General features: G+C 49.0%; 2 protein-coding genes and 1 pseudogene across 4 annotated transcripts; 1 reads left to right on the top strand and 2 right to left on the bottom strand.

Moving 5' to 3' along the window:
• Positions 1-20,668: 20,668 nt before the first annotated feature.
• Positions 20,669-21,884, bottom strand: LOC125518040 (BTB/POZ and MATH domain-containing protein 2-like; annotated as a pseudogene).
• Positions 21,885-35,922: 14,038 nt separating this feature from the next.
• Positions 35,923-39,515, top strand: LOC125525545 (receptor-like protein EIX1). Its single transcript, XM_048690555.2, has one exon. It carries the CDS (start codon positions 35,965-35,967, stop codon positions 38,956-38,958), a length of 2,994 nt encoding a protein of 997 aa, XP_048546512.2. The 5' UTR covers positions 35,923-35,964; the 3' UTR covers positions 38,959-39,515.
• Positions 39,516-46,491: 6,976 nt separating this feature from the next.
• On the bottom strand, positions 46,492-48,860 carry LOC125522756 (receptor-like protein kinase 7). 3 transcript variants are annotated; one of them, XM_087536660.1, is made up of 3 exons: positions 48,450-48,860; positions 47,251-47,947; positions 46,492-47,139 (listed from the first exon to the last, which is right to left on the bottom strand). In XM_087536660.1, the coding sequence occupies exons 2-3, from the start codon at positions 47,879-47,881 to the stop codon at positions 46,772-46,774; spliced, it is 999 nt and encodes a 332-aa protein (XP_087392786.1). In that variant the 5' UTR covers positions 47,882-47,947; positions 48,450-48,860; the 3' UTR covers positions 46,492-46,771. The 3 variants fall into 3 exon arrangements, with proteins under 3 accessions (XP_087392786.1, XP_087392784.1, XP_087392785.1); XM_087536658.1 differs by having other exon boundaries at positions 48,469-48,860; XM_087536659.1 differs by having other exon boundaries at positions 48,474-48,860.
• Positions 48,861-72,089: the final 23,229 nt, after the last annotated feature.

The raw sequence follows: 72,089 nt of genomic DNA, 5'->3' as shown, positions 1-72,089 counted from the left end.
AGTCGCCCGAGATGAATCCATAGCAGCATCCGGTTGGGAATTTGATATATAACTCGATTTGATAGCAATAGGCGATCTAGCCAACACTTCCTGGTTGGTTTGGTCCAAATGCCACGACGCAGGGTTTTCAATGTGCACATGAATGGCCTGTCGGAAGAGGCTAAAGTGACAAACAAAATCCGGCCACACTCTATCCTTGAGACCATAGATTAAATGACCAACCCGATTGGAATCAACTGAGAAACGATATTTTCTGCCCTCCAAATGACAAACATGGAATCTCGAAGGTGAACCCCCAATACAACATTGTAAGGCAATAGACACTGATTCTTTGTTGAGAGGAAAAGAGGCCGAAGAGAAACTGACCACCAAGAAGAACTCCTTGGACACACCAGAATTGGAGAAGTGAACAGTAGAACCAAAACGACGACGCACCTGAGCCTCGACCGCAAGGCCGGGGGAGAAATCCCAATGTAGAAGCCCATCCATGGAGGCTTAGATCAGTAGACACCATGGGAAATTGGTAGGGTTTGGTTGGTGGTGTTGGTGGAGAGGGTGGTGGGGAGGAGAGACGCCATGATTGAGTATGTGTGTGCATGCACCGCGGCATCCAATGATGTGTCATGGTTAACTGGCGGCATTCTTTCTTGACCACGTGATCGCTGAAGACGGAGAATACTATGTGGACCATGCGTCCGTAATTTAGGAGATTATATTTGTAAGAGATAATTATTGTATATATGTAGTCGGTAGTGTCGGATAGATATACGAGAACTTGTTGTTCGACCAATCTCTCGGAGAAGGAGAGGTGGTCGATATCACTTCTCTCTGTATGCATATATGTTCATGACGATCTTCTGTTTCCTTCGTTTGCTTACTAGCTAGTTAGCATGTCTAGTCCTCTCTATACGTATGTATAGTACGTAGCGTCGACCAAGCACGGACATAAGAGAGGACACTTCTCTCTATTAATTAGCTAGCTAACACAATATATGAAATACCTAAATTAACCCCCCAAAACCCCCAAACCCCCCCCCCTTCAAAAAAAAACAAAAACCCCGGCCAGAGAAATGCTGACGCGTGGATGCCTATTAGTCCCGGTTGGTGCCACCAACCGGGACCAAAGGCCCTCCTGCCTGGGCTCAGCGCACAGGCCACGTGGAGGCCCATCTGTCCCGGTTCTGGTTAGAACCGGGACTAAAGGGTCAGGGCATTAGTAACGACCCTTTAGTCCCGGTTCAGGAACTGGGACAAAAGGCCCTTACGAACCGGGACAATAGGCCCGTTTTCTACTAGTGATTGCACAAGGAGCGACACTCTACATGTTACAGGATTCAGTGTTTCAATTGACCATAGGCAAGAAACTGGGGGTAGTCGGAAAAAGGAAGGTGCGAGTATCAAGACCAGGACATGAGATTAAGAGATTTTCCTTATTGTTCGCAAGAAGTTGGATGGACGTGTATGCATACGTCATCAAATGCGATCCGGTAGAAGTATAGAAGGTGCACATTGATAACTTGATCAAAAATGTGCATGAGAGATAGGCCACTTAATTCGCATAAAATTGCACGTCACTTTCCTATCCTTGCAGTATTGAAAGTGTGTATTTTTTGGTTAAACTAGCTATCTTTTATAGTCCTACATTAAATATGAAAAAAGGTTGAGACAAGGACAGTTCATGGCTGGATATTGATCCAAATTAAGGCTTAGAAAGATGAAATATATAGATGTAGGAAAATGATTGATGGCCTTTTCTGCTTCTATATAGGTGATACCAAGTAATTGATCAAATTCATGTTAGAAGGCAACTTCTATCATATTACAATTTAAATATTATGAAATTGTACAGGTATTGTGATCAATATTTGCCGGTAAAATCAAGTCTATATCTTTATTACCCTGTTGCAACGCATGGGCATATGTGCTATATATCAGATAATAATTCAACCATAATTTTACAAGAAGACATTCATGATAAAACTCTTGGGTCCGATCCAGGACGCACTTCTTCAATAGCTCTTTTTTCAAGATGGTCGTACAATCAAACACACAAGACGCCCGACAAACCTAAGGAGTGGAAACAACTCCAGCAACCTGCATCCAGTATACACATGAGACACCAAGACAATCGAAGGCACCAACAAAAACATCCAACATACTGAAGTCACGACAGCAACACCATCAACCTTTGGTAACATTCATGTGTGTCGGTGGGAAACGACACCTATGGGATCACGAGAATCCCTTTCTGCGGTTGCGGGGCGCGGGGGTCGTGAGAAGAGCGGATCGAGCAGGCAGTACACGATTCCTTTACCCAGGTTCGGGCCGCGAAGATGCGTAAAACCCTACTCCTGCTTTGGTGGATTATATGTTTGTGTTCTTGAGCTAGCTATGGGGCGTGAGGAGCTCCAAAAAGCCGAATCCCCTTCCTGGTCGCCTGGGGCCTCCTTTTATAGGGAAAGGGGCTGCCACAGTGGCACACAGGAGGTGGAAAGGGTACAGTGATGCGAGGTTATCCCTCGCATTACATGACAAGGCGCATTTAATGCGCATTGCTTAGGTGTCCTTGCTTTATCGGGGGCGGGGGAGAGCCCTGTCTCGTCCATCGCCGCTCTCTCCCGCGTCGACACGCGCCCTGGCCAGCGGTGCCTGCGATGCCATGTAGGCGGGCAGGCAGCTGAGGTGGCGCAGCGGTGGGTCTCCACGAGGATCCGCATGCCGCCATGCAGGTGCCTGCCCAGCTGGTTGGGTCGGCAGCTGCATGCGAACGATGGTGGAGGTGTGACTGGCGCGGGTCCGATGGTGGCCCCGCGGGTGTCCTTGGCAAGGGCCTTGCCGCGGCCCTGGCAAGGGTCTTGTCGGGGTCCCGACAAGGGTCTTGCCGTGGCGCCTGCTGTCATCCCCGGCAAGGCTCTTGCCGGGGGCCTTGTGGTTTTCCTTGGCTGGGATCCCGCCAAGGACCATCATCTTCTAAGGTGTGCATCTGATCTTGAATGTCTTCACAAAGATCTGCATACCACCACGGGGATGCCTCCCGAATCCTTGCCCCATGGGGGCAGTCGACTCAAGGGTGACCCGCTCCGTAGGTGTGGGGCGAGCTGCCACGGCAAGGGTCTTGCCGGGTTGGCAAAAATCGCCTCCCGGCAAGGATCTTGCCGGGAGGGGCCCGCTTCGCCCCCTTTGCTCTTTGTGGTCTTTGTCTTGGCGTCGTTCTGCTCCTCTTTGGCTTCGACCTTACCTTGGTTCTACCTCCCTTGCCGGGCTTGGTGCGGCGGCGCCCGTGGGTCAAATTGCCCGTGCACAGTCATAGGGGTACAAAAAGTGTACCCCTCTTTTTGTACACCGACAGGAGCCCCCGGGCCTGGGCCACACATAAGCACTACGCGTTGTTGGGCCAGGCCCAAGAACGGTGCGCGGGCAGGCAGGGCAGTTTTTACCGCGGTAAGTCTCTTCACACGCTGCGCTCCCCACGCGTCCCGCGCGTGGCGCGGCGTGGGGAGGCGTGTGTGACATGAGCGGCGTGCGTGGGGCTGAGCTCCACATTCATGCGTCACGTCATAGTAAAGAAGGCGTTCGCGCCTTCCCCATAAACGGAGGAAGGCGTGGAGGCGCGGTCCATTTACTGGACGGGGCCGAGGCGTGGTCTTCGAGGCGTCCACTCCCCACGATCACGGGGTGGGGAGAGTTCGCCTCATCCGTTGCCTCGGTTCTGCACGCCTGCCACGCGGCTTCCATGCGCTTGGGGTGGCGAATGGTGGAGGCAGGAAACCGGGCCGTCGTGGGCCGAGGCAGCGGGTCGGTCCCAATTCCCTGCGCCTTCTGCGTCTTGATTGGCTGAGCGGGGCGGCCGAGCCCCCACCCCGTTCCTTTATAAGGAGCGGGAGGGGGAGGATGGCGCCCCGCATTCTTTCATCTCCTCCTTCCTTCAGCTTCTGCTCCCCTCCCTCTCATTCGCCATGGAGAAAGGGAACCCTGGTCCTTCGACGGTGGCGGCGAGGGTCGCCGCTCGACAACGCGTCCCTCCTTCTCCCGCACCTGCGGCGGTGGAGCTAGCCGCAAGGGGAAGGGGGAGGGGGCGAGGTCGTGGGCGAGGCTGAGGGCGAGGCCGAGGTGCTCGGGGAAGAGGTGGACGGGGCGGCGCGCCGGCCTCGCCTCCGCCAGCGGTTCATGTTGGGGACGACCCTTGCGAGTTCTTCGTCAGGCTGCGTCGGCCGCCTCGTCGTCGCCTTCGTCTCCCGACTCCATTCGCGCGGGACATGGAGCTGGATCTGCCGGAGTCTTTGCGGCTGCACATGAGGGGCTGCGGGATCGGCGGTACGTGGGTCCGCGTCGACTTCCCCGCTCCTCACACAATGTATCTTCGTCGGGGATGGAAGACCTTTGCTCGTATCCACCGCCTGGCGGAGGGGTTTACCCTCCATTTTAAGTTGATGGAGGGCGGCCTTCTCTCCGTCAAGGTCTTCGGCGATTTTGGAACTCGCCTGAAGTGCTGCGTGGATAGCTCCTCCGACGATGAAGTCTCCTCCTCGAGCGAGAGTGACGAGGAGGACAGCGACAGCGACGACGAGGGCGATGGGCGGCAGGACGATGGGTCCGACTAGGCGTCGGTCCCGTTGTCCTGGGGCGATGCTGGCAGCAGCAGCATCTGCACCGAGCCCCTCGAACTCCTCGTGGCCGTCTCCTTGTGCGGCTGGTGTAGGAGGTGCGGGGAAGGCAAAGAAGGCGGATGGCAGGCCGTCGGCTCGGAGTACGCGGGCATCGATGCCTTCGTCACGTATTGCCGGCCTCGCTGCCTCATCTTCCAGCTCTTCTACCGTCATCATCATCACCAGCCTCCCGTGGAGGTGGCCGCCGGGACGTTCTCCTGGTGTCTTCTGCCGCCCTTACCTCACCTAGGCGCCCTTTTTGCCCTCTTCGCCTCCTTGACCTGCCTCCTGAGGAGAGGGACAAGAAGGGATTACGGGCATCTTATCTCTTTTTATTTTGTAAGCCTTCGGGCCTTAGCTGAATTTAAAACTTGTAATCCCATCATTCATGTTTTTCATTCTCCATGAACTGTACCTGAGTGGAATGTTTTTTAATGAAAAGGGGATGCTTGCCGGGTCACTTGTCTTGTGGGTGGAACCCATGTCAAGGGGCAAACCCTTGATATCTTTAAGATAGACACTTCCTTGCCCGGCAGCAGGCCCTGCCGTCTTCCCACGTCGCTCGACCTTTCTCACGCTTTCGGCGGAGGCAGGGATGAGGCGGGTTCAGGCTCCTCGTTTCGTTCCTTCGCTACCGCGACTATGACCAAACATGGCCCCGGGAACGAGCCCTAGGGCCTAGAGTTTAGGGGAGCACGGTAGCTTTAGGAAGAAACGAGGTTTCGCATACCTCAGTCCTAAGAGAATGCATGATAAGGGATGAAGAACTTATCTGAAACTGCAGCCCCCGGCAACTCTGGTTCGCCGTGGGTGAATCTTTGTACTAGCAGCCCCCGGCAACTCTGGTTCGCCGTGGGTGAATCTTTGTACTAGCAGCCCCCGGCAACACTGGCTTGCCGGGGTCAGATGCTGGTCCGTCCCTCTTCCCCCTTTTTTTTATCCTCAAGTGATCCGGCAAGGATATTTGAGCCCTGCGAACCAAGGGAGACAAAAGAACGGCAAAGAGACGCACACTCGACCTCTAAGCTAGGGGTTAGCCGCCGCTAAGCACTATCAACCCTAACCAAGGACGAGACTCGATCTAGCATGCATGCTATAACTTAGGGTGCCAGCGCTTCATTTATGCTCAAGGTCTGCGCCTGGCTTTGTACAAAGGGTTACATGCATCATCGGCAATGCTTGTACAAAAGGTGGCTTGCCGGGAGGCCCGACAAGCCGCGCCTTATGGGTAAAACTTGCTAAGATGCTCGATGTTCCAGGAGTTGCTCACCGGAACGGCATCTTCGGTCTCCAGGCGGACTGCGCCGGGCCTGGTGACTCGTATTACCCGATAAGGGCCTTCCCACTTCGGCATCAACTTGTTGGAATTCTTGGCCGATTGAACGCGCCGAAGAACAAGGTCGCCTTCCTCAAGGCTCCGGGCATGAACCTTGCGGCTATGGTAGCGGCGCAAGGCTTGCTGGTAGCGTGCTGCTCTCACAGCCGCCCGAAGACGATCTTCCTTGAGGAGCAGTGCGTCGTCTTGCCGCAGTTGCTCTTGCTCAAGCTCATCATAAGCGAGCACTCGAGGTGACCCGTATATGAGTTCAGTGGGGATAACTGCTTCTGCCCCGTATACCAGGGCAAAGGGTGTCTGGCCGGTGGCTCGATTTGGTGTCGTCCTGATTGACCAAAGAACCGTCGGCAACTCATCAATCCAGCGCCTTTCGCTCTTGTGCAGTCTGTCAAAGGTCTTGGTCCTTAAGCCTCGCAACACTTCAGCATTTGCCCTCTCAGATTGCCCGTTGCTCCGCGGGTGAGCGACGGAAGCGAAACAGACTTTGCTGCCGAGGTCCTGAGTATATTGCATGAAGGTGCGGCTTGTGAACTGCGTACCGTTGTCGGTGATGATCCGGTTGGGTACACCGTACCGGCACACTAGCCCCTTGAAGAACTTGACGGCTGACTGAGCTGTGACCTTCCTCACTGCCTCCACTTCTGGCCACTTTGTGAACTTGTCGATGGCTACGTACAAGTACTCAAAGCCCCCGACAGCGCGGGGGAAATGGCCCAGTATGTCTAGCCCCCAGACCGAGAAGGGCCGGGAGAGAGGAATGGTTTGAAGGGCTTGAGCTGGTTGATGAAGCTTTCTTGAATGGAACTGACACGCCTCACACCTGGTGACGAGTGTCGTTGCATCCTGGAGGGCGGTGGGCCAGAAGAAACCCTGCCGGAATGCCTTGCCAGCAAGGGCTCTCGACCCAATGTGGGATCCACATATGCCTCCATGTATCTCTGCCAACAGCTCCAGTCCTTCCTCACGAGGGATGCACTTCAATTTCACACCGTTCGATCTCTTCCTATACAGGACGTCATCGACGAACTGGTACATGGCAGAGCGACGGGCTACTTTTTCCGCTTCTTCCTGCTCCTCAGGAAGCTCCCCTGTCTGGAGGAATCGGACAGTATGCTGTGCCCACGCTGGAGCCTGAGGCTCGACGGCGAGGACTAAAGGCATTTCCTCCGCTATAGGGGCGGCCGTCTCGACGGCAAGAGCTTGGCGTCCTGCCGGAGCTAGCCGTCCCGTGGCGGGTTCAGTATCCTCGGCAACATCCTTGCTGGCGGCTCCGGGGAGCTCGGCGGGAAAGTACTTGCCGGGTCCTGATTTCCTTCTCTTGTTCTGCTCTGTTGATGGATCAACAGATGGCTGAGTTAGCTGAAGCACAAAGGTACCTGGTTCCACAGGTAGCTTGAGGGCAGCGCGCTTCGACAGGTAATCGGCGATATCGTTCTCTGTTCGGGGAACGTATTCAGCCTGGATACCGTCGAAACGCTCTTCCAGCTTTCTCACTTCATCAACGTAGGCCTTCATCAACGGGCTCTGGTAATCCTTATTGACTTGCTTGACGACAAGCTACAAGTCGCCCCTGACGATGAGCTTTTTGATTCCGAGGTCCGCCGCGATCCTAAGACCGGCAAGCAGTCCTTCGTATTCCGCCGTGTTGTTTGTTGACGTCTCCCTGGGGAAGCGCATCTGGATCACGTACTTGAGGTGCTCTCCGGTGGGGGCGACGAGCAGTACGCCAGCCCCGGCACCCTGGAGGGAGAAAGTCCCATCAAAGTACATAATCCAATCGCAACTTGCCTCCTTGCCGGGGAGAGCAGTCTCCTGGGCTTCTTTGTGACGAGGGGCGGTCCATTCTGCAATGAACTCCGCCAGGACTCGGCTCTGGATCGTCGAAGTACTTTCAAACTTGAGGCCAAAGCTGGACAGCTCCAGTGCCCATTCCACAATCCTCCCCGTCGCATCTGGGTTGTTCAATATCCGTTGCAGAGGGAGGCGAGTGACGACAGTGATCTCGTGTGCCTGGAAGTAGTGACGCGGCTTCCTCGAGGCCATGAGGAGGCCGAAGAGCAGTTTCTGCACACCGGAGTACCTCGACCTAGCCCCCTGCAAGAGGGAGCTAACGAAGTAGACCGGGCGCTGCATCACTTTCTTCTTTGGTGGCACCTCGACCAACTGTGTCACCTCCGTACTGGTGGCGTCGGGCTCTGTTGCTGCCATTACCTCATCGTCGACCTCCCTCTGCGCCACTAGCGCGGCGCTGACCACCTAGTTCGTTGCCGCTAAGTATAGCAGCAACGGCTCCTGGGGCCTGGGCGCAACTAGTATTGGTGCGGAGGAGAGGTACTTCTTCAAATCTTGCAACGCCACTTCGGCTTCTGGTGTCCACTCCACCGGGCCCGCCTTTTTCAGGATCTTGAAAAAGGGAAGGGCGCGCTCGGCGGACTTGGATATGAACCTGCCTAGGGCAGCGATGCAACCAGCAAGCCGGCGCACATCCTTGATCCGCTTGGGTGCCTCAATCTGCTCTATAGCTTTGATCTTGTCCGGGTTGGCCTCTATCCCCCGCTACGACACAAAGAACCCGAGAAGCTTGCCGGACGGGACGCCAAAGACGCACTTCTCAGGGTTCAGCTTGAGGTTGATCTTGCGCAGATTTGCAAATGTCTCCCACAAATCTGATATGAGGGTGGCCCTGTCCTTGGTTTTGACCACTATGTGATCCATATAAGCCTCCATATTTCTATGGAGCTGGGGCTCAAAACCAATCTGGACCGCCCTCGCAAATGTCGATCCAGCACTCTTCAACCCGAAAGGCATCCGTATGAAACAATACGTACCACATGGGGTGATGGATGCTGTTTTCTCTTCGTCTTCTTTTGTCATGAAGATCTGGTGGTAGCCGGAGTAGGCATCGAGGAATGACAACAGATCACACCCAGCCGTGGAGTCAACAATCTGGTCGATGCGCGGCAACGGGAAGGGGTCTTTAGGACAAGCCTTATTGATATCTGTGTAATCAATACACAGCCTCCACTTCCCATTTGCCTTGCGCACTACGACCGGATTGGCCAACCACGTCGGATGGAGCACTCCTCTTACCAAACCCGCTGCCTCCAGTTTCCGGATTTCTTCTGTGATAAACTCTTGTCGCTCCAAAGCTTGCTTTCTGATCTTCTGCTTGACGGGCCACGCATGAGGACAGACAGCAAGGTGGTGCTCAATCACCTTCCTGGGAACGTCGGGGATGTCGGAAGCTTGCCATGCAAACACATCGACATTTGCCCACAGGATGGTGACGAGCGCGTCTTCCTATTTGTCGTCAAGGGTGGAGCTTATGGTGAAAGCTCCTCCCGTGCCGTCCTCGTTGACGGCAACCTTCTTGGTTCCCGGCGGCGTGGCCCTGGACCTCTTGCTTCCGCCGGCGGAGCTCTCTGGCACGTCCTCAACGGCAGCGCTACACTCCGAAGAGGTGCGCTTGCAGGAGTGGGTGTCCGAGGTCTCACCGGCCTTCTTCTTCTTTTTCCCTCCCGGGGTCCCGGCAGCAGGAGCGAGTGCCCCAGCGGCGGCAGCTGCTGCGACTGCTTGCTGGTACACTTGATCAGCGCAAATCAGCGCATCCTTCTTGTCGGAGGTGATGGTGATGACCGTCACGGGCCCTGGCATCTTCAGGGTATTGTAGGCGTAGTGCGACGCCGCCATGAACTTGGCCAGCGCTGGGCGGCCAAGGATCCCGTTGTAGGGCAAGGGGATCTTGGCAACATCAAACACAATCATCTCCGTCCTGAAGTTCAGGTCGCTCCCGAAAGTTACGGGCAACGTGACCTTTCCCTTGGGTTGGCTTCTCCCCGGGCTGACCCCTTGAAACGTGCCCGTTTCTTCGAGGTCTCCATCAGGGATCTGCAGCTTCTCGACCACGGCAGGCGAGATCAAGTTCAGACCGGCTCCGCCATCTACTAACATTTTTGTCACCTTAAGGTTGCGTATTGTTGGTGAAACCAACAACGGCAAGCACCCGACCGCAGTAGTGCGATCAGGGTGATCCTCAGAGTCAAAAATGATAGGTGTGCTGGACCACTTCAGCGGCCTCTAGGCATCAAACGACGGCTCTGCTGCTGTAATTTCTCACGCCCACTGTTTAAGCCGGCGCCGAGAGGCATGCAGCGAAGCGCCGCCGTTAACGCACATGGCCTCTGTAGCTTTCTGAAACTCTTGGTCGTCGGACTCGTCGTCCTCTTCGTGATCGTCATCTTCTGGCTTTCTGTTGCGGCCCCGAGCGGGCCTCTCTTGTTGCTTATCCTTGCCGCGACGGCCCGCCTGGCCGTCGCATTTCTTGCGGGATCCTTCAGCACCGTATTGGCCCTTCTCCTTGTCCCGCCTCTCGTATTCAGCCCTCTGCTTCTCAGCGAGGAGCTCAACCTGCCGGCAGTCTTGGAGAGCATGGCCTTTGGTGCGATGGATCTTGCAGTATCGCTTGTCGGAGTTGCCTGGCTTCTCGGCAACCGCCAAGGCCTGGCAGGCGACACATCCGGCAATTTCCTTGCCGGGGTCACCTGCCTTTGTCTTCTTGGTGGAGCCGGTGTCGTCAGACCCCTCGACGGCAAGCACAACTTTCCCTTTGCGCTTCCTGTTGCGGCGCCGGCCTTTCTTCGCCGGGGCGGCGGTGTCCTCTTCAGAGGAATCGGTTTCCACGCCGGCATCTTCGCCGGGGTACTTCCTCCCCTCTTCAGTCCGGGCACATTTGTCGGCGAGAACATAGAGCTCTGCGACATCTTTCACCTTGTTCATCGCCAGCTCTTCGCGCATCTTGCGGTTCCGAACGTTCTGATGGAACGCGCTGATGATGGCGGCGGGGTGAACATCCAGAATATTGTACTGCACCCGGCTGAACCTCTGTATGTACTTGCGGAGACTCTCGCCTCCCTTCTGGGGAATGACGTGGAGATCACTCGCTTGGCCATGAGCTTGGTGACCGCCAATGAAGGCGCCCACGAATTCATGGCACAAATCCGACCAGGAGGAGATGGAGTCTACCGGCAAGTGCATCAACCATGACATGGCGTTGGGTTTAAGAGCCAACGGGAAGTAATTTGCAAGCACCTTATCGTCACGAGCTCCGGCAGCCTGCATCGCAATGGTGTAGATGCTGAGGAACTCGGATGGGTGGGTCTTGCCGCCGTACTTCTCGCCCACGTCAGGTTTGAAAGTGCGGTGAGTGGGCCACTGGAACTGCCGCAGCTCACGGGTAAAAGCCGGGCAGCCTACCTCGTAAGGCAGGCCCCCAGGGCTCTCCGGTGCTGGGTGGTCCACAGCAAGCCCCGCTCGCCTATCTGACTGGTGGCGCGCTCCGCGCCGGTGCTCGATGCTGGTCCGAGCGTCTTCATGTTCCTGATCCCGAAGGACCTGGCGTTGGTCCTGATGGGTCCGCGGGTCGGACGACGCTATGGAGATTTCGTCGCCCGCAACGTCGCGACGGGCAGGTGTCCGTGGCACCGGGCGATGAGGAGGCGAGTGCACCGTGGTCGCGGTGCCGCCAGCCTTCCTGCCACTGGTACGCGGGACTCCGTCGGAACGTCGACCCGGGGGCTTCGTCGGGGTCGGCTCATCTTTTTTGGCCACTGCAACAAGGCTTCAGATGGTGGCTCTCCATTCGTCGAGTTTCCCCGTAGTGGGAGGAAAGTCGAGGAGCAACTGCGCACGCGCCAGGGCTTCTGCTGGCGTCGGTGGCAGCGAAACCTGCACAGATCGCGACGCACTTTGACTTCTGACCATGTCAGAAGGAGCGCTACCACGACCGCGCGGTCGCACGCCATCCTCACCAGCGCCTCGGCGAGCGGGCAGGTCTTCTACATCCCGGGAGTGGCGCTTGGGGCTTTTCCCACGGTGACGCCCGGGGTCTTCGGGGTGATCACGCCGCTCGTCGCGCGCCGCTTGAGAGGAACGCGCCGTCGGCGCCGGAGTGGGAGTCCTGGAGGCCCTCGCGCTGCCAGCGGGCGGGGCAGCAGCGACCCCGGAAGGTCCCGCGCCACCTGCGGGGGGGGCGGCTCCGTCTTTGGATTTGGCGGCGTGCGGCCCGTTACCGGGCGCACGAACATCGCCGCCTCCCAAACTCCGGCTGCTGGGACGGTGTTGGTGTTCGCGAACAGCGCCCCGGGTCCTTTCGGCGACCGGTCCGCTGCTCGCCCGCGTCGGGACGGGATGCCCGGCGTCCGACGGGCCAACCGCCACCGTCGTCTTCTTCTTGGGCGCCATGACGATGAAGAAGCGTTGAACTAACTGCTAAAGCCGATTCTCACAACTGCGCAGCCCCTACCTGGCGCGCCAAAGATGTCGGTGGGAAACGACACCTATGGGATCACGAGAATCCCTTTCTGCGGTTGCGGGGCGCGGGGGTCATGAGAAGAGCGGATCGAGCAGGCAGGACACGATTCCTTTACCCAGGTTCGGGCCGCGAAGATGCGTAAAACCCTACTCCTGCTTTGGTGGATTATATGTTTGTGTTCTTGAGCTAGCTATGGGGCGTGAGGAGCTCCAAAAAGCCGAATCCTCTTCCTGGTCGCCTGGGGCCTCCTTTTATAGGGAAAGGGGCTGCCACAGTGGCACACGGGAGGTGGAAAGGGTACAGTGATGCGAGGTTATCCCTCGCATTACATGACAAGGCCCATTTAATGCGCCTTGCTTAGGTGTCCTTGCTTTATCGGGGGCGGGGGAGAGCCCTGTCTCGTCCGTCGCCGCTCTCTCCCGCGTCGACACGCGCCCTGTCCAGCGGTGCCTGCGATGCCATGTAGGCGGGCAAGCAGCTGAGGTGGCGCAGCGGTGGGTCTCCACGAGGATCTGCATGCCGCCACGCAGGTGCCTGCCCAGCTGGTTGGGTCGGCAGCTGCATGCGAACGGTGGTGGAGGTGTGACTGGTGCGGGTCCGATGGTGGCCCCGCGGGTGTCCTTGGCAAGGGCCTTGCCGCGGTCCCGACAAGGGTCTTGCCGTGGCGCCTGCTGTCATCCCTGGCAAGGCTCTTGCCGGGGGCCTTGTGGTTTTCCTTGGCTGGGATCCCGCCAAGGACCATCATCTTCTAAGGTGTGCATCTGATCTTGAATGTCTTCACAAAGATCTGCATACCACCACGGGGATGCCTCCCGAATCCTTGCCCCATGGGGGCAGTGGACTCAAGGGTGACCCGCTCCGTAGGTGTGGGGCGAGCTGCCACGGCAAGGGTCTTGCCGGGTTGGCAAAAACCGCCTCCCGGCAAGGATCTTGCCGGGAGGGGCCCGCTTCGCCCCCTCTGCTCTTTGTGGTCTTGGTCTTGGCGTCGTTCTGCTCCTCTTTGGCTTCGACCTTACCTTGGTTCTACCTCCCTTGCCGGGCTTGGTGCGGCGGCGCCCGTGGCTCAGACTGCCCGTGCAGAGTCATAGGGGTACAAAAAGTGTACCCCTCTTTTTGTACACCGACAACGTGCAATTCTTCATGTGTACTTCTGCATTTTGATCTCATTTTAATAGCTCGACCTTGCTTCTAACATTTTAACTTGAGATATCTACTATGGGAAAACTCTTCTGACATTGAACTATAAAGAACATTTTTTTTTCAATGCATCCTGACACTACCATAACAGTAATGTGAAGGCTACAAAAGGAGCAACACTATTAGTCTAGGCTTTGAGAGAAAAGATCAACACTACAGCCGTGGAAGTACGCAATTGCTGCTTTCCCCAATTAAGGTCATCACAATTAGGGTTCGCATTCAGTAACCACACAAAGAAGAATTTGAAGAAAACAAGAGAGAAATACAACCAGGATATCTTGGGATTAGTTTCATGAAATATAGCAACAACATCTTCCTTGGCTGGCTGCTAATCGAAGGTGGTGGCAAATCCGTGCATGTGAATGAGCAACCTGGAGGGGATCGACTGGGACGAAATGATGGTATGCTTTTCTTTAGACGGGAAATGGTAGAATGTTGTATGCATGCAGTATGCACCAGCGTTCTAATTTGAGAGAAATCATATGTATCAAAATGGGCCTCCATCACGTCCTATTGGCCTATACTACTTTTCTAGGGTGCCTATACTACTAAGTAGGCTTCATACGTGGACTGCACATACCCATAAGAAAAACACGGGCTAGGCTGCGCAAAGCTGGGGAAACATCATGTTCTACTAAAAGAATATTAATCTGGTTGACACTTGTGAGGAATGAGTGACAATAAATTGAGGACTTTCAAATGTTTCTCTTGAAAGCTAGAATAGTGGGTCTACCTGGTATAAGATTTGGTAAAACGTATAATAGATGGAGAAAATCAAAAATAAATATGACCATGTGAAGCTAAAAAAATGAATATGGAGTTGCTCAATTCAAAATAATATGAAGTTACCAACATTAAATACACTGAACTTTTAAAGTAAATATGACTGTAAGAAGCTACAAAAATGAATAAGAAATGCTCAATACACAACAATATAAAGTTCCGAACATTAAATGTTGAAAACTATAAATTTAAACATCATCGTACCAATTATTAAGAATATATATCCAATTCTAGCCGCGCAAATGCGCGGGTGCACCCGCTAGTTAAAATTAAAATTAAAGATCATGAATGCTATGCTTTGTGTGATTTGGGTGCTAGTGTTTCCACGATTCCAAAGACTTTGTGTGATTTGCTAGGTTTCCGTGATTTTGATGATTGCTCTTTAAACTTGCACCTTGCGGATTCCATCATTAAGAAAACTATGGAAAGAATTAATGATGTTCTTATTGTTGCAAATAGGAATTATGTGCCCATAGATTTTATCGTTCTTGACATAGATTGCAATCCTTCATGTCCTATTATTCTTGGTAGACCTTTCCTTAGAACGATTGGTGCAATTATTGATATGAAGGAAGGGAATATTAGATTCCAATTTCCGTTAAGGAAAGGCATGGAGCACTTCCCTAGAAAGAAAATTAAATTACCATATGAATCTATCATGAGAGCCACTTATGGATTGCCTACCAAAGATGGTAATATCTAGATCTATCCTCACTTTATGCCTAGCTAGGGGCGTTAAACGATAGCGCTTGTTGGAAGGCAACCCAATTTTATTTTTATTCCTTGCTTTTTTTGCCTGTTTAGTAATAAATAATTTATCTAGCCTCTGTTTTGGTTGTGTTTTTTGTGTTTAATTAGTGTTTTGTGCCAAGTAGAACCGTTGGGAAGACTTGGGGAAAGTCTTTTTAATCTTGCTATAAAAAACATAAACTTTAGCGCTCACAAGAACTGCTGCCATTTTTATTTGGAAAGTGATATATATTTAGTTAATTCTTTTTGCAGATGATTAATAGATAAATTCCTCACGTCCAGAAATTTATTTTAGAATTTTCGGAGTTCCAGATCTTGCGTTAGCTACAGATTACTACAGACTGTTTTGTTTTTGACAGATTCTGTTTTTCGTGTGTTGTTTGCTTATTTTAATGAATCTATGGCTAGTAAAATAGTTTATAAACCATATATAAGTTGGAATACAGTAGGTTTAACACCAATATAAATAAATAATGAGTTCATTACAGTACCTTGAAGTTGTGTTTTGTTTTCTTTCGCTAACGGAGCTCATGAGATTTTCTACTTTAAGTTTTGTGTTGTGAAGTTTTCAAGTTTTGGGTGAAAGATTTGATGGATTATGGAACAAGGAGTGGCAAGAGCCTAAGCTTGGGGATGCCCATGGCACCCCAATATAATCTAAGGACACCTAAAAGCCAAAGCTTGGGGATGCCCCGGAAGGCATCCCCTCTTTCGTCTTCTTCCATCGGTAACTTTACTTGGAGCTATATTTTTATTCGCCACATGATATGTGTTTTGCTTGGAGCATCTTGTATGATTTGAGTCTTTACTTTTTAGTTTACCACAATCATCCTTGATGTACACACCTTTTGAGAGAGACACACATGATTCAGAAATTATTAGAATACTCTATGTGCTTCACTTATATCTTTTGAGTTATATAGTTTTTGCTCTAGTACTTCACTTATAACTTTTAGAGCACGGTGGTGGGTTTATTTTATAGAAACTATTATTCTCTCATTCTTCACTTAGATTATTTTGAGAGTCTTAAATAGCATGGTAATTTACTTAAATAATCCTAATTTGCTAGGTATTCAAGACTAGTAAAAACTTTCTTATGAGTGTGTTGAATACTAAGAGAAGTTTGATGCTTGATGATTGTTTTGAGACATGGAGGTAGTGATATCAAAGTTGTGCTAGTTGAGTAGTTGTGAATTTGAAAAATACTTGTGTTGAAGTTTGCAAGTCCCGTAGCATGCACGTATGGTAAACCTTATGTAACAAATTCGAAACATGAGGTGTTCTTTGAGTGTCCTCCTTATGAGTGGCGGTTGGGGACGAGTGATGGTCTTTTCCTACCAATCTATCCCCCTAGGAGCATGCGCGTAGTGCTTGGTTTTTGATGACTTGTAGATTTTTAAAATAAGTATGTGAGTTCTTTATGACTAATGTTGAGTCCATGGATTATACGCACTCTCACCTTTCCATCATTGCTAGCCTCTTCGGTACCGTGCATTGCCCTTTCTCACATTGAGAGATGGTGCAAACTTCGCCGCTGCATCCAAACCCCGTGATATGATACACTCTTTCACACATAAACCTCCTTATATCTTCCTCAAAACAGCCACCATACCTACCTATTATGGCATTCCCATAGCCATTCCGAGATATATTGCCATGCAACTTTCCACCATTCCGTTTATCATGACACGTTCATCATTGTCATATTGCTTTGCATGATCATGTAGTTGACATAGTATTTGTGGCAAAGCCACCATTCATAATCCTTTCATACATGTCACTCTTGGTTCATTGCATATCCCGGTACACCGCCGGAGGCATTCATATAGAGTCATACTTTGTTCTAGTATCGAGTTGTAATCATTGAGTTGTAAATAAATAAAAGTGTGATGATCATCATTTTCTAGAGCATTGTCCCAAGTGAGAAAAAAAAAAGAGAAAGGCCATAAAAAAGAGAAGGCCCAAAAAAATGAGAGAAAAAGAGAGAAGGGACAATGTTACTATCCTTTTTACCACACTTGTGCTTCAAAGTAGCACCATAATCTTCATGATAGAGAGTCTTTTGTTTTGTCACTTTCATATACTAGTGGAAACTTTTCATTATAGAACTTGGCTTGTATATTCCAACAATGGGCTTCCTCAAATGCCCTAGGTCTTCGTGAGCAAGCAAGTTGGATGCACACCCACTTAGTTTCTTTTGTTGAGCTTTCATATATTTATAGCTCTAGTGCATCCGTTGCATGGCAATCCCTACTCCTTGCATTAACATCAATTGATGGGCATCTCCATAGCTCATTGATTAGCCTCGTTGATGTGAGACTTTCTCCCTTTTTTGTCTTCTCCACATAACCCCCATCATTATATTCTATTCCACCCATAGTGTTATATCCATGGCTCACGCTCATATATTGCGTGAAGGTTGAAAAAGTTTGAGATTGCTAAAGTATGAAACAATTGCTTGGCTTGTCATCGGGGTTGTGCATGATGAGAGCATTCTTGTGTAACGAAAATGGAGCATGACTAAACTATATGATTTTGTAGGGATGAACTTTCTTTGGCCATGCTATTTTGAGAGGACATAATTTCTTAGTTAGTATGCTTGAAGTATTATTATTTTTATGTCAATATTGAACTTTTATCTTGAATCTTTCGGATCTGAATATTCATACCACAATTAAGAAGAATTGCATTGAAATTATGCCAAGTAGCATTCCACATCAAAAATTCTGTTTTTATCATTTACCTACTCGAGGACGAGAAGGAATTAAGCTTGGGGATGCTTGATACGTCTCCAACGTATCTATAATTTTTGATTGTTCCATGTTATATTATATTCTATTTTGGAAATTATTGGGCTTTATTATACACTTTTATATTATTTTTAGAACTAACCTATTAACCGGAGGCCCAGCCCAGAATTGTTGTTTTTTGCATATTTTAGTGTTTCGCAGAAAAAGAATATCAAACGGAGTCCAAACGGAATGAAACCTTCGGGAACATGATTTTTGGAACGAACATGATCCAGAGGACATGGACCCTACGTCAAGACATCAACCAGGAGGTCACGAGGTAGGGGGGCGCGCCTACCCCCCCCCCCCCACCCCAGGCGCGTCCTCCACCCTCATGGGCCCCCTGTTGCTCCATCGACATACTCCTTCCTCCTATATATACGTAGTACCCCCAAACTACCAGATACGGAGCCAAAACCCTAATTCCACCGCCGTAACTTTCTGTATCCACGAGATCCCATCTTGGGGCCTGTTCCGGAGCTCTGTCGGAGGGGGCATCGATCACGGAGGGCTTCTACATCAACACCGTAGCCTCTCCGATGAAGTGTGAGTAGTTTACTTCAGACCTACGGGTCCATAGTTATTAGCTAGATGGCTTCTTCTCTCTTTTTGGATCTCAATACAAAGTTCTCCCCTCTCTTGTGGAGATCTATTCAATGTAATCTTCTTTTGTGGTGTGTTTGTTGAGACCGATGAATTGTGGGTTTATGATCAAGTTTATCTATGAATAATATTTGAATCTTCTCTGAATTCTTTTATGTATGATTGGTTATCTTTGCAAGTCTCTTCGAATTATCAGTTTGGTTTGGCCTACTAGATTGATCTTTCTTGCAATGGGAGAAGTGCTTAGCTTTGGGTTCAATCTTGCGGTGTCCTTTCCCAATGACAGTAGGGGCAGCAAGGCACGTATTGTATTGTTGCCATCGAGGATAACAAGATGGGGTTTATATCATATTGCATGAGTTTATCCCTCTACATCATGTCATCTTGCTTAAAGCGTTACTCTGTTCTCTTGAACTTAATACTCTAGATGCATGCTGGATAGCGGTCGATGTGTGGAGTAATAGTAGTAGATGCAGGCAGGAGTGGGTCTACTTGTCTCGGACGTGATGCCTATATACATGATCATACCTAGATATTATCATAACTATCCTCAATTCTGTCAATTTCTCAACAGTAATTTGTTTACCCACCGTGAATACTTATGCTCTCGAGAGAAGCCACTAGTGAAACCTATGGCCCCCGGGTCTATCTTCCATCATATTAATCTTCCAATACTTAGTTATTTCCTTTGCCATTTATTTTACTTTGCATCTTTTATTTCTCTTTATCATAAAAAAATACCAAAAATATTATCTTATCATATCTATCAGATCTCACTCTCGTAAGTGACCGTGTAGGGATTGACAACCCCTTTATCATGTTGGTTGCGAGGATTCATTTGTTTGTGTAGGTGCGAGGGACTCGTGCGTGGCCTCCTACTGGATTGATACCTTGGTTCTAAAAAACTGAGGAAAATACTTACGCTACTCTGCTGCATCACCCTTTCCTCTTCAAGGGGAAACCAACGCAAGTGCTCAAGAGGTAGCAGATGCCGCCTTGCCGGAGGTCAGGGGCACGAACTCTCCCGGAGGTCTTAGCCGGTGTCGTGGACGAAGCACGACACTGAAGAGGAGATGAGGAGAGGTGGGGCCGGTGGTGGGCTTCTGGCCGCGGCGACGTGAGCCAGTAGATTCGGCGTGGTCTACTGCATACTTTGTGGGTATCAAACATCACTTTATAACTGGGTGATCATAAAGGTGTTTTTCAGGTATCTCGAAGCTATTTGTTGGGTGCATGGATCTAGTGGGATTTTTCACGCCATGTGACGGAAATATATCTCTGGGCCCTCTCGGTAATACAACATCATATGAAATTTTCAAGCATGTGACTAATGAGTTTAGTCACGGAGATCTTGTACTACGGAATGCGTAAAGAACTTGCCGGTAACGAGAATTAAGTAGGTATAGCAATATAGATGATCGAATCTCAGGCAAGTGACATATCGCTGGACAAAGGGAACTGTATACGGGATTGTTTGAATCCTTGACATCATGGTTCAAACTGATAAAGATCTTCATTGAATATGTGGGAGTCAATACGGGCATCCAGCTCCCGTTATTGATTATTTACTAGAGAAGAGTCTCGGTTATGTCTGCATGTTCTCGAACCCGTAGCTAGGGTCACACACGTAATGTTTGGTAACGCTAGGGTAGTATTGGGATAATTATGATGCTTAGTCCGAAGGTTGTTCGGAGTCCGGAGGTAAAGATTTATATATGGAAAGTTGTTATCAGGGTTTCGGAAAAAGTTTAGTTTTTTCGGTATTGTGTTGGGAAGGTTCCGAAGGGGTCCACAAGTGGGTTCCACCAGCCCCATAGGCCAACATGAAATGTAGAGGACGCCTTGGCCTTATTAGGCCAGGCGCACCAGACCCTACCTAGCCCATGTGGCCAGGGATGGGGAAACCCTAAGGGCGGGAGGCGCCACCCTAGCCTTGGAGGGAAAGGCACTTCCCTTGGCCGCCACCCCTCCCTTGGAGGAGGGCTAGGACTGGCCGGCCCCTCCCTCACCCCTATATAAAGAGGGGAGGGGCGCTGGGGCTGGCCACTCCAAACCCTAGCCGCCTCTCCCTCCCGTTGCCTCTCCTCCTCCTCACACGAAGAGACAATATACCAATATGTTGGATTTTTCTAATTCAGCATACATGCAATGTCTGACGAGACAATTAGAAGCAAAACGAACAAACTACGATATCGATATAGGATGAGCTATATATGCAAAAGAGTGTCACTTGAAGAACATGCATACCAGAGTGTCATTTCCGCTGGTTTGAAGCAAGCATGGCAATGAGCTCGTACAAAACAGAGGGGTAGGTCGTAGCTATATGCCCCAGCCATTAGTGTCTGCAAACACGAGGGAGATAGGACTTGGATAAACTTCAAGCATGCCTCCTTCAATCCATGGCGGTGGTGCTGCTCGGCTAGAGCAAGAGTGGACACCACCGAGCTCACACCTACATGCTCACACAACTGCTTTTCACATATGAACTTGAGCCGCTGGAGATTGTATCTGTCTGCCGCCACAAACAAGTCTTGCAGCCATTGCAGAAGCATTTCATCCTCTACCGCCTCTTCTTGTGTTGGCTCCGCAACTTCTGACATTTTCTTGTCCACAACTTTCTCTACTTGTCCTTGTTCCACAACTCGTGGCATTTCATCCTCCTCCATGATGTCCTCCATCTCAGGAGAAGAGTCTGTGTAGATGAAGCAAAGCAAAGCCCTAAACACTTTAGTTTCCATATTTGTGATGTGTATGACATTGGACGTAGCGGTGCCAAAGAGGTGCGCCATGAACACTTCAGACCTGGCAGCGAGCACACACCGGTGTGCAGCGAACGTCTTGCCGCCGACCTCGAATGTCACATCAGCACCCACCTTATTCTGAAGGAGATCGCTAAAATGTTGGTGCATGTCAGGCAGGAGAACCTCGGTACCGGTGCCGGAGCCAATGGCATCTGGCGTGTTGTCCTTGCACACCATAATATCACACCGGATGGTGAAACAATCAGACTTTAGACTGGCTGATCGCTCAAGGGCAGCTTCTCTCATGAACTTGTCGCAACCCCAACAAGGTCACATCTGAGGAAGTCATGGGTTTTACGAGTCGCACGGATGTACGTCGGCATCTGCTTCTCGACGTCATCGACGAGACTGAAACTGAACTTGGCCTCCACACCCTCTTCGACATCTTCGTCATATAAACGGGTAATATCGAGCGAAATGAAGTCGGCACAGTTTGGGTTTGCGCCATTAGGATAGTACTCGATGGAATACTCATGGCCTCCCACCCTGAACAATTCAGTGCACCAGCTCTCGCCGTTGGGCAACTCTTTTTTTATACCAGAGTAGCCCTTGACCACGAGCAGGTGTTACACGCTGCTCGGGCCGGCACTGGCGCGCGCCGACGCCCGATGTTACGCAAGAGCACGGCTTGTCGCCGTCAAGGACGGACACGCCGGCGAACGTCGACATGACAAACCTGCTGCGACCACACCGAAAATCTGCCAACTCAGTCACAGTTCTCCATTCCTAAGTTTAAGAGTTGGGAGCTTGGACCAAGGATCTGGGGAACAAACCTGGGCTTGCACCGGAGGCCTCACGGAGTCGCCACCGCAAGAAGACGACGCTGCACCACCCCGGAAAGAGAAACAGAGTTTGCGGCAAGCTCCGACGCCGCTCCGCCCTGGAAACAGAGCTTTGCAGCGAGCTGAGGGGCGAACCTGCTCACCGCCCGCTGCCCCACCCTGTGATGCACGTGGTCGGCGGGAGACGCCGTCGCTCCACTCGCTGCGCCGCCGGCGCCACCGACGGTCCTACGCGGCAAGAGAGAGTTACCGCAGCGGCTGCTCGACGCGTGCGGCCTGGGCCTGCCAGGGGCTAAGGTTTAATAGTACTAGTCGCAAACCCGTGCGACGCATGGGCTAGTTGTCATATACTTTCTTTGTTCCAAAATAAGTTAACTGCTTTTAGTTCATTTTGCAATGGTGAGAGTATTATTTTGCTGTCTACATTGACCATATAATGATTTGTGATTTTGCAGTGATGTGTGTGTACTCATATAGCTTTGGAGACATGGGAGTTCATATATAGGAGAATTTCGGATGGTAAAACAAATGAAATTAGTATAAATAATGTTCCCAAACTCATGAGTCTTGTGAGAACTTAGTATCAAAATATTGTTCTGAGGGTCATCGTTTAAAGAATTTTGAAAATGGTTGAAGCAGTTATGCGTTCACAATTCCCCTAGAAGTATGCTTGTTGGCCATATTTGGGAAGCTGTAGAGCTACCAAATACCCTGATAATATTTACATAAACAAAGGGATGTGATGTTTTCTACATGTAACTGCCTCAAAATATGGTTTAACAACATAAAGTATGTTAAACAAATTTACTTTTTGCTAAAAGGTTTTTATGTCTATGCTATTGTATGCTGAAAGATATACAATGTTGCATCTTTGCGACTCCAAATATAACATAGTAATATTTTGTGCAACATCTGAATGTCAATGGATGGCGCAGTCCGAAGCATACTAACAACCTTCTCTCATTCTGGTTATATTATGTTTGGTTCAATGATAATACTATCACTCAATATTTATAGAAAATAGTTTCACAACATCATATTTGATTACAATGATTTATTAGCATATGATATGAAAATCAAAACTCAAAGTAAAATGTTACTATCGTGCTATGTCCAAATTGTCTTAAATTTAAAAAATAGGGAGTAATTGACTTAGCTAAAATCTCATGTATGTATAGTACATGAAAGATTATATTTATTTCATTACGTCTATACCTATAATTGGGAAAATAGTAGCTGACCCCAGCTCGATGCACCCGCGCTACACTCACAAAAGATAACATATAAAAACATTTAGAAAAATCTAAAACTTTCTGGAAGAGATTGCGAACAAATGAAATAGATGCTTGCAAAGACTGGTGGTCAAATGACCTCCAAGGAGCTCTGTACAAAATAAGATAAAATTACAAATTGTGCGCAAACATACATTTTCAGTAATTTTGTTTTTTTTTTCTGCAGATCTCCTCGGAAGTCATTTGACCACCAAACTTTGCAAGCATCTGTAACATTTGTTCATAATCATTCTCACAAAGTTATAGATTTTTTTAAATATTTTTCTATGTTTTCTTGCGTGGGTGCACCAAGTTGGGGTGTAGAATCTACTCTCATACTAATTAGCCTGGTTGAAATTCTCCAAAGTATATAAGTACAGAATTGATATATGCCCATTTTCCTTCAAAAAATGGAACATTCCCAATTTTTGGGAAAATAAAAAATAATTAATTCATTAGTTCCATAAACCTATACCGAATAAAAGCGGAGAATTTTACAATTGTTCCGACAGTACTTAAAGAGTATAAGAATGTACCAGAATCAACAATTCAACATGTACATTGTTAGAAAATGAATACTTTCACTAGTAGAAAAGGGGCCTATTGTCCCGGTTGGTGAGGGCCTTTAGTCCCGGTTCATGAACCGGGACTAAAGGGTCGGTACTAATGCCCTGGCCCTTTAGTCCCGGTTCAATCCAGAACCGGGACTAAAGGGCGCGGCCACGTGGAGCTCCACCTTTAGTCCCGGTTGGTAACCGGGACTAAAGGAAATTTTATGATTTTTTTTTTGAAAAAAAAATTTGAATTTTTTTTTATTTTCAAATTTCTGAATTATTTTAACCTCTAGTCTGTAATCACCACCCCTCATCACTTCTCAATTTATCCTCTAATCACCCCTCATCATTCCAAATCATCTAACTTCCCGAACGGTCACCCATCCTCCCACTCCCCCAGCCTGAGCACTCTCAACTTCCGGGTTCTATTCTCCCTCGCTCCAAGTCTGCACTTGTTGTTTTCCTGACAATAGTAAGATGTCAATCCTATTAACCTTCAGGAATTTTGCTTGAGCATGAAGTGACACATTTCACTGTTTGAGTTTGAAACTATTGTTTTAAAAAAACAATAATTATTTAGTAACACTAATATTTCTTGAATAATTAGTTTGACCATAGTTTGACCATAGTTTAACCATATTTGACCAAAATTGAAATAACTGAAATAATTATTTAGTAACACTAATATTCTAGAATAATTAGTTTGACCATAGTTTGACCACTGTTTGCCCACTGTTTGAATTTTTTTTGATTTATTCCACTCTAGATCTTAAAAGCCCCGTAACTTTTTTTCTGTTAGGTTTTTGAGGATTTTGAAAATGTTTAACGGGGTTCCCCCGGTTAAATTCGGATGTAACTTTTCGAGTAGATGATTTTTCATATAAAAAACTTTTTCATCCGAGTTAGTATGCAAAAGTTATGCCCATTTTTACAAATTTCAGAGAGATTTTGCAAATAAAGTCAAAATTCACATTTGCAAATTTTCCCAACAACTAGACCACATATCACATGGGAAACTTATTTTATTTTATTTTTTTGACATTTCCATCATTTTCTTTTGTTTTTTCTAAAACTGAAAAGGCGGTCCAGGGGGGGATTTGAAAATTGCACCATTAGTACCGGTTCGTGGCACGAACCGGTACTAAAGGTCTCAACCCCATTAGTACCGGTTCGTGGCACGAACCGGTACTAAAGGCCTTTAGTACCGGTTCGTGGCACGAACCGGTACTAAAGGCCACGAACCGGTACTAAAGGCCTTTAGTACCGGTTCGTGCCACGAACCGGTACTAATGGGCATCGCACCCTTTAGTACCGGTTCGTGCCACGAACCGGGACTAAAGGTCCCATTTCAACCGGGAGTAATGCCTTTCCGACGCCCTCGCTGCTCGAACCGGGACTAATGCTCACATTAGTCCCGGTTCGTAACGAAACCGGGATTAATGCCTTTTCTGGCCTGAACCGTGGCACGAACCGGTACTAAAGTTTAGACCTTTAGTACCGGTTCGTGGCACGAACCGGTACTAATGGGCATCGCACCCTTTAGTACCGGTTCGTGCCATGAACCGGGACTAAAGGTCCCATTTCAACCGGGAGTAATGCCTTTCCGAAGCCCTCGCTGCTCGAACCGGGACTAATGCTCACATTAGTCCCGGTTCGTAACGAAACCGGGATTAATGCCTTTTCTGGCCTGAACCGTTGCCCCCTTTTCTACTAGTGTTTATAAATACTAATACCGGTAGAAAAACATCATGATCGAGCAAACATATCGCACCGCTACACAATGTATCGGCACCAATTTGACCCGAAATAGTATCGTAAGAAGAAAACAATTTAGATGTTGATGATCTATATATATGACCAGAATGAAAAATTATGACATTTTAATCTCTTCAGAATTCTAAGGTTGCAGTTTGGACCAAGATAATGCATTGATAGCCAGAAAAGGTTCCACTAAGCCAGGAGAATGGAGATATTTAGAGATCTCAAAAACATTCGCCATGCAACGCACTACTATAGGAAAATATATAGTTATACTATAATGGAAATAGTGAGACACGAATAATCTCTATTACATGAGCTGCTCATTATCCATGTATAAAATTTGCAACTAATTGCATTCAGTTAACAAAAAAAATTTATTTGAAGATGTAATGCAAACAGAATGTCATTTATTCTAAATATCCAAACCATGGCGCAGTAACACAAACCTCTGGATGGTCGAGCAGTTTAATGTGTGCGGGTATCTTTGGTGCCAGATGCTAATCAAAGTAGCTCCCAAATTTTAGAACCCCAACCAATGCCATGGATACGAAGCAAGCACAAAGCTAAAGCAACTTCTTGTCTTTATCTCAGGTAACAATCTTGTAAAGACCACTTCAAGAAAAATCAGTCACTCAATGATTAGCATAGTAGGGTACTCCATCATTGCCAATGGACACGGCGGCACCCAAGCAGCAGAGATAACCCAACGGCTGGGAGGCTTTACGTAAGATGAAAATCTTGAAGAATAGTCAGTCACTGGATGATCCGATGGGCAGGGCATTTAATTATTGCTAATCGAGATAACTCCATCAGAAGGGGCAGAGATTATCTGGACTCTATAGAGGCTTGGTGCAGAAAGCATGGCACCATGCCACAATTGCAGCGGGCCTATGGCTAGGAGGGGGACCTGCAGAAGAGGCAGGCATGAGAGCTTGCATGAATGCAAGCATATGCTACACGTACACCCAGAAGTGCAGTATTAGCGATGTAATAGCCATTGCCTATGACAGACATAACATCAGTTAATTTGTTGCATGTATATGATGCAATGCGAATGTTCTCTGATATTAACAGTAGGAACTTACGTGGCAACGTGGGGTTCCCAATCCTTGCTTGTCTTTACCTTCTGAAGTCCATGTAATCAGTCTAGTTCCTTTGCTCTCATCATTTTTTTTGGAATCCAGTCATTTACATGACAGATGACAACTACATGTGACTCTGACCTTTGAGCAAACCAACATGGTAAGGGACTCAAGTTATTGTGAATCTAAGATTATATGAATGAATGAATGAACTTGTCTGACAAAACCTGCATAAACCTCAAAAATCTGAAAGAACTTGTCCTTAAAAGCTGCAGAAAACTACAAATCTGACGCGTAATATATCATTGCTGCAAAAGAGAACTAAAACAATGATCTAATATGGGCGAAGATAGATCAAACTGTTGACTATGAATAATTAGTCAATCTCTAAACTGACACTGTTCTGAACTATCACCTAAATTATTGGTAAACTTTCTGTGAACGTGACTATAACTAAGGAAGGAATTTAGCCAATGGAACTATATTTTAATGTTTTCTTATGTAACATAGGGGATCTAATTTAAAGCACATTCAACTTGCTAGTAGAGGATAGAGTAATTATAAGAGTACAGAATGCATACGTGCATTATAGAACTTTACGAAAAAGATATCAGGGAGCAGTTCACTCACCACTGTACCAAATTTTTTTCTCGTCAGTTTGTCTCACCGAGAAGTGGGATGCCTATAACCGTCTCAAGTGTCTCTGTCCTGATCTTCTGATTTCTTGAGTCCTCAGCTAATAGGAGCGCCCAGAGGCACAAAAAATTAAGCTAACATCACGCATATGCACATCTAGTTGATTCACACTGAACATAAAAAAATCTGCTCTTGCGCACATGTGCATCGTGCGACATAGCAGTGTAGCATGAGTTCGCCCACAAAAGCAATCAGCAGCAGAATCCTGCCCTCGCCACCATTGGGGAAGCGCCCACGAAAGCAATCAGCGGCATCACCTACGATAAGCAAAGGAGAGCACGACCAAATCTGCTCTTGGGGTCATGCAAGAACAGTAGGGGAAAACAGCGGCCGTGTGGAATCGAGGGGCAGCTTTTTCGGATATAGAGGAAGGAAAGGAATCGGTAGTGATTTTAGGGGAGAAGTTTCTGAAACCTAGATCAAGAAGAGGAGTCACGGCGGGGGTTTTTAGAGTAAGAGTCGTGAGGTGTTGGGAGATGAGCGGTTTAGGGAGGAGGAGTCCAGAGAGAGATGGATACGGATTATTTTTTATTTTCTTAGGAGGCGTGAGAGATTGAGAGAGAGAGAGAGAGACGTGAGAGAGAGGTGGATACCTGAGATTGGTTTTTTAGGTTTTTTCTTTTACTGTTTTTTAAGGAGGCGTGGGAGATTGAGAGAGAGAGAGAGAGAGAGACGTGAGAGAGAGAGATGGATACCTGAGATTGGGTTTTTAGGTTTTTTCTTATACCGTTGAGATTGTTTTTCACAATAGAATTTATGAGTCGATCTATATCGTAATAATTCGGTCCCACCAGATTAACGGCTTGTAAGATAGATAGATTAACCTACTCCGTGTTATTGTGCTTTACTGGGCGTTATTGGGCTCACAGCACTGTTTTGGGCAAAGCCTGAAATTTAAATTGAGCTGAATTTTTTTGAGTTAAAAGAAGTGTTTCAAAAACAAATCGAGCTGAATTTTTCAGGATGCAAAAATGTAATCCAATGAGGAAACTCAGTGTGCCGCCGTGGTTCTAGTCTCTCGGCATCGGATCAAGGGAAGATGGTGTTGCCTCCCACGCAGGGGGCGCCCCGTCTCACTAGTTGTTTGCACGACGGAGAAAGAGGGAGGAGCGGGGGAAGGGGATGTTGGTTGATGGGTGATGGGATTCCGGTGACAGCCACCGAGGTGTGGGGTAGCAACAAAATGTGATGTCAGCGTCCATGTAGTTTACCATGTCTGTCATATGGATTACTACTACCTCGGAAAAACAAAAATTATGGATTTGTGTGAAGGAAATAAAAAACAAAGCACGCTACATGATCTTTTTTTTGTATGTACGAACATTTTTACCCTTGAGGCGAGCGGTTGCTACACCTCGCAACCGGCTAGACAAAGGGCATGCTTGGTTAGAGGCCTTACCATCGTGCTTGGGGAAAAAAATGTTGCCTGAATACAGCCTGAGAGGAAGACATTTTTTTGGTTCATGTCCATTGCCTGACTGATGTGACTTGGGTGATTAAAGAATTTTCAAAGAGAACACCGTACAGCTCATAGGCCTTAATTATCTCCAGGCCGCTGCTGCAGCCCGCCTGGCGCATGAAAAGGAACGCCTGGACCAGGCTAATCCGGCTGCCTGGCTAAATATTTTATTTCCTTTTTTTCTAAGTAAACCAGGCTAATCACAAACCTGGGGACGGCCAAGCAATGGACATGAACCAAAAAAAAGGACAAGGCAATGTAGTAAACACGATGTATAAGTTAGCATGGAAGGAAACCAAACACAATGAACTATCCTAATGGCATAAGTTAGCAAACATCTTTTGTTTTTTTATTGTGTGTGCCAAGGAATTGAGTGTTTTTTTTGTTGTGTGCCAAGGAATTGAGTGTTTTTTTATTCACTAGAAGTTAACGCACAGTTTGCCGCGCTCATCTTTTGTTTTGGAATTAATTTCCTTTTCCTCTCAAGGGTTATTATGGGAATGAACATTTGTGCATAGCACAGAGGCTGTCGAGCAAATGTGGATCCCATTGGATGCTATTGGGTTGGCGATGTTGTCCAGTCCTCCCGGTTTTGGGAAGGTTCCAATCAGTTTTTGTTTATTCTTTCCTCTACTTTTTTCATGTTCAATTTTATATTTGTTTCTAGTTAGCCAATATATTCAGAATGAAGATTAGTTTTTGAAGGTCAGGAATAATAACTTAAATTATTGAACTTTTTCAAATTCGTAAATGTTTTGTTCAAAATCATGAACATTTTTTAACAATCCGTGATGATTTTTTCTGTATTCGTGAACATGTTTTAAATTTAAAAACATTTTTTAGTCCCCAAACATTGTTCAAAGTTTCGCGACCATTTCTAAAAAATCATGAAAAGGTATTAAACTCGTGAACATATTATAGAATCCATGATTTTTTTCTGATATTTGTTAACTTTTAAATTACGTAAATTATTTAAATTCGTGAGTATTTTTAAAATCAATTAATATTTTTTGGAAGTTCACAAAAAATAAAATTTATGAGTGTTTTTTAAAAAATTTGAAAAATATTTTAGTAGAATGCCGGTTCTAACACTTCCATATTCCTAGGGAGATCAGTAATTGTAAGGATTAGGTTTTATGAAGTGATTATTTTTTCAACACCACTTAAGAATAGATTTTGCCAAAAAAAAACTATGAAGAGATTCTGTTAAGGATACGGCATGGCATGGGTAATGATGGGTGTGCTTCTCCAACTCCTCCGCTCTGTTCGTTGCTCCCTGCCTCAACATGATTTATTCAGCAAGGTTGACCTTGTGTTTCTCTTTGGACACTGAATTTGCAGATGCCTACTTTCTTCATTCTGTTCAGCCCAAAATTTAGTGAATTGTCGGGTGAAGTAATTAATTAGTCATCCTTTCTGGTTGCTCTTTAGTCTTTACTGTGTGTGATATTTAGTTGCCACAATAATTACATTATGATCAAGATCTTCTATGGACTTAACCCAAACTTGATACTATTTCAATTTTCTCTGCATTTCAAATATGCTTTGATTGTTTATTCCGTTGACAGTTGACACGTCGTACTGTCAGTCAGCGAGTTAGCGTCTGCTGTCCGGTCGGGAGGGTGTTTCCATGGTCACTAAATCTTGTGGTCTCCTCCGTAACTGCAATCAACACGGAACCATGCTTGACAGTAATTAACTGAATCCTTGCAAGCTTAGTGTAGCTGCTATCCTCTTCTTTCTGTAAACCGAATAGCAACATATCTCAGGCTTAGGCATGGCCTGTGGACTGCTGGTCCGTCACTCACAAAGAAGCGCGAAAGAAAGCACCGGCGTTTCCTTACCACAAGACGGCGATCAACCCACCATTGACCCCCTTTCATCTAACCGCGACGTCCGATCCACCCCGTGGTGCAGAGGCTCCCTTATCCAGTGTCGGCATCTGCTCCTCGTTGCAGTTACTCCTTGTGATGGACAGAGAAAGCTCAGAAATGGTTTTCAGAGAAAACTTCGGAGATGGCATGGCAAATCGATCCTGAAATACACGCACCTTCGAGGTAATCCTCTGCTTAGATGAAGCTGCAGGAGCCCAGTGAACTATACTTTCCTTCAAAGTTTGCTGGCTTGTCTGAAAACGAGTGTTTATCGAAAAAGGCTTCCGCCCCGTTTTATATATAAAGTAATGACCAACAACACACCGGTACAAACGCACGCCACCACAACACACGCACACACCCAAGACAAGATACATAGATGCTGAACGCAGCGACACCACCCCAAGCACTACAAGAGAAGTCGGGGCCTCGACCGTGAACACGCCACCGCGAAGAGATGAAACCGCATACGACGAACCGTGGGCTCCAAGGAAATGACACCAGAGCGCCGCCACCGCCCGACCCGAGGGTCAGAGTTTCCCTGGAGCAACACGACGGGCAATGATGGCCGCGACAACGCCTTCAAGAAGGGAACAAGTTTTGCCGCCGCCGGTCTGTCCGAAGAAAGAACGGGTTTTCACCCCGGCCAAAAGTCATCGCCACCGGACGTCACACTCCGGCGACCATGCCGCCCACACGACCATAGTCACCGGACAGCACCAAGCCACGAGCTCTGCCCGTGAGCACCGCGACACCACCATCAGGGCCGCCGCCCCGGCATCCAAGACCTCGACGCCACCTCACCCGCCACCCATCGCTACCCCAACCAAAGAAATGGGTGGAAAGGCCCCGCCTTTAGCACTCCTGAGCAGCCCCCAGCGCCGAGACCCACTAGGCCGGCCAAAACTGGCCTCCATCGGCTCGTCCTGCCGCCGGGCGCGAGACGAGCTCGGTCCTGCTGCTGGACGCGAGACGAGTCCGGTCCTGCTGTCGGGCGTGAGACGAGTCGGTCCTGCTGTCGGGCGCGAGACGAGTCCGGTCTTGCTACCAGGCGCGAGACGAGGTCGGTCCTGCTGCCGGGCGCGAGACTAGCGATGGACCGCAACCGGGAGAAGGCCAACCCTTTGATGAAGGTAGTGCCCGAACGACGAGGAGAGGAATCGATGGTCGATGGGGACGCTCACCGACGGGACGACGCCGAAGAAGTCCGGCTGCCGCCGTGAAACGCCCCCGACCACCGCCGTGAGCCACCACCATGCCGTGGCAGCCCACATCCACGCCGGGGCCCCGAGGAACTGCCCAGAGGCCCCACCGACGGCCATGGGCCAGATCCGAGGAGCAGGCCGGCAACCGCCGCCGCCCCCTCCAGAAGCCGCGACCATGAAGAGCCCCGGCCACCGCCCTGCGCCACCAGCCGGGTCCCCGGTGACAGATCCGGTCGGATCTGGCTGAAAACCGGCTCGCCCGCAACCTCCTGCATCGCCACCGCGTCAGATCCACCGCCGCCATGAGAGCGCCCACCACCACCGCGAGGCCCTCCACGCCACCACCACGAGCCAGCAGCCCCGCCGCCGGACCATGAAACCACGCCGTTGCGCCCCCCAAAGAGCAGCGCCGTCGCCCGCGCAAGGTGCCCTGCGTCGCCGCCGCCCAAGCAGGGAGAGACGAGACCCCACCGCCGCCAACACCCAACGGGCTTCGCCCGCCGGTGCGAACTGGCGGCGGCGAGGGAGGAAGACGAAGGGAGGGGGGCCGGCCGACGGCGCCCTAGGGTTTCCCCCCGGTCGCCCGCGGGGACGACACAGGAGGAGGAGGTCAGGAAAAAGGACGACGGGGGGACTTGCATGAAAACGAGTGTTTTACGGAACCGCCTGAAAGATTAGGATCGCACGAGGCGATCTAGGAGGCGACGAGGGTTCCCTGCGCGCCGCCGGTGACGCCGCCGGTTCCCTCTCTCTCCGCCGGCCGCTCCGGTGGCGGGAGGGAGGGGAACCTCGGGTCTGTTCGCTAGGTGGGTGTGTGGTAGGGTTAGGGTTGAGGGAGACGCTGCCGAGGCCGTTGCTGTGGTGTCGCGTCCGAATAAGTTTCTCCGGGCTCCGTTCGCGGTCAGGCGAGGCTTTTGCCTTTGTCTAGGAGCCAGCGGGGTTGGGGATCCCCGGATCTCGTCGAGGTCGCGGGCTATGGTGGCTGGAGGTCCATCGGCACTGGCCGTTTGGGTCCTCAGATGGGCGATGGATGCAGGGAGACGAAAACCCTTCTTCTTCCTTGTTGGTATGATTTGCTGCTGCCGTTCTTCTCCTTCCTCTGCGCTGATGCTGGTGGGAGATCCTGCTTTGCCCGGGCTGATGGCCCGGCCGCGGTGCTGGACCGGTCGGATGACTCGAGTTCTCTTCCTTCCGAAAGAGACACTTTTCGCGGTACTCAAAGCCAAAGATGGCGACGGCTGTTGCAGGTATGTTGGATTGATGTCCATGCCCTCTCAGCGCTGGTGTCAAGAAAGGAGGAAGCAGCATGGCGGCAATTGTACCGAGGTCGAAGATGATGACCTGCTTGTGACTGGTTGCAGATACTTCTGCTGCAGGGGTCTTCTCTCAAGATTCAGGGATGATGACACAGGGCTCCGGAGATCTTCTTGTGTTATGATTGTCTTAGGGTACTCTAGGTGTTCATGGTCCTTTGTGTTTGCGTTTCAATGTGCTTGTAAGGGTCAACTACTTTGTACTGATTCGTGATGTGAATAGTAAAATTCTCAAAACGAGTGTTTCAATTAACTACATTTTTTTTATCATGACATCTTTCTACTATTTTTGGATACAAAAAATCTCCATTAATTGACGTTTCTACCTATATTTGTTTTCTATTACTCGCCGTGCAACATCAACAGCCGCTTTGATAGACTCTAAATAACCACTCCCTATATATTTTTTCTATAAATTCTACTTGTTTTTTTTTCTCATCTTCCATCCTAAAACTAAATAAATAAATTCTCCTCTTCTGTGGTCCACTCTCCTGCAGCCCACGAGCCTCCGTCTCACCGACCTGCCCAAAACACCTCATCGGGAACAGCACCACTGAGAGCACACGGATGTTATATAAGTGAAGAGCACCACTTGGTTTAGTAGAGGTGCATGCTTTTTCTTCCATTTCTCAGCTCACTGATTCACATATGAGTGAAGATAATTCGAAGTGTTTGGACACATATATAGTTTTCATTATATTTCACTTACCTATAGATTCGTTCATTTTTGAATCAGGTTGGGTCTATAACTCTTTATATGCAGTGGAAGAGCTTTTACTCCTTCCTTGCTGCTGTGGTTGTGCAATGATCCATAGGCTAGGAGCTCAGGGCATGCAACTTCAGCTCCGCTCTGTTCTCGTTACTGAGATCACGGCAATGCCACTTCTTCTTCTGAATGAGTGCATGAAGTGATTACCACTCTCAAGCTTGAGCCGAAAACCAGCTCTGAACTTGTCTGCACTTTCTCTGCCCGTGTACTTTCTCTGCACTTGACTGTACGTGTTCTCTGCTATGCCGCATGATCCATCGCAGGTTGGCCCATGGAGATAGATGCCTTGGTTCAGTACATGGTCATTCAGCGCAGCTCCAGTCAGCTGGAGAAGGGGCACAAATATAGAAGGTGACACTGCAAAATGTAACAATCCCGAGGATGATGTTATATATCAAGTGCTAGTTGAACAGTTATCGACAACAACTCTGAAAACAGAGAAAGAAAACAGGTAGCAGAATTCTGCAGACGCGAAGGCTACTAACAATAATAGTACTCCCTCTGTAAAGAAATACAAGAGCGTTCAGATTACTAAAGTAGTGATCTAAACGGTCTTATATTTGTTTACAGAGGAAGTATAAGACAAGCAACCGTGAATAGGACAGCAAAACGTTCTGAGAAAGAAAGCCCGGGCTACCCACAATGTTGTACCTGACTACCTAAGCTCGCCAAAACATACTGGTTTTTCTTATGGAACAATGTCAAAGTTAATTATTACGTAGAAGCTCTGTCATTGTGGAGACATAAACCAGCCACATCAATCTAATTATAACAACCCAGGCACGATGGAAGGAGCATATTTTTATTACTACAATATATGATGCCAAAGTTTCTGTCATTGTGGAGACATAAACCAGCCACATCAATCAATGACCAAAAAAGAAGGAGCCTATCTATACAAGCAACATTTTTGTACAGTAAATGAGACATAGGGACAGGCAAATCGCCAGCTAATTTTCATAGGAGATTTTCATAGGGCCACAATGAACGCCATGTTTGGTTTGTGCGGGATTGCAGGTTAGAACAAATAGAAGTCACCAGTGTTGTCAGTTACTAGCTTTTTTTAGAAAAGAAGTCACCAGTGTTGTCAGTTACTAGCTAGGTTTAATCTTCCATATATTTTCTTCTATATATCAACGGCCTTTTTATCTGTCGAGAATGGCTGCGACATGCGTGTTTCATCACTGTATATGAATCTTCGATTGTAACTGAATATCACTGGGTAGTGTTTGTTGGAGTTGATACGTTGCTTGTTTGCAATTCAGTACGGTTGTACTACATGGGAGATGTGGACTGAATCGGTGCCTCTCTCTCTGTGCAGTGTAGAGCTACTGGTTCAGAAAACAAGAAATAAAACGGCGATCAGTCCCTGAAGCCCTGCCCTGTAGCTGCAGTCCGACCTTTGATAGCTCCCTATACTTTGCGCCGCAACGCCGAGCAGCTAACCGTGGTGCGATGGAAGGAAGGACGTGGTCGGCGCAGGCCTGTTTGGTCATCTTTGTTTGCCAAGGACAACGGAAGCACAGAGAAGTTCAGAACTAGTTTCCAGGTGTGAAGCTTGAGAGAGATCATTGTACAACCCTGCAGAAATTAATTCTCATTGGCCTACTTCTCAGGGATGACTGCAGCAACAATGACTAAAAGAAACAGTAAAACTGCCCTGAAATTATCTTCACTTATTTATAAGCCCACAAATGCAAGGAAAAGCCTGCACCTCATATAAACCAAGTGGTGGTGTTCACTTGCATAACCTGCACGTCACACACACGTAGGCGAATTCAGGCCTTGGAGCATGTGGAAATTCTCCATTCTGACGTACACTTGGCCAAAAAACGTGTGTGCATGCTTGCTCACAGGGTTGCCGTCAGATTGCCAGTCTGCAAGGGACATGGACTCGGTCAGAAACCTGGACTAATATTGCTCACAATTGCCACAAAACTCCGTTCGTAGCGGCACATAGCTGAACCCATCGTCTTCCTCACCATGCATACCACCAATGCCGAGCTCCTGCTCATATGCGTCCTAGCCGCCGCCGGCTTGCTGGCCTCCGACGCACTTCAGCTCGGGCCAGCGGGCGGCTCGGCCGGCGCAAGCTGCATACCGCGGGAGCGGGACGCCCTGCTGTCCTTCAAGCGCGGCATCACCAGCGACCTCTTGGGCGTCCTTGACTCTTGGCACAAGGAAGGCCAAGGGAACTGCTGTCAGTGGAGGGGCGTCAAGTGCAGCAATCGGACCGGCCATATCCTTAGGCTTGATCTTCGTAATCGGCATGCGGAGACACAGACTATCAATGAGAACATCTTCCCCGGAGGGTACTATGGAGACACGGCTTTGGTTGGCCAGATAAGTAATTCTTTGCTCACCATGGATCGTCTTGTGCACCTTGATCTTAGCATGAATTTCCTCCAGGGCCCAAGTGGTCGCATGCCGGAGTTCTTGGGCTCTTTGACGAGATTGAGATATCTCAACCTCTCTGGCATACCATTTTCTGGCAGAGTGCCCCCTCAGCTCGGCAACCTCTCAAACTTGCAGCATCTTGACCTCTCATGCCAAATTGGCACAGGACGTATGTACTCAAGAGACATTTCATGGGTAGCACGCATCCCTAAATTGCGGTCTCTTGGAATGAATTCAGTAAACCTCAGCACGATAGTTGATTGGCCTTATGTTGTCAACATGATTCCTTCTTTGAAGGCCCTCAACCTTCGGTTTTGCTCTCTTTCAACCGCAAATCATTCACTCCCACATATTAACCTTACCAAACTCGAGAGGCTTGATCTCTCCGACAACACCTTTGCACACCCAATGGCAAGGGGTTGGTTTTGGAATTTGACAGGCCTCCAGCATCTTTACCTTGTCGGCACTCAACTGTACGGTCAAGCTCCGGATGCACTGGCACATATGACATCCCTCCAAGTCCTTGATTTGTCAGGTAATCCTAACATGGGAGGGATGAGCAGTACAAGCTTCAAACACCTATGCAGTCTGAAAATTCTGGACCTTTCTTGGTGTCAAATTGTTGGAAATATAAAGGATATTATAGGGAGGATGCCACAGTGTCCCTTGAACAAACTGCAAGTGTTGCGTTTGGGCTACAACAATATCAGCGGAAACATGCCGGATCAGACAGCACACCTGACCAGCTTAGTCGTTCTTGATATCTCTGTGAACAACCTAAATGGAGGCATACCGCACGGGGTGGGGCTGCTCTCTAGTTTAAGCAGACTTGATCTCTCTTCCAACAATCTCAGTGGACCTGTGCCATCTGAGATCGGCATGCTCGGCAACTTGACCATGATGAATCTTGAAGGAAACAACTTGACTGGTGATTTCACTGAAGAACATTTTGCAAGTCTAACGAAGTTAAAGTCGCTGGATTTAAGTGGGAATTCCTTGAGGATTACAGTTGACCCCGATTGGATACCACCCTTCAGTTTAGAAGAAGTAGAACTTTCCTCTTGCCAATTAGGTCCTTCATTTCCTGCATGGCTTCAGTTCCAAGTGGATGCTCTCCGGGTGGAGTTATCAAGCACAGGTATAGTTGATAGGCTTCCTGATTGGTTCAACACTACATTTGCAAAGGTCACATATCTGCACATCTCCAACAATGAAATTAGTGGCAGGTTGCCGGCAAACATGGAATTCATGTCGCTGCAATTTTTCTTTATCAATTCAAATACACTAACTGGTGAAATCCCGAACTTACCAAGAAATATTACCTTCTTGGACATGTCCGAAAACTCATTAACTGGAAATTTGCCATCAAACATTGGGACTCCGGATTTGATTTCATTGGTGCTGATCTCCAATCAAATAACTGGTCATATTCCCGAATCTCTCTGCAAAGCGGAAGCCTTGTATGCCTTGGACTTAAGCAACAATCTTCTTGAGGGACAACTTCCTCAGTGTTTTGGAGTGAAGAACATTTCCTTTCTCATGTTGAGTAACAATAGATTCTATGGCAACTTCCCATCGTTTCTAAAATATTGGAGAAAATTGACGTTTCTTGATCTATCACACAATAGTTTTTCCGGAAGGTTGCCATTGTGGATCGGAGATTTGGGTGAATTACGATTTCTGCGGCTAAACCAGAATATGTTTTCTGGAGAAATCCCACCTACCATCTCAGATCTTAGTCACCTTCACCATTTGAACCTAGCAGGTAATGGCTTATCAGGTGCCATACCGTGGGATCTATCAAATGTGACAGCCATGACAGGAAAGTATGTAAAGGATCCTATGCTTGACTCATATCCTTATGGTGGTTACTCGTATATGTTCTATACATATAATTTTTCCTCAGTGATCGTTAAGGGACGTGAACTTCATTATGGTATTGGCATTTTGGATTTGGTGAGTGTTGACTTATCTTTGAACCAACTAACTGGGAGAATACCAGAAGAATTAGTTGCTCTTGATGCGTTGATGAACTTGAATCTATCATGTAACCACTTGAGTGGGAAAATTCCAATGAAGCTTGGGGCCTTGCAGGCATTGGAATCACTTGACCTCTCGAGGAACACGCTTTCTGGCAGAATTCCTTCAAGCCTATCAGATTTAACCTATTTGAGCTACTTGGACTTGTCTGACAACAATCTAACAGGGAGAATACCACCAGGAAGTCAGCTTGACACCCTCTATGCACAGGAACCTTCCATGTACAATGGCAACAGTGGTCTATGTGGCCCTCCTCTTCCAAATAGTTGCCCCGGAAAGAATTCAGCAACACAAGATGATCCAAAAATGAACGAGCATTCCTTTGAGCCTTTGACCTTTTCTTTTGGACTCGCTCTGGGATCTATTCTGGGTCTCTGGGTGGTGTTCTGCGTCATGTTGTTTAAGAAAGCATGGAGGATTGCTTATTTCCGTGTGGTTGACAAGACATATGGTCAGATGTATGTGTTTGCCGTTCTTACATGGCAAAGTTGGGCCAGGAAGGGAGCTACAAATCGAGTAACAAGAGAAGCAGCATCTTAGGCTGAGATATTTATGTCCTTGCTTGAAGTTATTGTAATGGATATTGATGCTTCGTAATTGTTGATGCTTGTATGATAGTACTTTTGAACTCCTGTATTTGCTACTGCTCAGATGCTGCGATGATTGTTTGTTCAGTGGCTTCATCGTTTAGAGTTTCACAGCTGGCGTAGCCTGTATGGGACTCTGTTTTTCTGTGGAACACACCCTCTTGGTAAGGTGTACAGGGGTGCTGACACCTACTTTTGTTAGCAGCATGGGGTTACTTCTAGTGCTTGTTGTTGTGGCTGGATTCTGCCGTTGCGTGTTGGTTGTGCCAGAAGGTGAATTGGGAGACTGTTTGTCCTCCTAATGTGTGTATTTAAGTTGTGATTGTATTGGTTTCAGATTACATGCTGTTGATCATGAGATTTGAAAAAGGTGCAAGTTATTTCAGAAAAGCACAACCAAGCAGGGGAACAGCTCCTGAGTCTGAAACAATTAGTGAGATGGATGTGTTGTAATTGTCACCTGAGGAGGGAGCAGCAGCAGCAGGATCGAATAGTGAGACCTTGGTAAAGTACTGGAGTAGGAATGTAGGATGCATCCTGCAACGCATGGCTCCACTCCACAGCTTCCTCAATGCTAATGCATAATTGTGAACGTGAAATTGTTTGTATTTGAATTCAGTTCCTTGAAACAAGGGATGCAGCAGTAGTAGTACTCCCTCTGCAAATTCTTATAAGACGGTTTTAGGGTCCTTGACAGTAGTTCTGAATCTGATTTCGACGCCACAAGTGGACTGATCGATCATACGTCTTCAGCAACCCTCATCCCGCGACAAGAAAAGAAAGAAAAAAAAAGTATTGGCCATACCCTCATCCTGTGAAACCCCGCCCGAATTTGCGACAGACTATTGATGCACTTAATTCCTTACAAAGCACAAAACTATGTTGTTATTCGGGTTATTACAAAACAGGATAGCAAACGGCTACCCAAGCTTGCAAAGGACACGTCGATTCAGTTACAAATGCTGTCCAAATCACAGCCAGATAACAGTCATGGTAACAAGCAGAACGGCGTACTGGGGGGGGGGGGGGGGGGGGGGCGCAAATCTTGGTTCTCTCTCTCTCTCTGAGCTCACTTGATCACAAGGAGGAAGAAGAACAGCAGGTTTGCGCCGTGCAAAACTTGCAGCTTTTGGTGAATCAACAACGGACCCCCTTCCCCCGAGCCGCTCCCGCGAGCGGACGGGGGAACCCGCGGCCGCCGCCTCCCAGTCCCTCTCCTCGGCCCCCTCCCTCGCCGCCGCCTAGAGGCGCCGGCGCAGGCGGCGGCGGGGCCTCTCCTTTTCCCTCTGCGCGGAACCCCTAGCCGATGCGGGACGGCTGGCCGCCGGGGGCGCTGAGCTATGGCGGGGTTCAGCGGTGTGGCGTCGGGCTCGCGCGGGAGCGGTGGCTCCGTCCGGTGGCGGCGCGGCCTCTCCAGGCGGCTTGGTTGCGGCACGGTGGCTGCTGGGGCAGCGGTCCAAGGTGGTGATGGGGACATCTGCTTCGGGTGGTTCGCGGGTGAAGGCCCGATCAGATCCGGCCGGATCTGCTGCCGGTGGCCCGTCCAACGGCAAGGGCTGACGCCAGCAGGGGCCACGGGCGACCGGTGCTGCCGTGGATTGTTTGGCGGTGTTGGTGGCATGACTGCGGTGGTGGAGGTGTGTGTGCGTCTTGGCGTCTGGCTGGGCTCCTCTTCCTGGACGACGGCGTGCGGCGCGGGTGGGCTTACTTGGGCCCGTCCTTGGTGGCGGTGGCGGCGGATCTATCATCCTTCTTTGGCGGACGGGCGGCTGTTGGTGGTCTCTCGTCGGTCAATGCCAGTACCTATGTTAGGGTGAGGCGGGATGCTTCGGGGGAGGGGGAAGGCTGGTAGGAGGGATGGGTGGTTCCGACGTGGTCGAGCTGCCCGTCGCCGGCACAGGGGGTGCCGGTCGTGGTTGTGTGCCGCTCCTCCCCCTTCCTTCTTCCCCGACATGGTGTTTTTCTGTTCGCTTTCCTGTGATGCTTGAGGCGGGACAGTTGCTGCCGGTTCCAACGATGGTTGGGTTTGGTGGAGCTGTCCAAAGCCTTCCCCTTTGATGGTCTTAGGGCGGCCTGGGTGCAGGGCGGCGGCCCTGGAGGTGGGAGACGTGTTGGTCTTGGGCAGACTGCGCGGCTCGGGTGTGGGCGAGCAAACATGGCCGCTCGGGCGGCATGGTTGCAGGTGGTTGTCGGAGAGGGGTTGCACCGGAGGGGTCAGAGCAACGGGGTTCATCACCTGCCCGGTCCTTGGACTGGCCGACGGCGGTGGCGACTGCGGTCGTCATTTCCTCCTTGCAGGCTCCGTCGCGGTGCTTCTACTCCCTTCGTGTTGCTCCGGGCGAAAGCTTGATCCGCAAGGATCGGACGGTGGCGGCTATCCGTGGTCGTGCTCTTCTTGGAGGCACCGTTTTGGAGTCCCCACTCCGTCATTGGCCGTATCACCTCTCTTTGGTGGATCGCACTTGTGGTGGTCTCCGTTGGCTCAAAGCGGTTCTTCTTTGCTTATTTGTAGTGTGCTTCGTAGTCGTTGGGTAGTGTGTCGGTGTCCGGCACCCTTGTATCTTGCCTTGTGTGTGTGTTTGTGTGGTGGTGACGTGTGTTTGTATCGGTGTTTTCGGATGTTGCGGTGTTGGTGGGGGGGGACCCCTTTTTCGCAAACTTGCAGCTTTTTTGCTTGCCTTTCACTTTTTATTCAGCGTACAACAGAGAAAACGGCGTCGTGCCCCCCCACCGATCGTTGTGCTCGTGCCATCCCACAAGCGATTAGAGGGGACGCCAGACTCGCTCATGGCGCTAACAGACTCGAGCTAATCTCGCTTGACTGAAGAACAGACACTACTGCCGAAACTGCCGAAACTGAACAAAACCTACACTAGCTGCCTGAAACTGCAGACTTGGGTTTATATTCAACAAAAAACACAAGCAGAACTGTCAAAATCAACAAGACATTTACTTCATTGCTTGAGTCGAGGTCTCATCACGGGTGATGTATTTTCAGAAATGACCATCTCACCCTTTATTACGAAGTGGTATGAGATAATCTTAGCCATTGATGTGTTTAGGGTGGGGTGGGTGTACCGAAGCAGATCTGACTATAGCTGATATCCCTCTTGATCTTATTTTGCCTTCTAGCTGGGTTTCTCTGATCGACTGGGATGCAAAGATCAGCTGCTGCTGGACCTCCCTGAGCCTCCTGATGGCCCACATCACTTGGGACATCTCCCTGATTTGGTGCAACTTGAGCCCCCAGACCCACGGATACCCGGCTTCCATTCTATCATGTCTGAAATTACTCCGGAAAGGGGGTCAACGGCGGGCCGTTCACCGAGCGTTCCAGCCATTTTGTTTCTTATTTTCTGACCCAATTTCGTCGCTAACTCTACACTGTACACTGGACAGGCACACATTCAGTCAACAACCTAACTGACGTGTGGTAAGGAAACGCCGGTGCTTTGGTGCTTCTCAGATTGTTGTGACTTGTGACTGACCGAGCAGCGGTTCATACACAATTGCTTTCAGTACCCTCCTTTGTTTCCTTTTTCAGGTCATCTGGAATTATCAACATGGCACCCTGGTTGCAAAACGAACAAAACCGCCAAAACACACTTCACTAATCAGTAATGGCTACAAACACAGGCTAGAACATGAAAAAAAAAGAAAAAAAAAGTATTGGTTCTGATGCATTGAGCCCCGCAGCCATATCTGATCCTGAAATATGTTGCTATTCGGTTTGCAGAACAGGATAGCAGCTGCACTAAGCTTGCAAGGTTTCAGTTAATCACTGTCAAGCATGGATCCGTGTTGATTGCAGTTACGGAGGAGACCACAAGATTTAGTGACCATGGAAACACCCTCCCATTATATCACTTGGTGGCAGCATGCCGTATGAACTGTCAACGGAATAAACAATTTAAGCATTTGCAAAAGCAGAGAAAACGAAGAATTATCAGGTTTGGGTTAAGTCCATAGATCATCTTAATCATAATGTAAGTATTGCAGCAACTAAATATCACACGCAGTAGAGACTAAAGAGCAACCAGAAAGAATGACTAATTAGACTTCACCAGACAATTCACTAAATTTTGGGGTGAAGGGAATGAAGAAATTAAGCATCTGCAAATGCAGTGTCCAAAGAGAAACATAAGGTAAATCTTGTTGAGGCAGAGAGCAAGGAATAGATCTAGCTGCAATTCATTACAGCTCAGCTGGAGTCCACCAAGCTCTGCTTGCGGCTCAGCCGCTCCATCCCCAAAAACTAATAGGACACAATCCTGAATGATTGTTCAAGCATTCATACATACTTGCTCCAAACAGTCAATGAGATAAATTTTTAATGTCACACACGCGCACAGAGGCAGACAACCGAGCTACAAACGTTGTCCAAATCGCAGCCAGATAACAGTCATGGCATGACAACTAAGGAAATAATCCATCCTGCTCTCAGCAACAGCTTTCTTCACGGCGCTCGGTTGGTGTAGGCTCGCATACATGGTATTCTCCAAGCCCTTGGAGGCAGTAGTTTAGGTCCGATGAATACAAACATGCATCAAACTGTTTGCTTACTGAAGAGAAGACACAAGGAAACTGGGTTCAGACTAGGTACACACACTGCCAACAAACAGATGGCTCATGACATGCTGTCACGAGCCTCTTCTGACACTAGATCGAGATCGATCTCGATGTGAACCTTACAATTTGCTTATTAAATTAAATTGCAGGAACTGTTTTTTCCGCGATGAAACTAGTTGCACTGTCAAATGACAACCTTGGCAAGTCTCTCTGCATTACAAGATCTACCTGACACTCATTCTCTTTTTTTTTGGCGGGGACCTGACAATCATTCTGCATGCACAAATAATGACCATCAAATGCTACTACTACTGCATCTCTAGTTTCTAGAAACCAAATTCAAATTCAAACGGTTTCACCATTATGCATGCGCTCACGGTTAGCTGATCGGCATTGCGGCACAGGTACATGGAGATGAGATACTTGTGCCGCAAGGGGACTGAAGCTATGTACAGGGCAGCTCCACTCAGCAGGAGAAGGGAAGTGCAAATATAAAAAGCAGACCGTGCAGAATCTAACAGAATGTCTCCAGGATTATGATATTTCAAGGACTAGTTTCTCACAACTGGCAAAAAGAAATCTGCACAGAGACAAGGAAAACAAGCAGCAGAATTCTGCAGAGGTGATATATCAAACTAGCAACCGTCAATAGGGAAACAAAAATGCCAAGAGAAATAAAGGCAGAGCGGCCCACATTGGTACTTGTACTTGAAATCTATCTAAAAATTTATTCAATTAACGATGTCATCATATGGAGTAATGGACAATTTTTGCGTGACGTGGTCTTCCAAAAAAATAATGAGCATCAGCCAAAAACCTATTGCGCAAACTCATAGAACAGTTTATATGGGTTTTAATAAAGGCTACAGATCTAGGACATATTCCTAGCATGACTGTAATGAAGAATAACAAAATGACAGTTAAGAGCTCACCAGAAAAGGAGGAGCCTGTGTATACAGCAGAAGCCTGCAACTGAGACCGAGGGACATGCAAATCACCAGCTAATTTTCATAGGATATGACATTACCTTGTTCGAGAATAGGCAATATTTCCACCCCAGATAAAGGAGCAACACAAAATAACTCAATGGCAACACCAGAGTAACTGAATTAAACGACTAGCTGAACTTTAGTACATAAAGGCCCCCCAATAGTGTCAGGTAAATAAATTAAACGATTAGCTGATCTGCAGTCAACTAGGCTGCAATCCTCCCCTCAGTTCCAGGCAAGTCTTCACTAGTTCACAATCTCAAATAACATTGCAAAGACAAATAAATGGAAAAGGGTATAAAAACATTACATGTGGTTACTGCAACAGAAAAGTCTGGAACAACTGAAGCAGATAACTAATGTTGTTCATCTGCTACCGATTGTTGTGTCTAACTGAATGAGCAGGCAAACTAAAAAGATAAAATTTCTAATTGAAGCCACACATCAAGTACGAAGCACGATACGGCACTATAAATTTTTCCTCAAGAATGATGTATCACACCAACAAAATGTATACACCTAACAAAACACATATATGCATCATGAATGTAGAATGGTGAATGCACCTGATAAAATGAAGACTCTGGCTAACTTGGCTATGGAATCGATAGGGATGAACTTTATATCAACGTGAGCATAGAGATGCTGAAAAACGAACAACGAGCTTCATAGTATTAGATATCTAGCCCATCAAGGCACCAACTGCCTAATATCATGAACTGGATACAACAAGTCACCAATAAGTCACCACAACAGTTAGGTGCGATAATATCGAATTTTAGTTAAGCACTCAGTACAAATCCATATTCCCAGTGAAATGTGAGGTAACATTACAAGATTAATCTGACACTCTATTGCACCCTTTCTCCAGAAATAAACTGATATTGGCATCTCATAGCTAAATTCACACTTAGTGATATGATACCAGAATAATATGTTGTGATATGGACAGTGATGCATAGCTCACAGGGACTCAAACTCATAGGAATTACCTCATCATGAGATTTTTCCACGCAATCAGAAGACTAATAACAGAGTTGAGAACTAGCAAAAAGAAGTACATGAAAAAGGAATTACTTCACAAACACATTGATTACTGCAGTAACTTCTTCCCTTGCAAATCACCCAATCAATCGAATGTGGCTAGATATGTGTTCAGGAAATTGAAGTACTACAAGCTCATCCTGTCAATCATAACAAGACTGAATTTGCATCAATGTAAAATCTAGCCGGGTTATACACTGTTAAGTGAGTACACTATAGCACAAACAAAATACCATGCTACATACATGCTAAATCAGATACAATCTTCCTAATGAACTATTCCTAACTTGAATGGAAGAATAGAAAAATGACAAGTCAAAAACTCAAGATGATCATCAACATGTACGGAGCAACTAGGTTGGAAAGAAGAGACTGAACGCACTGCGAAAAAATTAGGGTCCCTTATTTCTTTTCCCAATGTTTTCAACGCAATGTAAGGCTAAGTGTAGGTTCAACATAATATAAAATTGTTTAGAATTTTCTAATAATTGTTAAGCTGAATTTAATACAGTGTTATGTTAAATTCTTATAAAATATGGGAGAAGGAAACATAACATGTAGTAAATCTGTTAGGCGGAATATTACCAAGACGGGATGAATGAAATCAGAGGGAAACAGATGATCTGTTTGCACATCTGAAACCTGCATGACTCAAGCAGAAAATGATACTTAGGCATCGTAGTAAGATGTTGCTTTAATAATACTAGAAGCATAAGACATTATCACAAGCTCTCTTAGTCCACGCACACTGAATCCTAATGCCCAATGTGGTCACAGGTTGCTGGCATAAATTCTTGCATTGGTAATAAGGGCTTTGCTGCATGTATTCTTCACAAGAACCGGGGGAGTAAACTCACATTAACAAACAAAAAAGCAAGTGATGGTTTTGCCCACAAACAATTCCTCCGGCTTTGTGTTTAATTTCAAAAAAGTTGAATCGAAATGCACATAATTCCAAGCTATTATAGAAGTTGTGTGACCCTGATAACTAGGCCTGGTTGCTGATAGCACAGGCTGTGACTTGTGAATCGCAAGAAATTAGACCCAATTAACCTAAACTATGCTCATACAGTTGCAGCCCAAACAAGACAGATAAACAGATTAACCTAAACAAATGAGACCCATTCATGCATGACATGATCTTTCCAAAGAAGACAACGAGCATCATGGCAGATAGCAGGTGAGGAGGCCACGGAATGGGCTATGCCCACAGCCATGACGGAGTCGTTTGAGCGCCATCCGCATGGAAGGCCTTTGCTTGGGATCCACAGCGGTGCACTCCACGCCCAGCCTGAACACAGTTGCAATCTCCTCCATGTATCGTGCTTGATCTGGGATGACCATGTCCACGGCACCCTCGAAAATTTCTGGTTGGTTTACCATCAGTTTAGTAAAGTTGCGCGCCCAAACCGCCAAAGGACCACCTGCTCCAGCTCCACTAGACTCCTGCCCCGTGACAAGCACCAGCAGCAGCACACCAAAGCTGTAAGTGTCTACCTTCTCCGTCATAGGGTTTGCCGTGTTCCCATATTCTGCAGTTAATCATCATTAGCACTAGTTATAAAACCAGGCTAGTTAAGATAGTACTACTACGTACAAAAAGAAGTTAAGACTCCATTGCACACATCAATCGCCCAACGTACCTGGAGCTGCGTACCCAAAGTTACCAGGAGGCAGATCCGTGATTGGCAACGGTTGGCCAAGCCCGGCCATGTTCATCTGTGCATCATCAAAACCGGCTATCACAGGCTTGAAAGTCTGATCAAGCAAGAAGTTGTTAGGGCTGATGTTGTGGTGGACAACAGGCTTATTGCATCCGTGGTGCAAGTGGCAAAGCCCTTGGGCCACACCAGTGGCGATGATGCTCCTCTTTGGCCAGCTCAGCGGCTGAGCAGCACCCATCGGTTGGTGCAGCCAGGATTGAAGGCTGCCGTTCACCGGATACTCGTAAACGAGCATGATCGCGTCTTCCCTTCGAATGTGCTCTACGACTTTGATGATGTTGTCATGACAGATGTTGGCTAACAGGTTCATCTCCGACTTGCAGCGGTTCTTGACATTTTCGTCCACTTGCAGTGCTGGGTTCTCGTTCTGGAACTTCTTGGCAACCAGCGTACCAATGCCCTGAGCATGGACTAGGTACACCTGTTTGTCCCTCCATGTCTTTCTGCTAGCAAAAATGCTTGTCAGGTTATCTTCAGTAAGGTTGTCAACTATGGCTTGTTCATTGAGCACAATAGGCTGCGCCGCCGCAAGATGGCTCCAGAACTGCATTCTCTCAGCGGCAGGGCCGGGTAGCACGTGAAGAGGTTTGTGTCAAGGCCTCAAGGGTGTATCAACCTGCAAACACATTACTGTATTTGTTAGTACCAACTACTGCAGTACTCTCTCAGGTCCTCTTTCTCCAAAGATATACAGTAGCATATAACTATACAGAGAGAAAAACAGAGATCCATGCTTGTAGTTAGTTTGATACCCAAGTGCTGACAGTGAGCAAACGACAAATGAATGATGAATCTGACGAATTTGTGTGCCTTCTGAAACGGTGCAGGATGTTATTTCAGTTACTCAAAAACAATCAGAGCATGCTATTTTTTGGTGGTGGTTGCGCAGCTTTTTTTTTATGCAATGGTTCTTCATACATGATAGATACAAGGATGAAATTACTGAAATGGTGATAAATAAATGACTCAAATAGAGATACTATGATACTGGGATTAAATTAATGTCATGCATGACTAGTTAGCCGGTGAAGAAGAGGGCAGGGCAGTGGGCCGGGGGAAGTGGTGGCATGAAATTAGTTGAGGGGAAACGTAGAGGAAGGGGAGATGAGCGTGCGCACGAAAGGAATTTGACTGTACATCACCGGCGGTGGAGATCGAGAGGCGGCGGTCGGAGTCGGGGGAGGAAGGATGCAGTGCGCGGGGCGGGAGCTCCAAGCGGTGAGGAACCGGGCTTAGGAACGTCGACGGACGAGTCGTCGCCCCGTCCGATAATGTACTCGTGCCATACCGGCATGCGTTCCGCCGCCTCCGACGACGGCACGGGCACGGGCAGGGGCCAGCAGCCTCCTCCGTCCCCGTCCCGTCGATGGGCTGCGTCTCCCACCTCTCCGGCTGCATCATCTCCCGCGGATACAGACCGGGCGGCCTTCCGGCCAACCCAACGGCGGCGACGGAGGTGTGGTTGCTCTAATCTGACTCCTACAGTTGTCGAGGCTGTATTCTTGATGCAAACCCTCGTCAGCTTCGAGGAACCCATCCTGTCATACTACATCGAAATTTCGGACCAGACCCAACTCTATACCTAATAATAGTATAACAATAAAACAAAATGGCTCCTAGAATCCACGAAATCATAGAACCAAGGTTTTACTAACGCTATCACGTGACATATGTGGTAAGCAGTTCACACAATTCGAAAAAAATTTACTAACACTTGCTTACGTAAATATCAAAAGCCGCCGAAATCATTGTTTCGGAAACATAACACTAGTATGGCTGAACTTACATTCACACAATGAGTGCAGTTTCCTCATTAAACTATGGGAACAACCTAGGTGGTGTTTGGTTCTCTAGTCTTAGGATTTTTTCTAGTCCCTAGGACTTTTTGAAAAAAAAAAACTCTTAAGAAGGTGCTTCTAAGGACTTTTAGCAAAAAGTCTTAAAAAAGTCTTATCCTATTTGGTTAGTTTGGACTTTTTCTAGTTTCAACATAAAAAGTCCTTGAAACCAAACACCCCCAGTAATAGTAGTAGTAGTAGTAGTAGTAGTAGTGTATATCGGCCAATAAAAAATAATGTAATAACGGTCGACTATGGAAAAGAGTAGTACTAGGACCGAATGGTTAGTCGGCGGTAAAAATGTTGCCGCGTGCGTTGGGTTGATTCGAGCTACTACTATCAACTGACTTTGAATCAAAAAAGAAAAAAAAACCTGCTACCAACTGACCAAAATGAAAATGTGCACGCACCTCGATGGATAAATCAGAATCGGCCGGCACTGCTGTTTGCAGTCTGCTGCTGCGGCACCTCGATGGATAAATCAGAATCGGCTGGCACTGCTGTTTGCAGTCTGCTGCTGCGGCTGGATGGTGATACTGATACGGCGGTGGTGTGGTGACGACGTCTATTTATACGGTGGTCTGTTGCAAGACAGGGGTGGTATTTCCATCCGGGTCCGCAGCGTTGACGCACGGCATGGGTCCTCGCATAGGGCGTTGTGCTTGGATGCATCTACAGGGCGACAAACTAATTAATTTAGACCCCTAAACACCCGCCGGTGCGTCTGCTTTCAGCTCTCTCATTTGAGGACCACGCTTTGCGGCGATGTGACAAGCAGGTCATGTGCGACATGGATAGAGCACACCACAGCGCGGACAGCATCCTTGTCCGCGGCTGCATACAAGGCGGTAGCCTTTTGTGCAAATGTCGATGTAGCCGAGAGCATAGGGTGGTGTAATCATGGTCGAGGTAGTCGTGCGAAGAATGTTGTGGTCAATGTCGAGTCGGGGGTGGTGTCGAGGAAGTCGCCGTGGAGCCACTGACGCAAGGAGGCGCCGAGTTAGTCATGGGCGCATTGGTGTCGAAGTAGAGGTCTGCCAGGAAGAAGAGGTTGTTGACGATGCTTCGCTCCGGGTTTGCCAAGCCCGGAGACACATCATGGACGAAAAACACTCATCGGTGTTGGCAGCACCGAGCATGCGTAGACGGACGAAAACGAAATTGACGAAGCGTCGCACCGGGCTTGTCACGCCCGGGGACACGTCGTGGACGAAGGGACTCATCCGTGTTGTAACACCAGGCATGCGTAGACGGACGAAGGCGAATTTGACGAAGCGCTGCACCATGCTTGCCAGGCCCGAGGGACACGTAGACGCTAGCCATGGCATGTACATCTTACTTGGTACTATATCGTTGAAGTATTACTCCTCTGTTCTTAACTTATAGAGATTCTACTATGAATCACATACCAATGTATATAGATGCATTTAGAATGTAGATTTACTCATTTTACTCCTCGGTCGTCGTCGCTTGCCTGTTAATTGCACGGTAGAAAATGTATGGTGCGCCTTCTCTGTCAACCACCCCTCTTGGAGTTGTCCTCTCCTCAGCACGGCTATGTGCTCCATCCTCTGGGTGGTCTAGAAGTCCAGGAACCGGATGGTGTTCGATAACATCCATTCCTCGGATATTGACTTGCGGCATTCGATCCAAGAGCATCTTCTCTTATGGATAGTTCGGGCCCCCGCCTGCATAGACGGTGCGCCTTTGCGTCAATAGTGCATGGATATTTGTAGCTGACGCATCCCCCCTCCCTCCCCCCCTCCCCCCTTGCACATCAAAATAGATGGTCTAACTTTATACTAAGTATAAAATTGAGTCATCTATTTTAAAACAGAGGAAGTAAAACCTTTTTTTTGAGGAAACGCAGGAGAACTGCGATCTCATTGCAGAAGAAACGACGTGAGAACGTCAACTGTACAAAGGTTTGGCCTGTCTCGAGGACGAGGCAGACAAAATGAAAGAAAAAAAAGAAAAAGGACTGCGGCCTGGATCTACTCTCGCAGCATCAGATGACTACCCCCAGCCAAAGCCCATAGTCGGAGCTCGTCCCCGATCCGATTCAGAACCTCCTCCGGGTCATGCTCCGCGTCATTGAAGATCCCGTCATTACGTTCCTTCCAAATGGTCCAGAGGACAAGGAGCACGATCGAGCGCGACCGCTTGATAAGCGTGGCTGATCCGCCAAGCCTCATCATCCAGTCTACAAGGAAGCCCCCGTCGGCAGGCCAACTCACAGGGTGCGGTGATGGAATGGCGAGGCGTACCGCCGCCGCCGCACAAAGCTGCCTTGACCACTGACATTCTTTGAAAAGGTGTATGCTGGTTTCCAGGTTACGGCGACAGAGCGGGCAGAAATAGTTATTGGGCCATTGCCGCGCTAAGAGTCTATCGGCCGTAAGTAATCTGTTAATAGATAGAAGCCATGCGAAGAGTTTGATCTTGGCAGGAGCCCACACCTTCCAAATGATCTCGAGGGCAGGCGATCGCGTAGAGCCCAGGAACTGTAGGTGATATGCCGATGCCGTGGTGAATTTCCGGGATTCAGTGAGGTTCCAGGAGAACTCGTCGTGGCCATCAGAGAGCGGGCCGGCCGAAGCAACTCTAGACCACAAGGCCACAAATTCCATTAAAAGGGCAGGAGTTACGCGCCCTTGCACATCCTTGACCCATCTCCCGTCTCGTAGAGCATCCTGGACCGATCGTTTTTTACGCCGCGAGAGCATGAAGATCCCCGGCGCAATGGAGATCGGAGCCTCCCCGCGCAACCAGCTATCGAACCAAAAGCTAGAAGTTTTACCGTCATGGACCGTAGCGGTGGTGGCAGCCGCGAAGAGCAGTCGATCCGATGTGGAGCAGGGGACCGGTAGTCCGATCCATGGCCTTGCTCTGGCCACGCGCTCCAGCCATAGCCATCGCAGCCTCAATGCCACTCCAAAGCATTGGAGGTCTAGGATGCCAAGGCTGCCGAGATCGCGCGGTCGGCAGATGCGTCCCCATGCCACCTTACAGTGCCCACCATGGCAGAACTCTTGGCCCTTCCAAAGCCAGGCATGTTGGGGAACGTTGCAGAAAACAAAAATTTTCCTACTCGTTTCACCAAGATCATCTAGGAGTTCATCTAGCAACGAGTCATTGGATGCATCTACATACCTTTGTAGATCGCGCACGGAAGCGTTCAAAGAACGGTGATGATGTAGTCGAACACGACGTGATCCAAATCACCGATGACCAAGCGCCGAACGGACGGCACCTCCGCGTTCAACACACGTACGGGACGGGAGACGTCTCCTCCTTCTTGATCCAGCAAGGGGAGAGGAGAGGTTGATGAAGATCCAGCAGCACGACGGCGTGGTGGTGGATGCAGGGCGTCACAGTAGCAGGGCTTCGCCTATACTACGAGGAAGAGAGACGTAACGGGGAGAGAGGGAGGCGCCAGGGGCTGAGGTATGAAGTCCCTCCTCTCCCCCACTATATATAGGAGGGCCAAGGGAGGGTGGTGCGCAGCCTAGGAGATCTGATCTCCTAGGTGTGGCGGCCAGGGGGAGGATTCCCTCCCCCCCAAGGCACCTAGAGGTGCCTTCCACCACTTGGACTCCTCCCCCTTGGAAACCCTAGGCGCATGGGCCTAGTGGGGCTGGTGCCCTTGGCCCATGAAGGCCAAGGCGCACCCCCTACAGCCCATGTGGCCCCCCGGGACAGGTGGCCCCACCCGGTGGGCCCCCGGGACCCCTTCGGTGGTCCCGGTACAATACCGATAACCCCGAAACTTGTCCCGATGGCCGAAACAGCATTTCCTATATATAATTCTTTACCTCCGGACCATTCCGGAACTCCTCGTGACGTCCGGGATCTCATCCGGGACTCTGAACAACATTCGGGTTTCTACATATACATATCTTCACAACCCTAGCGTCACCGAACCTTAAGTGTGTAGACCCTACGGGTTCGGGAGACAAGCAGACATGACCGAGACGACTCTCCGGTCAATAACCAACAGCGGGATCTGGATACCCATGTTGGCTCCCACATGCTCCACGATGATTTCATCGGATGAACCACGATGTCGAGGATTCAATCAACCCCGTATGCAATTCCCTTTGTCAATCGATATGTTACTTGCCCGAGATTCGATCGTGGGTATCCCAATACCTCGTTCAATCTCGTTACCGGCAAGTCACTTTACTCGTACCGTAATGCATGATCCCGTGACCAGACACTTGGTCACTTTGAGCTCATTATGATGATGCATTGCCGAGTGGGCCCAGTGATACCTCTCCGTCATACAGAGTGACAAATCCCAGTCTTGATCCATGTCAACCCAACAGACACTTTCGGAGATACCCGTAGTCTACCTTTATAGTCACCCAGTTACGTTGTGACGTTTGGCATACCCAAAGCACTCCTACGGTATCCGGGAGTTACACGATCTCATGGTCTAAGGAAAAGATACTTTGACATTGGAAAACTCTAGCAAACGAACTATACGATCTGTTTAGGATTGGGTCTTGTCCATCACATCATTCTCCTAATGATGTGATCTCGTTATCAATGACATCCAATGTCCATAGTCAGGAAACCATGACTATCTGTTGATCAACGAGCTAGTCAACTAGAGGCTTACTAGGGACATGTTGGTGTCTGTTATTCACACATGTATTACGATTTCCGTATAACACAATTATAGCATGAATAAAGACAATTATCATGAACAAGGAAATATAATAATAATGCTTTTATTATTGCCTCTAGGGCATATTTCCAACAGTCTCCCACTTGCACTAGAGTCAATAATCTAGTTACATTGTGATGAATCGAACACCCATGGAATTCTGGTGTTGATCATGTTTTGCTCTAGGGAGAGGTTTAGTCAACGGATCTGCTACATTCAGGTCCGTATGTACTTTACAAATCTCTATGTCTCCATCTTGAACATTTTCACGAATGGAGTTGAAGCGACGCTTGATGTGCCTTGTCTTCTTGTGAAACCTGGGCTCCTTGGCAAGAGCAATAGCTCCAGTGTTGTCACAGAAGAGCTTGATCGGCCCCGACGCATTGGGTATGACTCCTAGGTCGGTGATGAACTCCTTCACCCATATTGCTTCATGTGCTGCCTCTGAGGCTGCCATGTACTCCGCTTCACATGTAGATCCCGCCACGACGCTCTGCTTGCAACTGCACCAGCTTACTGCCCCACCATTCAAAATATACACGTATCCGGTTTGTGACTTAGAGTCATCCAGATCTGTGTCGAAGCTAGCGTCGACGTAACCCTTTACGACGAGCTCTTCGTCACCTCCATAAACGAGAAACATTTCCTTAGTCCTTTTCAGGTACTTCAGGATATTCTTGACCGCTGTCCAGTGTTCCTTGCCGGGATTACTTTGGTACCTTCCTACCAAACTTACGGCAAGGTTTACATCAGGTCTGGTACACAGCATGGCATACATAATAGAACCTATGGCTGATGCATAGGGGATGACGCTCATCTCTTCTATATCTTCTGCCGTGGTCGGACATTGAGCTGAGCTCAATTTCACACCTTGTAATACAGGCAAGAACCCCTTCTTAGATTGATCCATATTGAACTTCTTCAATATCTTATCAAGGTATGTGCTTTGTGAAAGACCTATGAGGCGTCTCGATCTATCCCTATAGATTTTGATGCCTAATATATAAGCAGCTTCTCCAAGGTCCTTCATTGAAAAACTCTTATTCAAGTAGGCCTTGATGCTGTCCAAGAGTTCTATATCATTTCCCATCAAAAGTATGTCATCTACATATAGTATGAGAAATGCTACAGAGCTCCCACTCACTTTCTTGTAAACGCAGGCTTCTCCATAAGTCTGTGTAAACCCAAACGCTTTGATCATCTCATCAAAGCGAATGTTCCAACTCCGAGATGCTTGCACCAGCCCATAAATCGAGCGTTGGAGCTTGCACACCTTGTCAGCATTCTTAGGATCGACAAAACCTTCCGGCTGCATCATATACAATTCTTCCTTAAGGAAACCATTAAGGAATGCCGTTTTGACGTCCATTTGCCATATTTCATAATCATAAAATGCGACAATCGCTAACATGATTCGGACGGACTTCAGCTTCGCTACTGGTGAGAAAATCTCATCGTAGTCAACCCCTTGAACTTGTCGATAACCCTTAGCGACAAGTCGAGCTTTATAGATGGTTACATTACCATCCGCGTCTGTCTTCTTCTTAAAGATCCATTTATTTTCTATGGCTCGCCGTTCAACGGGCAAGTCAGTCAAAGTCCATACTTCATTTTCATACATGCATCCTATCTCGGATTTCATGGCATCTAGCCATTTGTCGGAATCCGGGCCCGCCATCGCTTCTACATAGTTCGAAGGTTCACCGTTGTCTAACAACATGATTTCCAAGACAGGGTTGCCGTACCACTCTGGTGCGGAACGTGTCCTTGTGGACCTTCGAATCTCAGTACGAGCTTGATCAGAAGTATCTTGATCATTATCATTAACTTCCTCTCTAGTCGGTGCAGGCACCTCAGGAACATTTTCTTGAGTTGTGCCATTTCCCGGTTCAAGAGGTAATACTTCATCAAGCTCTACTTTCCTCCCACTTACTTCTCTCGAGAGAAACTCTTTCTCTAGAAAGGACCCATTCTTGGCAACAAAGATCTTGCCTTCGGATCTTAGGTAGAAGGTATACCCAATAGTTTCTTTAGGGTATCCTATGAAGACGCATTTTTCCGACTTGGGTTCGAGCTTCTCCGGTTGAAGTTTCTTGACATAAGCATCGTATCCCCAAACTTTTAGAAACGACAGCTTAGGTTTCTTCCCAAACCATAATTCATACGGTGTCGTCTCAACGGATTTCGACGGAGCCCTATTTAAAGTGAATGCGGCAGTCTCTAAAGCATAGCCCCAAAAAGATAGCGGTAAATCAGTAAGAGACATCATAGACCGCACCATATCCAATAGAGTGCGATTACGACGTTCGGACACACCGTTACGCTGAGGTGTTCCAGGCGGCGTGAATTGTGAAACTATTCCACATTTTCTTAAGTGTGTGCCAAATTCGTGACTCAAGTATTCTCCTCCACGATCTGATCGTAGAAACTTGATTTTCCTGTCACGTTGATTTTCAACCTCACTCTGAAATTCCTTGAACTTTTCAAAGGTTTCAGACTTGTGTTTCATTAAGTAGACATACCCATATCTACTCAAGTCATCAGTGAGGGTGAGAACATAACGATAGCCACCGCGAGCCTCAACACTCATTGGACCGCACACATCAGTATGTATGATTTCCAATAAGTTGGTTGCTCGCTCCATTGTCCCTGAGAACGGAGTCTTGGTCATTTTACCCATGAGGCATGGTTCGCACGTGTCAAATGATTCATAATCAAGAGACTCTAAAAGTCCATCTGCATGGATCTTCTTCATGCGTTTGACACCTATGTGACCAAGGCGGCAGTGCCACAAGTATGTGGGACTATCATTATCAACCTTACATCTTTTGGTACTCACATTATGAACATGTGTAGTAATACGCCCGAGATTCATTAAGAATAAACCATTCATCATAGGAGCATGACCATAAAACATATCTCTCATATAAATGGAACAACCATTATTCTCAGATTTAAATGAGTAGCCATCTCGAATTAAACGAGATCCCGATACAATGTTCATGCTCAAAGCTGGCACTAAATAACAATTATTAAGGTTTAAAACTAATCCCGTAGGTAAATGCAGAGGCAGCGTGCCGACGGCGATCACATCAACCTTGGAACCATTCCCGACGCGCATCGTCACCTCGTCCTTTGCCAGTCTCCGTTTATTCCGCAGCCCCTGCTGTGAGTTACACATATGAGCAACGGCACCGGTATCAAATACCCAGGAGTCACTACGAGTACTGGTAAGGTACACATCAATTACATGTATATCAAATATACCTTTTGTTTTGCCGGCCTTCTTGTCTGCTAAGTATTTAGGGCAATTCCGCTTCCAGTGACCGCTTCCCTTGCAATAAAAGCACTCAGTCTCGGGCTTGGGTCCATTCTTTGGCTTCTTCCCGGCAGCTTGCTTGCCGGGCGCGGCAACCTCCTTGCCGTCCTTCTTGAAGTTCTTTTTACCCTTGCCTTTCTTGAACTTAGTGGTTTTATTGACCATCAACACTTGATGTTCCTTCTTGACTTCTACCTCCGCTGATTTCAGCATTGAGAACAACTCAGGAATGGTCTTTTGCATCCCCTGCATGTTGAAGTTCATCACAAAGCTCTTGTAGCTTGGTGGAAGCGACTGGAGGATTCTGTCAATGACCGCATCATCCGGGAGATTAACTCCCAGCTGAGACAAGCGGTTATGCAACCCAGACATAGTGAGTATGTGCTCACTGACAGAACTATTTTCCTCCATCTTACAGCTGAAGAACTTATCGGAGACTTCATATCTCTTGATCCGAGCATGAGCTTGAAAAACCATTTTCATCTCTTCGAACATCTCATATGCTCCATGTCTCTCAAAACGCTTTTGGAGCCCCGGCTCTAAGCTGTAAAGCATGCCGCACTGAACGAGGGAGTAGTCGTCAACACGTGTCTGCCAAGCGTTCATAACATCTTGGTTCTGTGGGACGGGTGGATCACCTAGCGGTGCTTGTAGGACATAATCTTTCTTGGCAGCTATGAGGATGATCCTCAGGTTCCGGACCCAGTCCGTATAGTTGCTGCCATCGTCTTTCAGCTTGGTTTTCTCTAGGAACGCATTGAAGTTGAGGACTACGTTGGCCATTTGATCTACAAGACATATTGCAAAGATTTTAGACTAAGTTCATGATAATTAAGTTCATCTAATCAAATTATTAATGAACTCCCACTTAGATTAGACATCCCTCTAGTCATCTAAGTATTACATGATCCGAGTTAACTAGACCGTGTCCGATCATCACGTGAGACGGACTAGTCAACGTCGGTGAACATCTTCATGTTGATCGTATCTTCTATACGACTCATGCTCGACCTTTCGGTCTTCTGTGTTCCGAGGCCATGTCTGTACATGCTAGGCTCGTCAAGTTAACCCTAAGTGTTTTGCATGTGTTCCGAGGCCATGTCTGTACATGCTAGGCTCGTCAACACCCGTTATATGTGAACGTAAGGATCCATCACACCCGATCATCACGGCGTGCTTAGAAATGACGAACTTTAGGAACGGTGCACAGTTAGGGGAGAACACTTCTTGAAATTGTTATGAGGGATCATCTTATTTACTATCGTCGTTCTAAGTAAACAAGATGCAAAACATGATAAACATCACATGTAATCAAATAATTAACGTGACACGATATGGCCAATATCACATAGCTCCTTTGATCTCCATCTTGGGGCTCCATGATCATCTTGTCACCGGCTTGACACCATGATCTCCATCATCATGATCTCCATCATCGTGTCTCCATGAAGTTGCTCACCAACTATTACTTCTACTACTATGGCTAACGCGTTTTAGCAATAAAGTAAAGTAATTTACATGGCGTTTCTCGATGACACGCAGGTCATATAAAAGAATAAAGACAACTCCTATGGCTCCTGCCGGTTGTCATACTCATCGACATGCAAGTCGTGATCCCTATTACAATAGCATGAACATCTCATACATCACATATAGATCATTCATCATTCATCACAACTTTGGCCATATCATATCACAAACCACTTGCTGCAAAAACAAGTTAGACGTCCTCTAATTGTTGTTGCAAGTTTTACGTGGCTGAATTAGGGTTCTAGCAAGAACGTCTTCTTACCTACGCTAAAGCCACAACGTGATTTGTCAACTTCTATTTACCCTTCATAAGGACCCTGTTCATCGAATCCGCTCCAACTAAAGTGGGAGAGACAGACACCCGCCAGCCACCTTATGCAACTAGTGCATGTTAGTCGGTGGAACCGGTCTCACGTAAGCGTACGTGTAAGGTTGGTCCGGGCCGCTTCATCCCACAATACCGCTGAAGCAAGAAAAGACTAGTAACGGCAAGAAGGTTGACAAATCTACGCCCACAACAAATTGTGTTCTACTCGCGCAAGAAGAACTACGCATAGACCTAGCTCATGATGCCACTGTTGGGGAACGTTGCAGAAAACAAAAATTTTCCTACTCGTTTCACCAAGATCATCTAGGAGTTCATCTAGCAACGAGTCATTGGATGCATCTACATACCTTTGTAGATCGCGCACGGAAGCGTTCAAAGAACGGTGATGATGTAGTCGAACACGACGTGATCCAAATCACCGATGACCAAGCGCCGAACGGACGGCACCTCCGCGTTCAACACACGTACGGGACGGGAGACGTCTCCTCCTTCTTGATCCAGCAAGGGGAGAGGAGAGGTTGATGAAGATCCAGCAGCACGACGGCGTGGTGGTGGATGCAGGGCGTCACAGTAGCAGGGCTTCGCCTATACTACGAGGAAGAGAGACGTAACGGGGAGAGAGGGAGGCGCCAGGGGCTGAGGTATGAAGTCCCTCCTCTCCCCCACTATATATAGGAGGGCCAAGGGGGGGTGGTGCGCAGCCTAGGATATCTGATCTCCTAGGTGTGGCGGCCAGGGGGAGGATTCCCTCCCCCCCCAAGGCACCTAGAGGTGCCTTCCACCACTTGGACTCCTCCCCCTTGGAAACCCTAGGCGCATGGGCCTAGTGGGGCTGGTGCCCTTGGCCCATGAAGGCCAAGGCGCACCCCCTACAGCCCATGTGGCCCCCCGGGACAGGTGGCCCCACCCGGTGGGCCCCCGGGACCCCTTCGGTGGTCCCGGTACAATACCGATAACCCCGAAACTTGTCCCGATGGCCGAAACAGCATTTCCTATATATAATTCTTTACCTCCGGACCATTCCGGAACTCCTCGTGACGTCCGGGATCTCATCCGGGACTCTGAACAACATTCGGGTTTCTACATATACATATCTTCACAACCCTAGCGTCACCGAACCTTAAGTGTGTAGACCCTACGGGTTCGGGAGACAAGCAGACATGACCGAGACGACTCTCCGGTCAATAACCAACAGCGGGATCTGGATACCCATGTTGGCTCCCACATGCTCCACGATGATTTCATCGGATGAACCACGATGTCGAGGATTCAATCAACCCCGTATGCAATTCCCTTTGTCAATCGATATGTTACTTGCCCGAGATTCGATCGTGGGTATCCCAATACCTCGTTCAATCTCGTTACCGGCAAGTCACTTTACTCGTACCGTAATGCATGATCCCGTGACCAGACACTTGGTCACTTTGAGCTCATTATGATGATGCATTACCGAGTGGGCCCAGTGATACCTCTCCGTCATACAGAGTGACAAATCCCAGTCTTGATCCATGTCAACCCAACAGACACTTTCGGAGATACCCGTAGTCTACCTTTATAGTCACCCAGTTACGTTGTGACGTTTGGCATACCCAAAGCACTCCTACGGTATCCGGGAGTTACACGATCTCATGGTCTAAGGAAAAGATACTTTGACATTGGAAAACTCTAGCAAACGAACTATACGATCTTGTGCTATGTTTAGGATTGGGTCTTGTCCATCACATCATTCTCCTAATGATGTGATCTCGTTATCAATGACATCCAATGTCCATAGTCAGGAAACCATGACTATCTGTTGATCAACGAGCTAGTCAACTAGAGGCTTACTAGGGACATGTTGGTGTCTGTTATTCACACATGTATTACGATTTCCGTATAACACAATTATAGCATGAATAAAGACAATTATCATGAACAAGGAAATATAATAATAATGCTTTTATTATTGCCTCTAGGGCATATTTCCAACAAGGCACGCCTGATCTTGTCAATCTGGCGCCGAACCCACGCCGGCAGCTCGTGAAGGGACATCCAATAAACCATGAGAGCCGAGAGCACGAAGTTGAGCAGTACCAGATGCCCTGCAGCCGCAAGCAGCATAAATTTCCAGCCCGCTAGCCTCGCCACTAGCTTGTCAACGAGTGGCTGAAAATCAATCCTGCGTAGTTTGCGAAGAGACAGCGGGAGACCGAGGAATTTGCAAGGAAAGGTTCCTTGCGGCGCCCCCAGAAGCCCAGCCAGGTCCTCAATTGAGAAGCTCGCGCCATTGATGGCTAGGACTGTGCTTTTACTGAAATTGATTCTTAATCCCATGGCATCACCGAAGGCACGGAGTATCGATCTGAGGGTGAGCACCTCTTGCTGGTCGGGGTTGAGGAAGATTGCAACGTCGTCAGCATACATGGAGGTTCGGAATGCCGGAACCTTGCCTTTGATCTTGGATAGGGCTCCTTCCTGCACGGCATTGACGAGCAGGTGCTGAAGTGGCTCCATGGCCAGAATGAAGAGGAAAGGCGAGAGCGGGTCTCCTTGCCTAAGCCCACGACGGTGCCGAATCACGGGCCCCGCCACCCCATTGACAAGCACCCTGGAGGACGCCGAGGCAAGGAGCAGAGCGATCCAGTCGCACCATCTTTGTCCAAAACCCCTGGCTCGTAGCATATCGAGCAAGTACGTCCAAGACACTGTGTCGAAGGCTTTGGCAATGTCAAGCTTGATCAGGAGCATAGGTCTCTTGGTGCGGTGAAAGTGCCTTGCCATTCCTTGGACGAACAAGAAGTTGTCCTAGATGCATCTGCCTTTAATGAAGGCGCTTTGCACCGGCGCGATGAGGCTATCGAGCCGTTTAGCTAGACGCGAGGCCAGAATTTTGGCGAATATCTTAATAACACCATGTAGCAGGCTAATTGGTCGGAAATCGGACATGGTCGCAGGGTCGTCCTTCTTAGGCAGGGGATCGTGTGGGCGCCACTGATCAAATGCAGTCTAGCGCTGTTGCATCTATGTAGCTGTTGAAAGGCGAGGAAGAGGTCGTGGATGATGATGTCCGAAGTTGCTTTGAAGAAAGCACCCGAAAAACCGTCAGGGCCCGGCGCACGATCCCCGGGTAGATCACGAATGGCAGCCAGGATCTCATCGGAGGAGAAGTGTGCTTCGAGCTCCTGCAGATCGGCGGCGTGGAGGCATAGCGCGTCCCAGTTGAACACGGACGTCGTAGCAGCAGCCGTGCCTTGCAGCCCATGAAAGAATTGGGCGGTGATCTCCTCCTTGTGCTTCTGCTCAGTGGCAAGCACCCCATTGGCCGCAAGCATCGCAATAAAATTCTTCCGTCTTCTAGCATTCGCTTTGATGTGGAAATTTTTTGTGTTTGCGTCGCCAGCGCGGAGCCAGTTCACCCTCGCCCGCTGGCGAGCCTTGATGCGCTCAATGACCGCCAATCCCAAGATGCGTGATTTAAGGTCGCTCCTGAGCTGAAGCTCATCGGGCTCGAGCTGCCTCTCTTCTTGTGCAGCATCAAGCAGTGCAACCGTGTCCTGGGCCATCAGCAGCTGCAACTTGGTGTCTCAAACGTAATTTTTGTGCCAAAGCCGTAGGGCCCGTGTCGTTCGCCTGAGCTTCTCGTCAAGGGTTTTGATGGCCCCGATCACCCTGCAGGGTTGTGACCAGGCTTGCAGAACCACTTCTTGGAACCCATCTACGTGCGGCCAGAAAGCTTCAAAACGGAAGCGGGGTCTCCTAGGAGTGGTTGCGTCACAGGTGAGTAGCAGCGGGCAGTGATCAGACATTGCCGTTGCAAGGGGTTGCAGTCTGGCCGCACCGAACATTGAGTCCCATTGAGGCGTACAAAAAGCACGGTCGAGTCGAACCATAGTGGGTGTTGGCTGCTCATTCGACCAAGTGAATTTCCTCCCTGACAGCTTGATCTCCAAGAGGTCGCTGGAGTAGTGCAGCGCATCACTGAATTGCGCCATCTGCCGACGGTTTACATGCGTGTTGTTCTTGTCCCTAGATTGATAAATAAGGTTGAAGTCGCCCACTAGAAGCCAAGCTCCATTCACCAAGCCCCTGATCCTACGCAAATCATCAAGGAATAACCGCTTCAAACCATCATCGGTCGGTCCATAGACGGTGGTGAGCGTCCAGGCAGCCTCTCCAGTTCTTGGCTGTACTTGTACCGAGATGGCGAACGTAGAGACATCAAGCATGTTGACGTCGAAACGGAGTGCATCCCAGGCTAGCAAGATCCCGCCTCTAGTGCCCACGGCCGGCAAGAGCACAGAGCCCGTTAGCTGTGCGCCCAGCACCTCGGCAAGCTGAGCATCAGAGAAGTGCTCGCGCTTGGTCTCTTGGAGGCAGAGCAGGGAGCAACGGGTTTGGTTGACAAGGCTATGTACACCGCACCGACGCGCGCGGTCATTTAGCCCACGCACGTTCCAGTTAAGTAAGGAGAAACTATTCATAATTGACACAGAACGGGATCCCTTTCATAAGCATGCTCCAACAGAGAGCAGCTAGGCAAGCCACATTGTTACACAGGTACAGCCGGATGAATGACACAGGCGCCCGGCGAGGTCGCAACAAGCTAAGACGGAACCTATGACGCGGTCTGCTGACGGCGTGATGGTTCGGACAGTACGCAAACACGGACAAACGCGCCATGGGCCACACTAACATGGAGAACTACTGGATCCCGAGACAGCCTAGCGCGGGGTTCAGACCGCTCCGGCTGCGTCCTCACTAGCAAGGCCGCGGAGGTCCTCGTCCGGGAGGTTGATCTTGGTCTTGGAACGCGCCCCGGTGGCCTTGGCGAGGGTAGCAGTGAGCTTGCCAAGCGGAGCTTTGAAGCGATCCACATAGCAGGCTCGCACGGCAGAGTTGAACTGCTCGAGGTCATCGATGAACAGCGTCTGTTGGGCCAGTCTTGCCTGTGCTTTCTGCAGCTGGGTGAGGCCGACCACCGTCTTGGCGATCCTAGCACTGGTGCGGCGCTGGGTGGTAGGAGTGGGCACCATGCAGGGTGGTGGCGCCTCCACCGTTGCCGCGGGAAGCAGCGACATGTTCGGTGGTGCGCCCATGATGGAAGGAGGCAGCATCTTGAACACCTTGTGGAGGAAGGTCGTCGTGGCATCCACTTCGAGCCCTTGCAGCTGAATGGCCAGCTGGTCAGCCGACATGAGGCGATCTTTCTTGTTGCAGTCCTGAACCGAGGGCCAGCAGAGTTGTTCCGTTGGCGGCGGCGCAAGCAACTGGGGCGGCGGAGTTGGCACAAGGTAACCCAGGATGGGCCAAGGCTTGAGCGCCAGCTCCTGACACAGAGAAGCAGGTCCAGTGGACTGCGCAAGCCCACCATCCTGTCCATGCACGAGGAGACCCAGCTGGGCATCTTCGGGGCCGGCCCAGGCAGCGGGAGGGGACCCAAAGGATGGTGAAAAGGCCCACCCCACGTCAGCTGACAGGAGAGGGTCAGCGGCATGGCCCTGCTGCCAGGAGGAAAGCGCATCTATCTCCAGGAGCAGCGGGTCAGCGCGCCCGGCCTCGTTCCACGCTCCAGCTGACAGGAGTGGGTCGGGGGCGTGGCCCGGCTGCCAGGAGGACAGAGCATCTATCTCCAGAAGCAAAGGGTCAGCGCGCGTGAGCTCGTTCCATGCAGCCTCCACTTCGTCCTGGAAGGAGTGCATGTCCGGCTCGGCCAGGAGCGGCAGTCCGTGCAGAGCGTCCTCGGTCGGCGTTCCCTCCGGAGTAGGCACGCCCTGCAATAGGGGCAGGGGCAGGCCCAGCACCGCCACGCTCTCCAGGGGCAGGCAGGACCGCGGCGAACGAGAGCGACTGCGCCTGGACATACCGCCAAAACGCTAACGGGACCGCGAGCGGCTGCGCCTGGCGGAGTCCACAGAGACAGGGCTCAGGCTGCGACTGCGGGGAGACAGGCCATCTCGGGGCGAGGCGCTGCGGCGCCTACCGTGCCGCCCTGTGGGGCCGCTGGCCTGCCTACGAAGCGCGCTGCCTTCCGTTCCGTCCAAACGGCAACCTAGCAGCCCTCCGCGGCGAGACGACCTAGAGCGGGCGCGCCTACGGCCCCGGCTGTCATGGTGCTCATCGTCGTCGTCGCGCCGGCGGTGCCTATCCACTGCGCACGCGGGGGCCGCGCGGCGGCGGCCCATGCCTGCCTGACCGTCCTAGATGAAGCGCTCCCAGCGGAAGCGATCGATGAGCGGCCATTCGGTGCTCGCCCCCGGTGGACGCTCGGACACCGGAGAGTAGTCTTGCGTCTGGTCGAGGTGGATCAGGATGGGGAATTGCGGCCCTTGGACACCTTCTTCGCGCGGGCGGCCTTCTGGGGGCGGCGGGAGGCCACGCACATCAGCAACCGGACGGTCGATGATGGAGAAGCCGTTGGCCGTGGGAATGTCGTCCGGCGACCAGGTCCACACCCACGCATACGCCAGGGAGGTGTTGGAGAGGGACGATGACTGGCGTTCAAGCCGATCGACCTTGCAGGAGAGGCCAATGGCATCTTGAACCGCATCCTTGCGCCAGGCTTGGACGGGCAGGCCCTCGATCGCCAGGCGACAGTAGAAGCGGGAGACCCGCTGGTGACCGCGCGCCGCCGGCGTCCAGGGGGCCAGAGTCAGAGCCACCCCCCGGCATGGGACCGCCCCGGCCTCCACGTTGGTGTCGCGGTGACGCGAGTGACCGAACCTGACCAGGAAATCCTCCGGGTGATGCTTGGAGACGTGCATCTGGTCCCAGGGGATATTGAGCTCGCGCTCCAGTGCCTTGGCCACCAGCTGTGGGTTGATGTCTTGTCTGGCCTCCGACATGGTGACGAGCACAGCCGAAGCGCGCAGATTGCGCGCCGCATCCTCCATGGCCTGCGTGCTCACGGTGAAGGTGCTACCGGCGCCCGGGCGCTGCGAGGCCTCGCCAGGGCGGTACGCCATGGTCACAGCAGGACGCCGGGGGCGCAGGAGCGGGACGGGCAACTGGCGCGGCGACGGGTGGAAAGGAGGGGGTGGCGGCGGGAGGGGTGGCCGGTCAGGTGGTGGTGGGTGAGAGGGCGTGGAGGTGATGGCGGCAGGGGACGGGGTGGCGGCAGGCGGCGGTGGGGGAGGGGTGCGGGGTTTGGGGCGTCCCTTGCAGATCGGGTCGCGAGCTCGATGCCCAAACTCCCAGCAGTCGGCGCACCGAACAGGGTTGCGGCAGTCGGCGGCGCGGTGGCGTGGAGCGAGACACCTCAAGCAGCAGCCCTTGAACCTCCTTAAAAAGGCGGCCCGGCGACGCTGAGCCTCGAGGCGGGCGGCCTCGGATTGCAGGCGGCCATAACCACGGTGCACCGCAAGCGGTACGGGCGGTGCATGCCACCGGCGTCTCGAAATGACCGTGTGCCATTTCGGGGAAGTTGGGGCTTCGTCCATGCCGTTGCCCCCGCCTTAAGCAGAGGCCTCGCGGCAGCCGAGGTGACTGGCCTGGAGTTAAGGAGGAGCTCACGCGGAGCGCAGATGAGGGATTGAAGACGGGGCACCGGCGATGGACTTGAAGGCGCTGGGGGGGCGCAGATGATAGACCGTAGGCGCCTACCCGAGGCCGGCGCAGGAAGTAATGGCGCCCGCAGCGAGCCAGAGCAGCTCGACTCACCCACCTCATAATGGCCGCTAGCCAGGGATACAGAGGCATCAACCGACACAACGGACCGAGACGCCATGCCATGCTCCAACTTCTCCCAGGTTTGAGAAAATCTCAGGTTTATGTAATTTTTGGCAACATATGGCTGCCTTACACTATGTAAAGTAGGTGCGTATGACAGAGTGAATAACCTGGACTATACAAGAGCATGGATGTGATTCTTTAGCCTTTTCTAGTAAAATTAACACATCAAAGAAAGGACACCAAAGAGGTGCCACTAACTTGTGCAACATCAGAAAAAAGGTAGACTTATAAACATAACAATTTGCTTGGCCCGTTACAAAATGTCAACTTGTGCATTCTAGCATTTTATCGATGATCAGGATTTTCTAAAGAGCCAACTTGGCCACCAACTTCGGAACTTCACTAGCCATTGCATATATGGATGATCAGGATATAATCAAGAATGCAGCACCTGAGGCATTTAATCTGGGAAAACTAAGAACCTCGATGTAACAACTGCCAAAGAAATAACAGAAGGACACTTAAGAACCTAGCTGTTAATTACACTAAATTCAAATCCAAATCAAGCAAAATTGAGCAGCTAATAGCAATTCTCTGTTCTTGAATTCTGCAACATTTTCTAAAGATCAAATGTTTTCTTTACAGCTTCCAGTGACCTCTCATAGAGAGCTACTACAATCAATCCAGAGCATAGCCAGTTCATGATCATTAATTAGAAAGAGATGGCCAGCCAAAGTAAAGTACAGTATATCTTTCATTGGTGGCAGGACTCAAGTCGCATGCTCAACTAGGTTCAGAATATTGAACTGCTCACATTCTAGTAAATTTCATAGGATTTCTTCCACTAAATTTTGCTATGGCACCAGCAGGGGCAAGGTGGATGCGTATATCCTTGGTCTGCCCGGTACATCTACTTCGGGTTGACTTCCAAGGAACAGGAATTTCTGGAGTAATGAGAGACGAAGGGGAGGGAGGCGGGGATCTGGAGGCAGTGACCTCGAGGAGGCGCTCGCGGGCTCGTTGACTCATTGTAGATGAGTGGGATGGTGCGGGCGCCGCCGGCCTCGACGAACTTGACTTAGGAAGCGCAGGTGTCGCCGCCCTGGTGCGCCGTAGGAGGCTCTGACCCTCCCGGCCGCGCTGTTACCGCTCGCCCGGGTGCGTGACGATGAAGGGGCTGAGATAGACGGCCGAGTAAGCCGGCGCGGCGCTGGCCCCGGCGCGCGCCAGCCGGATGATGCACGACGCCGCCGACGAGGACGTCGAGGAGGGGGCGAGGAAGGCGAGCTGGAGGAGGAGGGGGCGCACTGATCTGTGAGGGGAGGGACAGGGGGAGAGGGAGAGGGTGTAGGCCGGCGAGATGTGAGGGAGACGAGGCGGTGGTTGGCAGCCGGCGGCGGTGGCGGCGGTGGAGGGGCTCGGCCGCTCGGGAACGAGTAGGTTTAGCTCGACGCCTCGACCCCTCGATGGGGCTGTTTTTTTGTTTTCTCAGTTGCGCTCCGGGGCAAAGAACCGGGTTGGAACCCATAGTTTTCAGCGGTCATGCCCAAACTCTTTTAAGCCCGTAACCAATTATACCCAAACTGGCTTTTCTATGTACCCAAACCAAACTTGAACCAAAAAAAACTCAACCCAATAAAACCTCAACCAATTAAGCCTAGAGTAAAAACCAAACCATTTTAACCAGTTTTTTAAAAACTGTTCTCAGATTTATCTGCACTTACACTCTCACTGGCAAGGAAACAACAGATATGAGCACAGGCCAAAGCCGACCATGGAGTGGCTCCATCACACCATCACCAGGAGGATGCCCCTGTTAGCTGCTTTTTTCGATAAAGGGCGACTTTATTATCTCAAAATGTAGCATCAAGCAGATACAAAGCATTATGAGTAACACCCGGCCTCTGCATAACTAAGATGCACACAGCCAAATCCAGAAGTCTGACAAAATTCATGAAATAAAAATCGACAAACCGGCAACAGTAGAGTCTTTTAGACCGACACTATGCCTATGTCGAAGAAGGTGGTGGCTCGATCCGTAGGTTATGCTACCACCCATGTTGGGAAAAAACCTCCGTAGCCACCTGCTCCAATCGCGTACACACCGCCATGAACAGCGGTTGGTAATCCGGCCGTTGTAGTATAGACCACGTACGTAGCGAGTGCGTACACCGGAAAATAACCTGTAGAGGAGAAGCATTTTTGTCATTAAAAACCAAATCATTTCTACATAGCCAAAGCGACCAAATTAAGGCATACGCTCCCATCCTTATTAGCGTTTTAAACCTATTTTTAATACCGTCCAACCAATGACCAAAAATATTGGCAACACTTGTGGGCGGATACAAATTTGACGCTATTTGGATGACTGACCACGTAGAACGTGCAAACTTGCATTGGAAAAAGAGGTATTTGATTGTCTCGTCATGAGTACAAAAAGAACATTTCTTACTCCCTCGCCAGTTGCGCCGTGCGAGGTTGTCTTTGGTTAACACAACTCCCCTACGGAGATACCACATGAAGATTTTCACTTTTAGTGGAATTTTAGACTTCCAAATTTTCTTATTATTACTCGTTGGTATCTCAGAATGTGTGAGTGCACAGTACATAGAGTCCACTGTGAAAGACCCTGATGTGGTAAGGTTCCAGCGAAACACATCCCGATCTTGTGTCAGGTTAATTGAATCCAGCCGGGATAAAAGATTATGCCATGACACAAGCCGGGGGCCAATCAAATCCCGCCTGAACGAAATATTCGGCCGGGAAGAACCGAGCACGTGCGCAATAGTATTATTCTTATCGCGAGCGATGTTATATAAGGCTGGATATTGTTCTCTGAGACTGGCATTGGCTAGCCAGATGTCTGCCCAGAAACGAATCTCCGACCCGTCCTTTATCGCGAAAGACCCAAAGCAAAAGAGATGTTTCTTTGCCGCCATTAGGCCAGCCCAAAAGTGCGAGTCGCCAGGTTTCCAATATGCCTGGGATACCGCCTTTTGGCCTAGATACTTGGTGCGCAACATGGTTTGCCAAACACCATCCTCGGTAAGAAGTTTAAATAACTATTTACTGAGAAGGGCCTATTCTTGACCTGCAGGTCATGAATTCCAAGGCCACCTTGGTCTTTAGGCCTACAAACCACGGTCCATTTGGCCAGCCTGTTTTTTTTCTTTTCACCATCTCCTTGCCAAAAGAATCTGGATCTAAAGTAGTCCAGTCTTTGCAGGACCCCTTTTGGGAGTTGGAAGAAAGAAAGCATATAGAGAACCATATTTGTGAGGACGGAGTTGATCAAAACTAGCCGACCACCAACTGAGAGTAGTTTTCCTTTCCAACTGCTCAACCGTTTCTCTAGTCGCTCCTCCACATGCTTCCACTCCGCAATGGTGAGACGCCGATAATGTACCGGTATTCCCAGATATTTATTCGGGAATTGGCCAAGTGCGCAACCAAACAGGTCAGCATAATCGGCCGCCGCCTCAACGGCTTCTCCAAAGCACAACAATTCGCTTTTATGAAAGTTAATTTTGAGGCCCGACATTTGCTCAAACGCTGAAAGCAATAGCTTCAGATTTCGAGCTTTGTCTAGGTCATGTTTCATAAAAAGAATCGTGTCATCGGCATATTGCAAAATAGAGAGGCCACCATCCACAAGGTGTGGCACTACTCCCGCAATCTGTCCATCCTGCTTGGCGCGCTCAATCAGAATAGCCAGCATGTCAGCAACAATGTTAAATAACATTGGGGACATGGGGTCACCCTGCCGTAGTCCTTTTTTTGTCTGAAAGTAATGACCTACCTCATCATTGACTTTGATGGCCACACTACCTCCAGTTACAAAATTTTGGATCCACTTGCATCATTTCTCGGAGAAACCTTTCATCCTTAGGGTCTGTTGGAGAAAAGATCACTTGACCATGTCATAGGCTTTCTCAAAGTCAATTTTGAATACCACTCCACTCATGTTTTTTCGGGGCATCTCGTGGACGGTCTCATGAAGGATAACTACACCATCTAGTATATTCCTTCCTTGCATGAAGGCCGTTTGAGATGGCCGGACAACATGGTCAGCTATTGAGTTTAACCTATTCGTAGCTACTTTGGTGAAAATATTAAAGCTGACATTAAGGAGGCATATGGGTCTGAACTGTTGGATCCATTCGGCCTCCTTAATTTTTGGCAACAAAACAATCTCACCAAAATTTAGCCTAAATAGGTCAAATTGATCGGCATGAAGACACTTAAACAACTCCAGAAGGTCAGCCTTGATGATATCCCAGAAATTCTGATAAAATCATGCGGGAAAACCATCAGGGCCTGGAGCTTTGTTGTGTTCCATTTGGAACACCGCCGCTCTCACCTCCCCTTCCGAGAAAGGTGCCGTGAGGATATTGTTCTCTTCCATCATGACTTGTGAAATATCATCTATTCGGGCCTCGTCAAGGGTGACATTCCCTTCATCTGGCGCCCCAAAAAGAGATTTGTAGTAGCTGGTGATGTACTTTTTGAGCTCCTCCTGACCTTCGATCCGCCCCTCATCCTGTTGGAGACTATGAATACATTTCTTCCTATGTCGACCATTGGCGACCAATTGGAAGTATTTTGTATTACTATCTCCCATTAGGATGAAGTCAGCTTTGGACCTCTGGTAGTATTTGATCTCCTCTTCGCGCTATAGACGGGCAACCTTCTCATTAGATTGATTTTTCAATTCAATCTCTTGTTGAGATAAGATACGTGTCTCTGCAATTTTGTCGAGGTCATCAATGATGGTACAGAGGCGCTACTTTTCTTTTTTGTACAATCCAATGGTGTGTTTAGCCCATCCAGAGAGGTGTTGCCTCATGGCCCTTATTTTATAATTCCATCTCTGAATCGGTGTACGACCAACGGCGGGCCTCTCCCAAACACTCTTTATTAAGTCTACAAAACCATCCCGATGCAACCATGCCAATTCAAATTTGAAAGGGCGACGGGCAGAATGACTCGTAGAATTAGAATCAAGAATGATTGGTGCATGATCCGATAATGCCTCGATACGCTCTAGGGCTCGCACGGTTACCATAGGAAATTTAAGCTCCCATTCGGTATCCATGAGTACCCTATCGAGCTTCTCATACGTCGGCACAGAACGGTTATTAGCTCAAGTGAACTGCCGCCCCGACATACAGGCCTCCCGAAGATCCAAACTGTCAATCACAGCATTGAAAAGGAAAGGCCAATGAGTGTCGAAGCGGTCATTATTTTTTTCTTCCTGGTACCTATGGATATTAAAATCCCCTCCAATAAGCATTGGGTACGGGTTATCCTTAGCCAGGTTCACTAGTTCACGGAGAAAAGCAGATTTATGCTCATCTTGGGCAGCCCCATAGACTGCGACGAGGCTCCATGTCAAATTATCAGCCCTATTTCGTAGGTGAAATT

This window comes from Triticum urartu, chromosome 7A (genome assembly GCF_056163025.1).
Source record: "Triticum urartu cultivar PI428250 chromosome 7A, HENAU_Tu73, whole genome shotgun sequence".
NCBI classification, from domain to species: Eukaryota; Viridiplantae; Streptophyta; class Magnoliopsida; order Poales; family Poaceae; genus Triticum; species Triticum urartu.
This window is presented reverse-complemented; position numbering and strand designations above follow the sequence as displayed.

Coding starts and splice junctions, on each gene's coding strand:
- LOC125525545 (XM_048690555.2), top strand. CDS start 35,965: ATGCATACCACCAATGCCGAGCTCCTGCTCATATGCGTCCTAGCCGCC.
- LOC125522756 (XM_087536660.1), bottom strand. CDS start 47,881: ATGCAGTTCTGGAGCCATCTTGCGGCGGCGCAGCCTATTGTGCTCAAT. Junction 47,140..47,250: donor CTTTGGGTACGCAGCTCCAG/GTACGTTGGGCG, acceptor GATTAACTGCAG/AATATGGGAACACGGCAAAC.